This window comes from Nicotiana tabacum, chromosome 16 (assembly GCF_000715075.1).
Source record: "Nicotiana tabacum cultivar K326 chromosome 16, ASM71507v2, whole genome shotgun sequence".
NCBI lineage: Eukaryota > Viridiplantae > Streptophyta > Magnoliopsida > Solanales > Solanaceae > Nicotiana > Nicotiana tabacum.
This window is the reverse complement of record NC_134095.1, coordinates 23,987,608-24,059,696: the sequence shown is the minus strand read 5'-3', so window position 1 is coordinate 24,059,696 and position 72,089 is coordinate 23,987,608. Positions and strand designations below refer to the sequence as shown.

The following is a 72,089-nucleotide window of genomic DNA, read 5'->3' as shown; positions in this document are numbered from 1 at the left end:
ACCTATAGAAACTCATTATCTCATAAGCACCCAAAGGACTAATCATATCCATTACCATGCCGATCCAATATACTACCAAGTTGTCCCATTTATTCGAGCTCCTTCTAAATTACCTTTAAATTATTACTTTCCTTCACCATAATACCATAATCCTCAACCTAGACTCACCACACGAGATCGATATATGTGGTCCACAATGATAGTATTGCCCACATGGGTAGGTACATGAATATATGAAACTAGAGACTCGCGGGGCATATCCAAATAACGAGCAAAATATGACGACACGTATGAAGAAGTGGAACCAGGATCAACTAATACAGAGGCATCCCTGTGGTAAACTGAGACAATACCTGTGATCACAGCATCTGAAGCAATAGCATCTGGTCCAGCAGGGAGTGCATAGAAACGGGCCTGACCGCCACCTGATCGGCCTCCCCCTCTAGGGCGACCTCTAGCTGACTGGCCTCCACCCTAAGCTGGTTGGGCAGGTGGGGAAGTAACTGGTGCTAAAGCCGAAGGCTGACTCCTCTGCTGGGATGAACCTCTCGTAATACGGGGATAGAATCTCTTGATATGACCCACATCTCCACACTCAAAGCAACCTCTCTCGGTAAATGGCAGTGGGGACTGAAGAGAGCCCCAAGCACCAGGATATCCACTATAAGAATTAAGCATAGATGAGCCCTGAACTGATGGTGCATAAGTCGAACTCTGATCTGGAAGGGCACTAAGGGACTGATGATTTTGCTGAGAACTGTGAAACCCATGGTCAGATAATGCACCACGGTGAGCTGGACGAGCCGTCTAAGCATGTCTAAAATGACGACCCCTGCCGTGGTGAGACTGACATCTAGAAGGAATACCACCAAAACTACCGGATCCACGAGGCCTCTTGGCCTCTCTCTCAACCTGCTCCTGACGGTGAACCTACTCCATCTCTTGGGCAATGTCAACCACCTCCTCAAAAGAAGCACCAGACACTCTCTCTGTGGTTAGAAAAATCTGTAGATAACAAGTAAGGCCATCAATGAACCTCCTGATCCTCTCCCTATATGTGGGAACCACCCAGATATCATGACGGGCCAACTCGGAGAATCTCATCTCATACTGCATCACCGTCATATCCTCCTACTGAGTACAGAATATCAATGAAACCAGTGATATGACAGCGAGAAATGACCATTAGAGGTCTCAACAGTATTGGCGTAAAGCCTTAACATGATAATTAACATGATTTACAGTCCATTTACTTCATCACATGAAGAAAACACAGATATTAACAAGATAGAATCACTAATCGGTGCCATGGAATGAACCAGGTCATAATTCTCATGGTGTACGCCCGCACGCCCGTCACTTGGCATATACGTCACCTCAATATTAATCACATAACACATAGTTTGGGGTTTCGAACCCTCAGAACCAAGTTTAGAAGCGTTACTTACCTCAACCAAGCCGAAATCCTACTCCGCTATGCCTTTGCCTTCCAAATCGAACTCCAGATGCTCCGAATCTAGCCATAAACAATTTGATACCATCAACATGAGCAAAAGGAATCAATCCCATAAGAGAATGCTAAGCTTAAGGTAAGAAGTCAAAAAGTCAACTCAAAAGTCGGGCCTGGGGCCCATGTCTCAAAATCTGACCAAATTTACAAAATTCGACAACCCATTTGATTACGAGACTAACCATACTAATTTCACTCAATTCCGACTTCGAATCGTCTTTCAAAACCCAAAAATTCATTTTATGAAACTCCACAAATTTTTCCCAAATTCCATCCCAAATAACTAACCGAAAGATGAAATCAATGATATATTCATGAATATTAGCCAAAACTGAGATAGAATTACATACCACAATGATTTCCTTGAAAAACTCCCAAAAATTTGCCTCAAACCGAGCTCCCAAAGTCCAAGATGTGAAATAAAATAAACCTCGCTTATATAGTGCTCTTTGAACTCACAGTCCGCAGTCCGCATATTTCTCACCGCGGATGCACAATCACTACCGCGATCCGCCTGTTTCCATTGCGGCCGCGAGTCCTGAGCGAACCTCCACCGCAGTCCGCGAGATTCTCACCGCCACCGCGAATCCTGAATCAAGTCCTTCTTAGGTCCGCGAAGTTCCCATCGCGGCCGCGTTCTCCTACTGTGGTCCGCGTAATCCATGCCGAGGTTGCACTTCCAATGATCCGAGACCTGCAACTTTCCAACACCAGATATCAGGTATTTTTCCAACTCCCAAGGACAAATAGTGATCCGATAACCACCTGGAACTCACCCAAGGCCCTCGGTGTAACACCCCGTAATTTGAATCGGTTGTGGATGCATTAAACGAGTATTAGGGTGATGGTAATTGAGTGGTTATGTTAATAAGTGTATAAGTTATATTAGAGGTGAATTGGGGTCTAAGGAGAGGCCTAAGTCTAAGCCAAGTTGGAAAAGTTTCATATTAGACGAAATCTGTAAATGAGTGCGCACGAGACCTCACTTTGAACGATCATATCTCCGGTTATATAACGAGTTGTGTGATTCATAACCTATCAAATTAATTCTCTTTGAGTCTAGTGTCCAACTCAATAAACCATTCGTCATTTAGAGTTGTATACAGAAAGTTATGACCATTTTACTGGGAAGATGTCAGTAGCGCGAAGTCGCGCGTTTTTGCTGAGTATTCTGCCTCGCGCGCGAACTCGCGCGTCTGGAAGGTTTTAAATACTTTAAAGGCCGGAAATAATAGAAATTGAGTCACTTCTCAAGCTTAGGGTTTCCTCTACACCCCAACTCAACCAAGGCATCCAATTGCACACCTAAGGTGAGTTTTTAAGTGTGTTTTCATGGTGATTTCACTTCTCAATCACTAGTTACAACATGATTTTGATTGGGTTTCATAGGATTTCTTCAAAATCTCAAGAACACCCCAAAAGTTGTCTTTCAAGATTTGGTCTACAAGAGGTAATCCTACACCCTTAGACTTACATATATGGTGTTATTATGGAATTATGAGTATGAATCTAGTATTACAACTTATGGTATGGTGATTGGAAGTCATAAATTCTCAATTTAAATGCATAACCATTGTACGGATTTAAAGATAATTATTTGATAGGATTTGTTGGTTGGGTGTGAATGGATGGTCATACATATGTAGTTAGAAGTTATAGATTTGTTAGGAATGATGGTGGAATAAATTGTTGGTTAATGGTGATAGTTGGATGAACAAATACTATAGTTATGAGGTGTAAACATCTATGCCTACAAGGTGTTGGGTAATATGCCTAAATGGCTTAGGTTATGGAATTTATTACTAATATTGGGTTTCATTGGATGCTATTGTTGTAGATTGAAGGTTCTTAGTAGTGTGGATCATTGTAGTATCACTAAGGAGCAAATTGAGGTATGTAAGGCTAACTCTTTACGTTTGGGAATATCTATGATTCTTCCTACGTCCCATTCATCATGAACATTACTAGTTTCCTCATAAAGTAATTATTCCTTGGTTCCATGAATAGAAATAGAACTTATATTCTCTAGATGACATAGTTTCATAATCATTCCATATTCTATGTGTTTTAGTTATGGCAAATTAACTTATTATGAATACTCATCTCAGTCTAATCCTATTCACTATACCAGTATCATGTAAGTCGGTATGGCTCATTATTTCAGTATCACGTAATATAGTATGATTCTTAGTTCCTGATTTACATTCCTGAATGTTGAACACCTGCATTTGGTCCTGAGGCCGCAGTTTTAATATTCAGTTAAATAGGTTGTTCATCATTCAGAAGAGGGAGTATTCACATCCTTACTTCCTTGTTCAGTTATCAGTTTATCAGTTAGCAGTTCAGTTTCAGTTTCAGTATTGACAGTTCTTTTGTTCAGCTATTTTACATACCAGTACAATTCAAATGTACTGACGTCCCTTTTGCCCGGGGCCTGCATCTCACGATGCAGGTAACGATTTTCAGGTTGACGATTCTGCTTGCTAGGACATCTCGTATCAGCTATTGGTGAGCCCCAGTCTTCCAGGGCCTGGCCTTGTCTCTCTTTTGTTTTGTCATTGTAGTATTTTTAGTTAATAAGGTATACCGGGGACCTTGTTCCGGTAAACAGTTAGCATTTTTAGTATTCTTTAGAGGTTTCGTAGGCTATAACCCAGTCAGTCAGATATTAGCAGGCCTTCATGTGTTAGCCTTGTCGGCTACTTGTTTATGCTTGCAGACCTTTTAGTATTTTCCGCATCAATGATATTTCAGTCAGACTCTTTAGTAGATTATCATGTTTTACATTTAGCTCTAGCTCATAGTTATACCACATGTTGATCCAGCCATGCAGTTGGTTCGCTCGGTCACATGCAGTCAGGCACCGAGTGCCGTGTTACGCCCAAACCATGGTTCGGGGCATGACAAAGCTTGGTATCAGAGCCCCGGATTCAAGAGTCCAGGAAGTCTACGAAGCCGTGTCTAGTGGGGTCTCTTTTATGTGTGTGTGCGCGCCACACATGTAAGTAGTTGACCACCAAGACATCTAGGGTTGTTCCATTTCTTTCATACTCTAGATCGTGCAGTTAGAGATTTGCTTTCAGGAATCTTTCTAACCCGTGCGAATTGCATATTTCAGAAAAATGCCTGCAAAAAGAAAGTACACCAGGAGGGCCTCAGCTACTAGCCAGGGGGCCACAACTAATACTACTCAGGAGGAGGACACTCCAGCCCAGGGAGTTGCATCGGGCTCAGTGCCCAGTGCTTCAGACATGGATGTCAGGGGAGCTATCCAGTTACTCACCCAGATTGTTTCTAATCAGGCTCAAAGGCAGGGAACAAGTGAGGTTCATGAGACGGGTAGTTCCAGGTCTAGGGAATTCCTCAACATGAAACATCCCGTATTCACAGGGTCTAAAAAGGATGAGGATCCGCAAAACTTCATTGGTGAGGTTCAGAAGATATTTTGAGTGATGCATGCTACAGACACTGAGGCAGTAGAGCTTGCTGCGTACCAGCTGAAGGATGTTGCCAACACGTGGTATGAAACATGGGAAGAGTCCCGAGGGGAGGATGCAGATCCTGCGACTTGGAAGGATTTTGCAGATGTGTTCCTTGAGCACTTTCTACCCATTGAGGTCTTGGAAGCTAAGGCTTTGGAGTTTGAGAGACTCAGACAGAATGATATTAGTGTGAATGAGTACTACCTCAAGTTCGTCTCTCTGGCCAAGTATGCTCCGGAAATGGTACGTGAAATGAGGGCCAGAGTTAGGCGGTTCGTGTTGGGGCTTTCAGATGATTTGTTTGCTGATGCTAATATAGCTGCTCAGAATAATGACATGACCATCACTAAGATGGTTGCCTTTGTTCAAGGGAACGAAGACAGGTTGAAGGAAGAAGAGCGGCTACGGAGAGAGAAGGAGAGGGAATTCAGCAAGAGAGCTAAGTCTGCAGGAAATTTCAACTATGGGGGATCTCAAGCAGGAGGCAATCGCCAGTTTTTCAAGAAATCAAAATCAGGACCTGCTCCATCTTCAGCTAGTGCACCGGTTCCGAGGTCGAAGTTTAACAAGAAAAACCAAAATTTCAGAACAGTAGACTCGCAGTCATAGGCTAGTGTGGGCTACAGAGTCCCTGGTTACCCTATTTGCAACACGTGTGGTAAGAGGCACCCAGGGTTGTGTCGTTTGGGCACAAATGATTGCTTTGGGTGCGGTCAGCAGGGCCACTTCTTGAGGGATTGTCCATCAGCAAAACAGAACAATGGAGGCAATGCAGCTCAGTCCACTAATTCAGCAGCCCATCATAACTCTCAGGCCCTACAAGGGCGCGGTGCAGCAAAGTCTAATAATGCAGGCGGTGGTCGAAACCGCTTGTATGCACTGGCAGACCGTCAGGATATAGAGGCTCGTGGAGATGTTGTCACAGGTACGCTAACAATATTCACTTTTGATGTCTATGCTCTTATAGATCTGGGATCCACCCTATCTTATGTAACCCCATATATTGCAAAGAAATTTGGGATAGAACCAAAAAAGTTGTGTGAACCCTTTGAAGTGTCCACTCCAGTTGGAGAATCAGTTATAGTAAGGTGTATCTATAAGGGATGTCCAGTCAAAGTGCATCATCGTCTTATTGTAGCAGACTTAGTAGAATTGGAGATGTTAGACTTCGATGTGATCATGGACATGGATTGGTTAGAGTCATGTTATGCCAAAGTGGGTTGTAGAACCAAAATAGTAAGTTTTGAATTTCCCGGTGAACTAGTCTTAGAATGGAAGGGTGATGTAGTAGCACCTAGGGGTAGGTTTATTTCCTATATTAAAGCCAGAAAGATGATCTCTAAGGGATATATCTATCACCTGGTTCGAGTTAAGGATACAGATGCTCAGATCCCCACTCTCCAGTCGGTACCAATTGTAAATGAGTTTCCAGAAGTGTTTCCCGAAGATCTCCCTGGAATTCCTCCCGATAGAGAGATTGACTTTGGAATTGATCTACTTCCAGGCACTAAGCCAATATCTATTCTGCCTTATAGAATGGCTCCAGCAGAGTTGAAAGAGTTAAAAGTCCAGTTAAAGGACCTTCTAGATAAGGGATTTATAAGGCCAAGTGTCTCACCTTGGGGCGCACCGATCTTGTTTGTCCGAAAGAAGGATGGGTCATTGCGTATGTGCATTGACTTTCGTCAGTTGAATAAAGTCACCATCAAGAACAAGTACCCTCTTCCCAGAATAGATGATTTATTTGATCAACTTCAGGGTGCCTAGTATTATTCCAAGATTGACCTCAGATCGGGATACCATCAGTTGAAGGTTAAGGAAGTTGATATTCCAAAAACAGCTTTTCACTCGATATGGGCATTTTGAATTTTTGGTAATGTCATTCGGTTTAACGAATGCACCAGCAGCTTTCATGGGCTTTATGAATAGGGTCTTCAAGCCTTATCTTGATTTGTTTGTTATCATGTTTATTGATGACATCTTGATTTATTCCCGTAGCGAGATTGACCATGCCGAACATCTTAGAATTGTGTTGCAGACGCTGCAGGATCACAAACTATATGCCAAATTTTCTAAGTGTGAATTCTGGTTAAAATCAATAGCGTTTTTGGGCCATAACATCTCAGGGGAAGGCGTGAAAGTGGACTCTCAGAAAATAGAGGCAGTGAAGAATTGGCCTAGACCCACCTCGGTATCCGATATAAGAAGTTTCTTGGGCCTAGCAGGATATTATAAGCATTTCGTAGAGGGATTTTCTTCTATCTCGTCCCCTTTGACTAGATTAACTCAGAAGAAGGTCAAGTTTCAATGGTCGGACGCGTGCGAGAAAAGTTTTGAGGAGTTAAAGAAGAGATTGACTTCAGCTCCAGTCCTGACACTACCAGAAGGAACCGAAGGGTTCGTTGTTTATTGTAATGCTTCAGGGGTTGGTCTTGGGTGTGTATTAATGCAGCACGGTAAAGTCATAGCCTATGCGTCAAGACAGCTCAAGGCTCACGAGAAGAATTATCCGACTCATGACCTTGAATTAGCAGCTATGGTTTTCGCGCTTAAGATCTGGTGCCATTATTTGTATGGGGTACATGTTGACATTTTTATAGATCACAAGAGTCTCCAATAAATCTTCAAGCAAAGAGAATTAAATCTACGTCAGAGAAGGTGGCTCGAATTACTTAAGGATTACGATGTTGATATCCTCTATCATCCGGGGAAAGCAAATGTTGTAGCCGATGCTCTCAGTCAACATTCTATGGGCAGTTTAGCTCACATTGAGGCAGACTGGAGAACTATGATGAAGGAAGTCCACCGCTTAGCAAATCTAGGAGTTCGACTTTTGGACTCTGAAGATGGTGGCGTTGTTCTCCAGAACAGGGCTGAATCCTCCTTAGTAGCCGAAGTAAAAGAAAAACAGTTCAGTGATCCCTATTTATTGCAGCTGAAGGAAGGAATTCACAAACACAAGACTATGGTTTTTGAACAAGGGGGAGATGATGGCACCTTGAGATACAGAGGCAGACTATGCGTTCCAGACATAAATGGGCTCAGAGAAAGCGGATTATGTCAGAAGCCCACAATTCCAGGTATTCTATTCACCCAGGTTCCACAAAGATGTATCATGATCTTAAGGAGGTGTATTGGTGGAATGATATGAAAAAGAATATAGCATATTTCGTGGCTAAGTGTCCAAATTGCCAGCAGGTGAAAGTCGAACACTAGAGACCTGGCGGTTTAACTCAGAATATAGAAATTCCCATTTGGAAATGGGAGATGATAAACATGGACTTCATAACAGGTCTACCTCGCTCGTTCCGGAAGCATGATTCGATTTGGGTGATTGTAGACCGACTTACCAAGTCAGCTCACTTCTTGCCAGTGAAGACTACATATTCGGACGAGGATTATGCCAAGTTGTATATCAAAGAAATTGTCCAATTACATGGTACTCCTTTGTCCATTATCTCAGATCGTGGTGCTCAGTTCACAACAAACTTTTGGAAATCCTTTCAGAAGGGATTGGGCACAAGGGTGAACCTCAGCACCGCTTTTCATCCTCAGATAGATGGCCAGGCGGAACGCACCATTCAGACTCTTGAGGATATGTTGAGGGCATGTGTTATTGATTTTAAAGGTAATTGGGACGATCATTTACCTCTTATTGAGTTTGCTTATAATAACAGCTATCACTCTTGCATCTAGATGGCACCGTACGAAGCTCTATATGGGCGAATATATAGATCACCAATTGGTTGGTTCGAAGTCGGAGAAGCGGAGTTGTTAGGACCCGATTTGGTCTATCAGGCCATGGAGAAAGTCAATTTAATACAAAGGCATTTGAAGACGGCTCAAAGTTGCCAAAAGTCCTATTCGGACGTACGGCGTAGAGACTTAGAGTTCCAAGTTGATGATTGGGTGTTTCTAAAGGTATCGCCCATGAAAGGCGTTATGAGATTTGGAAAGAAGGGAAAACTTAGCCCCCGCTATATTGGTCCATATAGAATCCTGCGAAGGATCGGACAGGTGGCTTATGAGTTAGAATTGCCACAAAAACTAGCTGTTGTACACCCAGTGTTTCATGTGTCCATGTTGAAGAAAGTCATGGGAGACCCGTCACTTATGGTTCCTACGGAGATTATAGGGGTTAAGGATGACCTGTCTTATGAGGAAATTCCAGCAGCTATTCTTGATCGACAAATCCGCAAGCTCAGAACTAAGTAAATTGCTTTAGTAAAAGTGCTTTGGAGAAATCAAAAGGTTGAAGAGGCTACATGGGAAGCCGAGGAAGACATGAAGTCCAGATATCCCCATCTCTTTGAAGAGCAAAAGGAAAATGTGGAAGGTAATTAGCCTTTCCATTCAGGTCTTATATTATAATCTCTATGTCCTACAATATTTACTTAGCTTAGTATTTAGTGATCACATGCTCGTTCAGTTTGATATGCATGTATTCATAATATTTCAGTATTCTCATATCTCCATAACACCCATTTAATGACCATAGATAGCCGTAGTTGCAGCCAGGACCATCATTCGAGGACGAATAATCCCAAGGGGGAGATAATGTAACACCCCGTAATTTGAATCGATTGTGGATGCATTAAACGAGTATTAGCATGATGGTAATTGAGTGGTTATGTTAATAAGTGTATAAGTTATATTATAGGTGAATTGGGGTCTAAGGAGAGGCCTAAGTCTAAGCCAAGTTAGAAAAGTTTCATATTAGAAGAAATCTATAAATGAGTGCGCACAAGACCTAACTTTGAACGATCATATCTCCGGTTATATAACGAATTGTGTGATGAATAACCTATCATATTAAAGCTCTTCGAGTCTAGTTTCCAACGCAATAAACCGTTCATCATTTAGAGGTGTATACAGAATGTTATGACCATTTTACTAGGGAGGTGTCACTAGCGCGAAGTCGCGCGTTTTTGCTGAGTATTCTGCCTCGCGCGCGAACTCGCGCGTCTGGAAGGTTTTAAATAATTTAAAGGCCGGAAATAATAGAAATTGAGTCACTTCTCAAGCTTAGGATTTCCTCTACACCCCAACTCTACCAAGGCATCCAATTGCACACCTAAGGTGAGTTTTTAAGTGTGTTTTCATAGTGATTTCACTTCTCAATCACTAGTTACAACATGATTTTGATTGGGTTTCATAGGATTTCTTCAAAATCTCAAGAACACTCCAAAAGTTTTCTTTCAAGATTTGGTCTACAAGAGGTAATCCTACACCCTTAGACTTACATATATGGTATTATTATGGAATTATGAGTATGAATCTAGTATTACAACTTATGGTATGGTGATTGGAAGTCATAAATTCCCAATTTAAATGCATAACCATGGTAGGAATTTAAAGATAATTATTTTATAGGATTTGTTGGTTGGGTGTGAATGGATGGTCATACATATGTAGTTAGAAGTTATAGATTTGTTAGGAATGATGGTGGAATAAATTGTTGGTTAATGGTGATAGTTGGATGAACAAATACTATAGTTATGAGGTGTAAACATCTATGCCTACAAGGTGTTGGGTAATATGCCTAAATGGCTTAGGTTATGGAATTTATTACTAATATTGGGTTCCATTGGATGTTATTGTTGTAGATTGAAGGTTCTTAGTAGTGTGGATCATTGTAGTATCACTAAAGAGCAAATTGAGGTATGTAAGGCTAACTCTTTACGTTTGGGAATATCTATGATTCTCCCTACGTCCCATTCATCATGAACATTACTAGTTTCCTCAGAAAGTAATTATGCCTTGGTTCCATGAATAGAAATTGAACTTATATTCTCTAGATGACATAGTTTCATAATCATTCGATATTCTATGAGTTTCAGTTATGACAAATCAACTTATTATGAATACTCATCTCAGTCTAATCCTATTCACTATACCAATATCATGTAAGTCGGTATGGCTCATTATTTTAGTATTACGTAATACAGTATGATTCTCAGTTCCTGATTTATATTCCTGAATATTGAACACCTGCATTTGGGCATGAGGCCGCAGTTTATGCTTATTGCATTTTAGACCTGAAGTCGCAGTTATGTATACGTATACTTGGGCCCGAGGCCGCAGTTGTGTGTATATATATATATATATATATATATATATATATATATATATATATATATATATATATATATATATATATATATATATATATATATATATATTGGGCCCGAGGCCGCAGTTTAATATTCAGTTAAACAGGTTGTTCATCATTCAGAAGAGGGAGTATTCACATCCTTACTTCCTTGTTCAGTTATCAGTTTATCAGTTAGCAGTTCAGTTTCAGTTTCAGTATTGACACTTCTTTTGTTCAGCTCTTTTACATACCAGTACAATTTAAATATACTGACGTCCCTTTTGCCCGGGGCCTGCATCTTGCGATGCAGGTAACGAGTTTCAGGTTGACGATTCTGCTTGCTAGGACATCTCGTATCAGCTATTGGTGAGCCCCAGTCTTCCGGGGCCTAGCCTTGTCTCTCTTTTGTTTTAGTCATTATAGTATTTTTAGTTAATAAGGTATACCGGGGACCTTGTTCCGGTAAACAGTTAGAATTTTTAGTATTCTTTAGAGGCTTCGCAGGCTATAACCCAGTCAGTCAGATATTAGTAGGCCTTCATGTGTTAGCCTTGTCGGCTACTTGTTTATGCTTGCAGACCATTCAGTATTTTCCGCATCAATGATATTTCAGTCAGACTCTTTAGTAGATTATCATGTTTTACATTTAGCTCTAGCTCATAGTTATACCACATGTTGATCCAGTCATGCAGTTGGTTCGCTCGGTCACATGTAGTCAGGCACCGAGTGTCGTGTTACGCCCGGACCATGGTTCGGGGCGTGACACTCGAGACCCTGACCAAACATACCAACACATCCCATAATATTCGAACTAAGTCGAACCTTTGAATCACTCAAAAAAACATCGAAACACCAACCCACCCTCGGATTCAAGCCTAAGAACTCCTAAACTTTCAAATTCCACAAATGACGTCGAAACCTACCAAATCACCTCCGAATGACCTGAAATTTTGCACCCACACCACAAATGACACTACAAACCTACTCCAACTTCCGGAATTCCATTTCGACCCTGATATCGAATTTTTTCCGCTGCTGACCGAAATCACCAAATTTCTAATTTTCGCCAATTCATGCCTAATTCTACCTCAGACCTCCAAATCGCATTCCGGACGCGCTCCTAAGTCCAAAATCACCTAACGGAGCTAATGGAACTATCAAAATTCAAATCCAAGGCCGTTTACTCATAAGTCAACATTCGGTTGACTTACCCAACTTAAGCCTTCTCAAAAGAGACTAATTGTCACAATTCTCTCTAAAACCACTCTGAACCCAAACCAACTAATGCGATACAATCAAATACAGCTGAAGAACACGAAATGAAACAGAAAACGAGGAAATGGGGCTATAACTCTCGAAACGACTTGCGGGTCGTTACACGATTATATTTATATATATAGTGTCTTATGTTAAGACGCTATAGTATAACGTCTTAACAAAAGGCACTATATTTTTCCGCTTTTTTAATTCAAATATAGCGTCCTTTTGAAAGACGTTATACTTAACTGGCCAAACGGCCGTTAAAGTATAGCGTCTTTCAAAAAAACGCTATATATATTTTGGTCACTATATTTTTTTCCCACATATCTTTGTTCTTTGAGTCCAAAAGAATCACATTTTGGTTCTGGATTCCCTGATATGTATGGTTTGTATTTGTTTCCTCTCTTTTTTCTCTTACTCTTTTTTCTTTTATCTTTTTTTTTTTTGTATTTGGGTGCAGGGAGATATGAGGTGTTTTTAGCAAGGTAAAATACAAAATTGATCGGTCGGCCAAAATTAATATTTGTTAATTAAAAAATATATAAAATATGTATATCAAAAAATATTTTATTGGTCATTATTTATGGGAGCGGTTATAAATATGCTTTTATCTTTTTATTAAATTAATTATTTGTCCACAAGCTATTGAATTGTTAACAAATCTTTTGTTAATAGTTCTTTTGGTTCCAAATATTAGTAGTTGCTTTAGTAAATTGAATTGTTTCAAATTATTTGACGTTCTCTAAAACAAGAAATATATATTTGCTTTCTTTCATATTCGCCCGCTCCAACGAATGGATGTTAGTTTAGTGATACTTATTTAAAAGGTCAAATGCATAGATAACCCCGTAAACTTGTCCTTATTTTCTATCTAGACACTTTATCTAAGCACATGACCTATTGGGTACTTGAAGTTAATCGAAAGTGCACCAATTAGACACAAGATATAAGAACATAAAATGCGTGTATCTCACTCGCAATGACGTGGCACATAAGCCAATGAGAAGCAAAAATGTGGCTATTTTAATTACAAATAATCAATTGGAAAAAAATTGAAGATAAAAACCAAACTATTTTAAAATCTCAACCCCCATTTTTGTTTCTTCCCCAAATAGAGTTTGAAGCTTCCTATCAGACTCTTCTCCGCTTTTTTTTATTAACGTCACAATCTGAATATTCCTCCATAACTGAACCTCCAAATTTCGGAGACCCTACTCCATTTCTCTTCCATGAGCCAGTTTCTCCTCTATCTGAAAATCACCGTTTTCTACCCCCACATTTTCGATTTTCAGTATTTCAGTGCATCTCTTAAAAAATTAAACATGGATCAAGAAATCATAGACTTTCTAAAATCTTAAAAATGGACCTGATCCAAAATTTCAAGTTAAATAAATCTTAACAGGGGAGCACCTTGAGACGACGACCATAACAACGGTGGTGGTAGTTGGCCTAACAACCGTGGTGGTGATGGTAATCGTTACGGGTCTATTCGGAGGAATGGGGATGGGTATTTTCGAAGTGATGGTGGAAGTGAAAGCCACATGTGAGTTGTGAGCTTGAGGTTTGTCACTATTCGTTTCAGGTTTATGTGATGCTGAAGTAGTCATCAATTTTTCTCCATAAAATAAAGCTCATACCTGGAATTAATTAACCTGCAAGTTAGTAAAGGGAAATGTAAATTATGAACAAAATGTAAAAGGTGGACATAATTGCAGATTTGCAGTGGGTATGGTGAAGGACGCCAGAGGCAGTGGCTATGGTGAGCATGATGGGCTTGATGTTGTGGCAAAGAGGAGAAAGAGAGATAATAATTTTAATAAAATATTGCTTAAACCTTTTGATTTGTTTCTCATGCTGACGCGTGTCTCATGTCAGTAGTTTATGTAGTTATTCACGCCCTTAAAAAAGGTGTGAAACACGCACATTACTATGTCAGCAATTTGTGTTTAATTTCAATTAACTTCAGGGGCCCAATAGGTCATGTGCTTAGATAAAGTGTCTAGGTGAAAAATAAGGACAAGTTTAAAGGGTTGTCTATGCATTTGGCCTATTTAAAATATGAAGAGATTTAGAAAAATAAGCTAACGATTATGATATTAATCGTCCGAATTATATAAAAACTTTGAAACACAAATAATATGAATCGTCCGAATTAGTCTCTTTGCTGGTACCTGAAAAATTACGTAAAACTAAATGTAACCTTTAAGTATTGGTGAAATATCTGAGAAGTTCGCTTGACTGCATTATTAAAACCAGTTAGTGTTATGCAGCGCTATATTATTTTATCTTCGAGCCTCATCTGTACGAGGACTCAAGGATGGATAATAGACGCGCCACTTTCGTCGTCCACCATTATTCTTTTCACATCACTATATGCAATACATAAAGTAATGACAAGAGCATCATAGTGAGGGAAAGACAAACTGTCGGTATCTGACTTATCGAAGACGATACTATCTTCGACTTCATCATATCGTTCATGAGTGATTGGCCGTTTGAGTTTGTGTGTAGTGGTGAATTTCACATGTTTGATTATTGTCCCATCACCTCCACCGATGATCATTTGTATGGTACGAGCGGGAGAGGGCAGTTTTGGAGGTCCCTGGGGTTGTTCGCGTTCGTGGTCATAGTTGGCTCGCCCTTGGTCGCTCATCAGCTCTCTCAGGTGTCCCTGATTTAACATTCTCACTACCTTCTGTCGCAGACCTATGCAGTCCTCGGTTTTATGACCCCGTTCCTGGTGAAATTCACAAAGGGTGGTCGACTTTCGATATTTGGATCGAATTTCATCTTTTGCGGCCATTGTACCTTCGTGCCGAGCTTCTCTAGTGCGTACACTATTTCTGAAGGGGAAACACAAAAACTGTGAGCAAATAAGAGTGGATGCATACCTCTTTTGTTTCGATGTGCCGCGGTATGCCGAGGAGAGCCATCTGTATGTCGCAGGGGAGGTAGGATGGCTGTTCTGATGTAGGGCTGATGTCTCTCTCGATCGAGATAGGGGCCTAACTGATCCCTTCGACCGTCATTGCGACGATCCTTTCTTGTTTCTGCCTGAACTGATGTTAGCCATTGGATTAGGCCATTGAGATCGTCCTCCTCAGCCTTGTAACCTCGGCGCAATAGGCGTTGTGGATTTCTTCCCAAGTGGTAGGAGGATATTTCATGATCCTGTATAATAGCTTTCTGGTTGCTCTCGACCTGTTTCTGCTCAACCCGTTCTGGAAGGCCGCTACCGCCATCCCCTCTGATACATTCGGTAGGCTCATTCTCACCCTGTTGAACCGGGCTAGGAAGTCCCTGAGTCCCTCGCCAGGTGTTTGCCTAATGGCGTATATGTTGTTTAGCCTGGCTTCCGCATTTTTAGCCCCTACATGAGCAGTGACAAACTTGTCTGCCATTTCTTCGAACGTTTCTATTGATCGCGTCGGTAGTGTAAGCACGTGATTTTTGCCCTATGAGAGAAATACTCCCAAAAAAATTCAAAATAAAATAATTTTCCTTTGTGTGCAATTTTGAGAATTTTCCTCTCAAATTTTGATAATTATTTGTATTTTGTCCATGCATGTTTATTTGTTAAATTAATAAAAAATACAAAAATATATCGCATTTGCATTTAGGATTTAATTCTACAATTAGGAGCAATTAAGTTTGTTTTTACAAGAACAAAAAATCATAAAAATATTGTACGTTGCATTTTTAGCATTTAATGTCCAAATTGTGTGATTTTATCGTAATTGCTATTTAATTATGTGTTAATTGTTGTTGAGAGTTAATTTGCACTTTTATAAATTAATTTAGTTCTATATGATAATTTAGGATTTTTAGAATTTAGTTTAGTTTAAGAAAAAATAAAAGAAGAAAAAAGAAGCAATAAAAGAGAAGAAAATCGGATTGGGCCACCTTCTAATTTAAATCAACCATGGCCCAAATCAAATAACCCTTCCGGGTCGACCCAACCCGGTCCGCCCCATAACCCCAAGCAAACACCCCCACCCTTTCTTCCATTTGAACATTTGTTTTGAAAAAACCCTAAAAAACCCAAAGTCACCCCCCCCCCTCTTCTTCTTCTCCAAACCAACCCCCCCAGCTCCAACGACCCCTGCCATGGCTGCCCCTTCCCCCTGATGCGTCGTCTTCTTCGCAACACCCCATCCCCCTCATCCCAAACGATCATGGCTGCCATCTCCTGCATCAACTCCAAACGACTTCACCTCCATAGTTGCCCATCACCTCCCATGGCTGCCTTTCTGCGTTTTCTTCGTCCCTAGTTCATCACGTCCAAGCGACCACCAACGCTTCTGCTACGTCCAGCCATGAACACCACCCAAACCCGCCCTTGCTTCTGTTATATCCCAGTTCATCACGTCCAAGTCGACGAACCACCATGAACGACCAACAACCATGTTTGTTGTTTCTTCGTTTTCGTCTTCACCCATCCCATGGCTGTTGCTGCGTCACCGGTCGACGAACCACCATGACGACCAGCAGCTCCTTCAGTCGACCACCCAAGTCGACCCCAGCCACGCCGAAAAAATCAGTACGACCCTCCCTCACGTCCAGTTTCATCGTCAAACGACCACCCCTGGAAACTCAGCTGTTGTCTCGTCGTTCTTCAGGTTCAATCCGTCGAGGTCGTCGTTTGTCGTTCTAAGTTCGTCGAGGTTAAAAGAGAAGATGGCTTTTCATTGAAGTCGTGATCCGTTAGGTCGTTGGCAGTCTTGGTTCGAGTTTGCCATTTTCGTTCGAGTTCGTCTTTGTTCATTTCCGGTTAGTTGGTTTAAGTTTCATTTCTGTCCGTATTTTGTTTGATATTCTCGGATTTTAAATCAGTATATGTTTGATTCTTTTCTTGTTCGTTGTTTATCATTTTTGATTATTTCTTCAGTTTGTTTTATGTTCTTGTTTAGTTTAATATAGAAATTGTTGGTTGTAATGTTGTTAGATTTAATTTGAAGTTCAATTGATTATTGAGTTTAGTGATTTGAATCTACTTGTTTGTTATGTTCAATTTGTTACTGTTATTGAATCTGAAAGTATGTTTGTTGTTAAAAATATTGTTCAGTAAAAAATATTGAGTTTCTAGCCTAAATTTATTCATGAAATTTGATTAGGAATTGGTTATAGCTGCTGTATTTTGGTTAGAATTGATTAGGTGAAGTGGTTATAGCTAATGGGGGTAGAATGGTAAATGGCAGTATTTCCAGGGGTAAAATGGTAATTTCAGTAATTTCAGAGGGGTATTTTTGGAATTGAAAATTTGAACAATTATTTAATCTGAGTGTTCTGTCCACTAAGCGCTAGTATATTAAAATAATGCATAAAATAATATGTAGTGGGGGACAAGACATAATGGTGGGGAATGAATAATGCATTTGTTTAATCAATAATGGGGAACAAAACATAGTAGGATTACGGGGCTCAAGAAAAGTTGATTAAATAAAATAATAATTGCATTTTTTATATAGTAGTGGGTTTGGTAAGAGAAAGTGAATTGTTTTATTATTTGTTTAATTGATTAAGAGGTCTGTTATGAGGCATAAATAGAGCAGACTTGGACATAATTAGGGGGGAATTGGCTGAATATTGGGAGAAAAAAATTCGAAAAGATTAAAAGATTTTTGAGGATTCGAATTTGAAGAGAGTTTAAAAGAAAGAATTTTCTGAATATAAAAAAAAGGAGAAGAGATTCAGAATTCAAGTTAAAAATTGACTGACTTTTAAATCTTGGAGAGTCAGAATTTGAGAGAAAAGAACTAGATTTTAACGTTAAGAATTCAGTTTCTTTTTGAGAGTCAGTAGTTTGAGCGTGTTCTATTTTGAGTGCTAAAAGAACAAAAATCAGAACGGTTTCATTGCATATTTTGCTTCTGGTTCAATCTGCATTCTGCCTGTGATTGTTTGGTATTGCTGGGTTTGAAGTTGGTTTTTCCTGGGTTGCTATTTGGTTATTTTCCACTGTTTCATTGGGTGTTGCTGGATTTCTGCTCGTTTTTTTTTTAAAAAATCTGTTGCTGGGTGTTGTTATTGTCGTATGCTACTGCATTTCTGCTGATCTTCCTTTTCTTTTGCTTCCAATATCAGGTACACAACTGACACGCTGGTTACTGTAAACTGAAACATGAAGCATGAATATGAAATGAAGAGTTGAAGTTCTGAATTTATCTTAGTTATATTCTGAATTTAATTGTATATATACACATTATTTAGCTTCCTCTAATCAGAATCATGTAGTTGTGTAATATATATAATGGAACATCTGACAGTAGCTTAGTGGACGAACTGTCTATGTATTGCTAAAAAAAAATGGTGTAGTAACTCTGTCCAGTTAGTTCGTTATTGTTGGATGATTATCATATCTCAAAAAGCATGTTAGCTGATTTAGACTATTCTTAAACATTCAACAGTTAGCTCATTAAACGAATAGACCATTTCAGAACTTGTAGGAATATTGTTTAGCTAGATACTATTGGTTAATTTCAGCATGTAAATGGTCTAGGATTAAAATTAGACTGCCAAGTTTTTTTTTAATTTGACAAACTATGAGCATGCCTCGTATAATGCAACTAGGTACTAATATGTGAATGAGATGGCCCAAGTCCAGTTTTGTGCCATGCACGTTGGGCCTGGGTCCACGTTGGCCAACGGGCTGTCCATATTGTGTTTACATTCTGATTTAACAAATTGCGTTCGGAACCCGACTATAACAACTCGTAAGCATGTAAATAAATTAGGACCTTTTCTCTTTCATTTTTTATAGACAAATTTAATAGAAAAAATGTAGGCACTTTAGGATTATCCTTTTAAAATAAATGAGATGAGCCTCACCCAATAAAACGCACAAGTTGCGAGGCCCTCAATAAATGGTTAATAATTGTATAGACTTCGGGATCGGTCGTTTAGCAAATTTCACGGCCTCACCCAAAATAATGATACGCTAGTCGCTTTAGGCGCGCCTTTAACAATTTATTTTCTTAAACTCGAGTGCACATTTATGTGACCCAAATCCAAATCTCAACAGAGTTGAAATATGTCGATAACCACGGGTACATTGATGTGACGTGGTTCGAGATATATTTTCACGATGTTGCAATTCTCGATAAAAATAATAATAATGATAAAAACGGTTAAAAGTTAAAATTCGCACATATGTTCAACATGTATTATATCAGATAATCAAGCCGAATATGACAGTTGAGCGACCGTGCTAGAACCACGGAACTCGGGAATGCCTAACACCTTCTCCCGAGTTAACAGAATTCCTTATCCGGATTTCTGGTGCGCATACTGTTAAACAGAGTCAATATTTTCCTCGATTCGGGATTCAACCGGTGACTTGGGACACCATAAAACTCCCAAGTGGCGACTCTGAAATAAATAAATAAATCCCGTTTCGATTGTCCTTTAATTGGAAAAAACTCCCTACCGCGTCCCTTCGCGGCGGCGCGGGCGAAAAAGGAGGTGTGACAGGTAGTTGTGAGTACCAGGTTAGGGCTCCCCTGTTAGGGTTTTGCCTAACTTTTTCAGTAGTACTGATGGTACTTGTTCTTTCAAAAGATCATTGCCTTTTACTGATGTGATGTAGAGAATGATATGATCTTCTGGGTTTGTAGTACCGTCATATATCTTCAGGTACATTGGCATTTTGAAGGTTTTAGGAATGGCATGAGGGGCTGCTTCCTCGTTGTATGGTTGCTCGATGAATTGACCAACGTCCCGTCTTGGTAACAACTTCGGGGCGCCTGGTATCTTATCGATCCTTTCTTGGTGCTCTTTCATCTGGTCACAGAGCGCCTTATTTTCGTTTTCCATTTCTTCCATTTTATTTAGAATGGTTGTGAGTGCGTCATTACCTGCAACAATAGTGGTGTGAGTGTTACCAGTTTGGGGGGCATCTTGTTCGCCGGTGGCCGTCGTAATTTCTATGTGTGCAGCATCTCTATTCTCCCTTTGGGTGGGTTTATCAAGTATGTTGTTCAGAGTGCTTGTTAGCCATTCTTCTAGTAGCCTTTTTACCACCGATGGCGCTTTTTCCATCATTGACGTTGAGGCTTCCTTTTCGAAGAGGTAACGCTTTCGCGGGGGAGGGGGGATGTGAAGCATTTCGCCTAGGCGTAGCGCTTGGCGTCACGTTTTCATTGTCTTCCCTGTCATCTTCATTGATGGTGTTCAATATATTGGTAGTGACACCTGTTATCGTTTTCAACCTCGCATCTCCTTTCCCTGCCATTGTTAGTTGGTGCAAACAAAGATGAGGTATTCTTTTTATGATCTAGAAAGAACTATAGTTTCAACTGAAAACCTCCCCACAGACGGCGCCAAATTATTTGAGCAAATAATTGCTAAACTAATTAATAACAAATTAATAGGGTGAATCTCAGTTGAACTTAATAATCTATAGATCAAATGAAACGAGATTTTGATATAGTGAGAACAATATTGGGGGTGTTTAGTAGATATGATATGATTGGCAAAAAAATATATATAATATCATAAAAATACAATAAATGCCAGAGATGACAAGAGTTATAGTATAGGGATTGTCACCTAATGATTGAGCACCTCCTCTCTCTGACCTTATGAAAAGGTACGCAACCGATATGAATGTAGAATCTTGAGATTTATGAATAAAAGTTAAAGATGTGCTTGAGTAAAGAGAATAGGACAATTCTTTCGTATATAACTTCTCTTCTTTTTACAATATGTTCCTTTTCTTTGAAAAATGACAGCCCTTTCTTATTTACTAACTTTTCCTATTTATAAGGGCCATTTTCTCCAAAAAAAACTCTAAAAAGTACAATATAAAGACTATTCCAAAGACATATTCTTCCTATCCTTTTCTGAGTTTGGACTATCGAAACTATTTTATTTTGACTGTTCGCCTCTGGCCGTCATCCTTTGATACAACGACCGTTAGTCGTTGTATGGTAGAGATTCCGTCCCAAGTCTCACTTGTCTGTTTCCGCGATTGTCAAATTTGGACCTAGAAAGTTTTATTAGCCAAACATTTGTTTTTGTTTGGCCTTCTTTCCCGTAGCTAAAGACTCTTAAAATAAAAAAATCGAACATTGACTTTTTCTTGTGCTGCATTTCTGCGGTTATTTTCCCTCTTCATTGGTTAAACTCGCATACGATAAAAAAAACATATACAATCATCGTATAACCATCATATTCAAAACCTTGTAAAGAATTAAGTTTCCTCTTCTTTTCAACCAAAGCAAAAATCAAGATAAAAAATTTGGCGTTTTAGCAATTAGAGTCTCCAAATTTTGGACCTTTTCTTTTCTTTAACTAGTGGGGGGTAGACTATAGCAGAAAACCAAGTCCAACCAACTTTACCAACGTGAAAGAAATGCAGCTCTCTTGCATTGAATGCCGTCTCAAATATCGAGAGAAAATCGCTATTCAGGACCCACTCCTATCAACTATCTTCACTATAGTATACTTTAGTTTAGATTTGCACCACTAACCTACTTTGTAGATTAATTAGTGCTTGCTGTCCCTTAGTTCCAATCTGTTTGACTGAGTACGAAATTTAAGAAAAAATAATTTTTGAAATTTGTGGTCCTAAATAAGTCAAAAAAGGTTCCAGATTATTTGTGTGGTTATAAAAACTTCTCATTAAGGATAGAATTGAAAGTTTAAGCTAAATTATTACAAATTTAAAAAGAAATTATTATTTTTGAAACAGATAGAAAAGAAAATACGTTCGTGCAAATGTAATATTTAATTTTAGTGGAGTGTGCCAAATTTGTGAGGAACTGCACACTTTCAAACAGAAAACTTGCTATATGAGGCCATTATTGGATTCAATTCTTTCCAAAACGTGATTCTACCAAATTAATTTTGACGTCAATTCCTTGTTGGCTTTCACATCAAACCGTAAAAAGTGCCACTCGTGATATTGAAATAAAAAGTATGTACACTTTTGGAAATGTTAACCTAATTTATTAGTCTTCGTCATATTATTCTTTATCAGTTGTGCTGATTTTACTGATCTTGTTAAAGACAAAACCATGCACGTTAATTCGAGTACTCAATTACAAACATCTTCTATCGTTTCATTCGCTTGGGGTTTTCTTTTCTTTTTTATTTGCCAAATACTTGGTATGTTTGTAAAATACCTACGGTCGTTTTTTCCCCCTTCCAAATTAAATCTACTCTTATTTAGGGTTTATGGTATTCTATCTTTCTGTTTAAAATTTATATTTGTTTTTGTTGATTGAGTTTGGAAAATTATGCACAAGTATTTTCTTGGTTAGAAGATCTTTTAAAATTGTAGTAAAGAGATTTTTTGAATATATTTCATAACAATTTACAACCCCCCGCACCCTCCCCCGGCCACAAAGGTGTGAGTACTTTTTTTTCTTTAAAATACTCATTGTGATCTTTTTCCCGACTAGTCAAAACTAAGGTTATTATTTAATGTAGTAATTAATGTTGGTCTCATTGTTTAACCAAAAGTCTGAGTTTTTGGTCAAAGCTAAAAAGAAATTCGGGTTACTGATAATCAGGAGACGAAAATAAAATATTTTTGAGAATGATGGTAAAACAGTAAATAGTTTTGTATTTCAGTAAGATCTCAATAGTATTTCGTGTCTCTACAGAAGTTGAGTCCTTCTCCTTTTATAGTTGATTCTAGGAGAAGATGTAATGCCTTGTCTTAATGAGACAATTATGAGCAATAAATGACATTAAAAGAAACGTTACACAATCATTTCTATTTAATTCAAATATTCTAACGTATTTGATATTTAATGCTGTATTTAGACTCTTTTACGTCATCGGATTCGTATCTTCAACTTCTTCCGATCTTCGGTCTTTAAATGACTCGAATAGGTACGAGACTCATACTTATTTTAGTAATGGTCCACACCTATGTTGCTTTCTTTTTCCCTTATCTGTTGTCGCCCGTGCCTCTTGGCTATTTATTGTGTTTTGACTATTTGACCAGTCTACGTATCATGCCACGTCACCTACAATGTAAATTCAGTTTTTTTTTCCAATACAGATAGTCCCCCCCACTTTCCATTTATTTATCAATTAAATAATTGGGAAGTGGATCTTCATAAAAAGGGAATTTTTGCCGTAATTAATATTATGACAATACTGACGCTTCAATTGTCCCTTCTATTTAATGCTTTACATACGTGTCACTTTCTGATTGGTTCTGCAATTCTACACCCTTTTTTCGAGACTTCTTCATTCACACTATTCACGAAATGATAGTTGCCTTTATTATAGGCTTTCCGTCATTGCACTTCTAAGTTTGACGGTTGTCATTATAAGCATTTTTAACCCTCTTTCGTTTACCTTCTTCTTCATAGATCTTCAACAAGCAATTTCTTACTTACTTGTATTTTCTCTCCCCTTTAGTACATCCTTCTTCAACAATGTCATCTCCAAACCCTAACCCTAGAAAAGTTTCAATTCTCGATCACTTCCCCAATGCCCCCGTAAGACATAGGAGAGGCAGAGGAGGTAGTCTTCGGAGCTTGGGCCTAGGGTCCGCTCGTGGTGATTTATCTGGTCCTGCTTCTTCTTCTTCTTCTTCTAGTATCGGGAGTTCTATTCCGAAGACGCCTTCTTCTAAAGGTAAAGAAATCCTTGATTCTTCTCAAGAACCTTTAGTCGATGAAATTGTTCCCAGTGATTTGTCTTTTGGGAGTGATAGAACGTCTCTTCAAAAGCAAATTGTAAATTTAGAAAAAGCTGACACTTATCCTTCATTAGTGACCGAGCTTACAATTCCTACCATCAGAAGGGATTGTAACTGGAGCAATAGTCTTCGAATGTCAATTCCTTCCCCAAATCAAAGAATTTCTTCCTTCAGAAGTGGTTACTCTTTTGTTTATACTTACTCCTTTACTTTGGGTTTTAATCCTCCGGTTGACCCAGTCATTATTAACTTTTGCCGTTTCTTTAAAATCTGTTTGGCCCAAGTCGGTCCCCTAGTGTGGAGAGCAGTGGCTTGTCTGAGATACTTATCTGTCAAAGCCAATGTCAACTTCACCTTTTCTCACATTATTCATTTATACCATCCCAATTTAATGCGCCATGGGGTTTTTACCTTAACTGCAAGAAGCAAAAAGGTTTTGGTAAGCCCTGAAGATGACAGAGATCGTGGATGGTATACCCGTTACGTTGTTGTACGTACGGTGGACTTGTTTGGTGAAACAAATATTCCCTTCCCTAAGAAGTGGAATTTTGCACGTAAGTTTCCTTTTATTTACCGCACCTACTTTTGAGAATTCCGATTCTTTTCCTAACTTCGTCTCTTTTTAGTTTTTTGTAGCAACCATGGGAAATGTGGAACTTATTCCTGACTTCCGTGGTTGGGTAGATTCAATTTTGAAGATTGCTCCTAAGGATCAAAGAACTTGGAAATCAATTTCTTCTTTACATGGCTGGAAGGTGAAAACACATGGTATGTCCCTTTTTACACGTTTTTTTCTTTTTACATGTTAAGCACCTTTTTCTCAATGTTGATTATGTATCCTTCTTTTAATCAGGATTTGGTGTTAGAGGAATGGCAGCTGATGTAGCTATGGCCATTCGCATATCTGCTGATGCTGCACTTGATTTGAACAAGGCTCGAGCTTCGCTTCCCAAAAGGAAAGCTATAGGAGAAAGTTCTGAGAATGAGGAAGAGGAAGATACCTATTTAATTGTCAGGCCAAGAGTTAGGAGACGAGTCATTAATAGTGATGAAATTGAAGATACCCCTGCTCAAACCTCATCCACCGAGCCTATTTTGATTCATTCTGACGAGGACACCGTGCCAAGAGATACTAATGAATCAACTCAGCGTCTTTTTGATAGTGGTTTTGAGAGTGGCGAGCTCGGCCCTGTTTTTGATGAAGCTCATCTCTCCTCATTCGTTCCTATTTCCTCCATTCTTTTGCCAACCGACAGTATTTCTTTACCAGCTTTGAGGGCTTCCGTTCCTTTGCCAGTTTCAACTGCACCTGCTTCCGTTCCTGTGTTGGTTTCTACATCTTCTCCTTCCATCCCTACTTTGACTCCTATGACTCCTGCTGCTGTGTTTACCTTTTCTACTACTCCTCCTTCCATTGCTCCTCCTACCTTTTTTCAGCATACAGAGGCGGGTTCTAGCAGTGGAACCATGGCTATGAGAAGTGTTACTCTTGAAGTCCTGCCAACCATAGCCTTTTGAGAAAGACTGGTAGAGCTGATGTTTGGCTCGAGCCTCTAATCGGAGATATTGAGAAGAAGAAGATGGAGAGCCACAGCTGCCTGACTCTGATGAATGACATAGTTCATTCTACTTTGAAGGTATTTTTCCTTTACCAACAAGTTTTTTGTTTTTAATCTACAAATCCTCATTTCTATGAGTTGTCTCTGTAGGCTAACCTCATTGGTACAGAATTGATGGGAAGAATTTCCCTTCTGGAAAGAAAAACCTGTGAGTCTGAAAAATCTATCCATGAGGCCGAGGAAATAGCCAGGGGAGCCCAGCTTGAATCAGCTAATTGGAAAGAACAGTTTGAGAATGCTCAGGGGACCATAGAGGAGTTGCAAGAAAGTAGAAATCTCCTGGAGCAGCAAAAATGTGGTTTGACTTCTGAACTAGCAACTGCCAAGGCTTCTTCAAGCCAATTTAAAAGAGATAAAGAGCTTTTGGAGTGCTCATTGTCAGAACAATTATCAAGGGCTAGTGAAGAAGTCAGGGAGCTTAAGGCACTTTTAGCCAAGAAAGAAGAGTATGCAGGAGAATTAGTGCAAAGCTTGACTCAAGCTCAAGCTGACTTACAGACCTCCTCTGACGAGATTCGAGCTTTGAAGAGTTCTCATGCATCCCTTGAAGCTTCCCTTGATTCCCATTTAGCTGAACACCAAATATTGAAGAACGATCTTGCTATGTGGGAAAGGGAGTATGGACTTCTGGAGGAGAACTTCAACATAGAGTTAAGTTGGGCTTTCCTGAAATCTCGCCGTGATGCTTTGATGGAAGCTGCTCAGGAAAGCTTTGATTTGCAATCTGAATTAGCCAAAGTCTTAGACACTATCGAGAAAAGTCAACAACCTGTTGATACTCCTTCTTCTGCACTTGACGCTCCTGGAACGGAAGAGCTTTTAAATGAAGAAGTGGATACTGCGGTAATTGGAGTTGCAATTCCGGCTCCCGAGGGTGAAACTTCTATGACACAGTCCATGGAAGCTGAAGCTCCCGTGACTCTTGCTTCCCTCGGTGATTTTAACATTCCAAGCCCAATTGAAATTGCTCTTATTACTGCTCACTCAGAAGTTGTTACCGTGCCTGTGATTGCCCCTGAAAATGAAATTGCAACTTCTGATGTTCCAACCCCTTCAATGACTAGTTGAATATATTTCAAACTTTACTGCTGTTTTTGTTTTTGTTTTTATTAATTGGTGGTGTTATCCCTTGGCAACTTTAAGGGATCTTTTGACGAAGTCCCCAGTTATCATAATGGAGCATTTGTAAAAAACAAATATTTTGCTGACTAAGTTTGTACTTAGTCTTTTATATTAAGAAGTTTTGTCGGTACTTCTGTATATTTTATTCTTGCCTATTTATCTAGGACTTATGGAATAGCTTAGAATTTTTATCCTTTTAAAATGCTTTATAATTCTTCTCATGGATTATCAACATGAGGCTTATAAAAGAGGGCCCTTTCATTTTATCGACACTTAATGAAGAAGACGTCTCAACTTCATAATGGTGTTATAATACGATGAAAGAAATAGGAATACACATGTTTTGTATGAAACAACTTTGGCAAGTTTTTATTCATGAACTTTAACAAGTGTTTGACTATTACATGTATTACAATACATCTACAACTTTCTCGTAACTGTTTTTCTTGTAACAGATTTGTACATAACATAGAATAAACAAGGTTTTTCTTCATAACCTGTTTCAGTACATAGTCATGACCCTATCTTTATATATTAAGAAGGGTTTGAGAGGTGACTTTGTTTATGAGTTTGAGAGATGACTCTGTTGTTCTCATGAATGTTGAAGACTTCGTAACTTTTTCTCAACACTTGTCTCTTTGTGGACGACTTTTGTTCGATATTCGTATCTATTTTTCTACACATATCTGTGTATAATATGTAGTCCCCCAAGTGTTTGAGCGGTGAAGTATGAAGCCTCGAGCACTTGTTTATTTCTTTTACTTTGGCCTTTTTCCTGAAACAGAAAAATATACGGGACTCGGAGGTGCGATTATAGATGAAGACTGCCTAACTCGTGTGTATTTTCATCAGATTAATTGTAACCCTGGGCTGGGAAATTAAGAATACTCCATTTTGCCTTGCAGGTTGTGACTCATCATTTGGCACGAGTTAGGGTTTTTGCCTAGCATCTAAAATCGTTAGTAAAACATTAATAATTCAAGAGAGAAATTTTAACATGGTGATACCTGACCGTGGGTACTTTCTCAGAAGTAATATCTCTTTAAATGGACGGTATTCCAATGTGAGGGTAAAACTTTGTCGTCCATTGTCTCTAACTCATATGCTCCTTTTTCCTGCAATGTCACAAACTTTGTATGGTCCTTCCCACGTTGGACTTAGCTTTCCTGAATTAGCAGCCTTTGCAGATTGGAACACCTTTTTAAGCACGAAGTCCCCAATTTTGAAAAATTTGAGGCGTGCTTTCCTATTGTAATATCGTTCAATTACTTGCTTTTGTGCTGCTATTCTTATCAATGCAGCTTCTCTTCTTCCTTCAAGCAAATCAAGGTTGACCCGCATCTCTTCATCATTAGATTCCTCCGTTGCCCGATCGTACCGTGTGCTTGGTTACCTATTTCAACTAGAATTAAGGCTTCCGCACCATAAACCATTGAAAATGGTGTTTCTCCGGTGCTTGTTTTTGTCGTTGTACAATAAGCCCATAATACTCCAGGTAACACCTCAAGCCAATTACCTTTTGAATCCTGTAACCTCTTCTTCAAGTTGTTGATAATGACTTTGTTAGTGGATTCCGCTTGTCCATTATCCACTGGATGGTATGGCGTAGACGTTATCCTTTTAATCTGCCAACTTCGAAGAAATTCTGTGATTTGAGCTCCTATGAATTGTGGTCCATTGTCACACACGATCTCCTTTGGTGCTCCAAAGCGGCATATTATATTTCGCCATATGAAGTCTTTAACTTCCTTCTCTCGTACCTGTTTAAATGCTCCTGCTTCTACCCATTTAGTGAAATAATATGTGCGTACAAGTAGAAACTTTACCTGACCTTTTGCTTGTGGAAGTAGACCTACGATATCCATTCCCCATTTCATAAAGGGTCACGGGGCTATAACAGGGTGTAGTAACTCAGCTGGTCTGTGCATATTATTGCCGTATCTTTGACATTTATCACATTTGGACACGAAACTGTTTGCCTCTTCTTCTATCTTAGGCCAATAATATCCTGCGCGAATTAATGTTCTTACCAGTGACCTCCCCCCTGCGTGATTTCCACAATGTCCTTCGTGCACTTCTCTCATCACATATTCTGTTTGAGAGGGTCCGAGACACCTTGCTAGTGGTCCACCGAACATCTTTCGATAAAGATTTCCTTGATATAAACAATATCGAGCAGCTTTTTTGCGAAGCGCGTGAGCCTTTCCTTTGTCATTAGGCACGGTATCGTGCTGTAAAAAGGCAACAATTTCGTTTCTCCAATCCCATGTTAAATGATTAAAATTTACCTCGTTTTTATCAGGTTCGAGAACGGAATGAAATAAATGTATGACTGAAGCATTTTTATCGTTTGTTACGTATGCTGCAGATGCGAGATTAGCTAAAGCATCTGCCTCTACATTCTCATCTCTTGGGATCTGCACTACTTTCCAAGTTTGGAATTGCTTTATTAACTCTCGTACCTTTGCGAGGTATTCTTGCATTCGCGTCTCCCTGGCTGTATAAGTCCCCAGCATTTGATTGATCACGAGTTGAGAATTACTCTTGATTATAATCTGTGTTATGCCGAGTTCTCGTGCCAATTCTAGACCTGCAATTACAGCCTCATACTCTGCTTCATTGTTAGTTATAGAGTGACATTTTATAGCATGTCTAATAGTCTCACCCGTAGGTGGTACGAGGACTATCCCTAGGCCTGCCCCTTTTACATTAGATGAACCATCAGTGAATAAAACCCAAGTCCCCGGGTTTGCACCATTAAAAACTTGTAATTCTTTTTCTGCTTCTAAATGCATCCCCTGACTAAAATCAGCCACGAAATCAGCTAGTACTTGAGATTTTATAGCGGTCCTGGGTTGATAAATGATTTCGTATTCACTTAGTTCTATAGCCCATTTTGCTAATCTTCCTGAAAGTTCGTGTTTATGCAAAATATTTCAAAGCGGAAAAGCAGTAACTACAATAATGGGATGACATTGAAAATAAGGTCTTAATTTTCTAGATGCCATGATCAAAGCTAGTGCTAACTTTTCTAGTTGTGGGTATCGTGTCTCAGCATCTAATAAGGACTTACTTACATAATAAATAGGAGATTGTTTACCTTGGTCCTCTCGGACTAAAACAACACTTACCGCAACTTCAGATACAGCCAGATAGATGAGAAGCTTTTCCCCCACCTTTGGTTTTGCCAATAACGGTGGTTTTGACAAATAAGCTTTCAAATTTCTAAGGGCTTGTTGATAATAATGATCTTGCTTTTTGAGTGCAGAGAAAAACTTAAAACACTTTTCTGAGGATTTGGAAATAAATCTCCCCAAAGCTGCAATTCTTCCCGTTAATCTTTGGACTTCCTTTTTATTAGTAAGGATATCAGGGATTTCTTCTATTGCTTTGATCTAAGAAGGATTTACCTCAATACCACGGTTAGAAACAAGAAAACCCAAAAACTTACCTGATGCAACTCCAAATGCACATTTTTCTGGGTTGAGTTTCATATTAAATTTTCGCAAAATATCAAATGTAACAGATAGATGAGAAATATGATCATGAGACTACTGGGTTTTGACGAGCATATCGTCTATATATACCTCCATTGTCTTCCCTAAATGTTCTTGGAACATTTTTGTGACCAACCTTTGATAGGTTGCCCCAGCATTTTTGAGACCAAAGGGCATTACTTTATAACAGTAAGCCCCCCTATCTGTGATGAAAGAAGTTTTTTCTTCATCACTAGGATCCATTTTAATTTGATTATATCCCGAATATGCATCTAAAAAGCTTAAAAGTTCATGACCTGCGGTTGCATCAATTAGTTGGTCTATATGCGGTAAAGGAAAAGAATCTTTTGGACAGGCTTTGTTTAGATCGGTATAATCCACACAAATGCGCCACTTACCATTTTTCTTGGGTACGACCACCGTGTTAGCTAACCAATTAGGATACTTTACCTCGCGGATCGACCCGATTTTAAATAATTTTTGGACCTCATCCTGAATCACCTGGTTCTTGAAAGCACCTTGCTTTCTTTTCTTTTGCTTTATTGGTGTGAAAGAGGGGTCCTCATTGAGTTTGTGAGTCATCACATCCGGTGGTATCCCTGTCATATCAGCGTGGGACCAAGCAAAGCAGTCTACATTAGCTTTTAAAAAATCAATTATCATACCTCGCATGTCTGAGCTTAAATTGGCTCTGACATAAACCTTCCGTTCAGACCATTGCTCAAATAATATCACTGCCTCGAGCTCTTCAATTGTTGTTTTGATGCTTTCATTTTCTTCAGGTTCCTGAATTGTATCAGGCCTCGAGTCCAAATCTGTCTTTTCTTGTTCAGCTGAAGTTTGATCTTTTACTCCTTCAACTGCTTCCTGTAATTGCTATTTTTCTTTATTTACGGTGCTCGTTCCTGTTACAGCGTTGATACTTCTAGCTGTCTGCTGATCCCCACAAATTTGTCAAATTCCCCATGGTGATGGGAATTTAATAACTTGATGTAGAGTTGATGGGACAACATCCATATCATGTATCCATGGTCTCCCCATGATCATATTGTAGGCCATTTCCATATCAACTACCTGAAATTTAGTTTCTTTAACAACACCTGTAGCAAAAGTTGTTAGAATTACCTCTCCTTTTGTTACCACACTTGAATTGTCGAAGCCTGACAAGGTGTGCGCCTTGGGTATCACTTTGTCTTTAGCTTGCATTTCACGTAATACCCTTAGTAGTATAATATTTAGGGAACTCCCTGGATCAATCAAAACTCGTCTTACATTAGTATCATGTACAAGTAAAGATATTACCAGAGCGTCATTATGTGGAGTTATCGCTCCTTCGGTATCTGCATCATCGAACGAAATACTTTCATTTTCTAAAACCTGCCGCACCCGTTTCCCGTGTGTAATTGTTACCTTAGAAACCTTGTTGGAGGCTGTGTAGGTTATGCCGTGAATATCTTCTCCCCCACTTATCACATTCACTGTTCTCTTGGGTGAAGGAGGCTTTGGTGGCTCTTGCCTATTTTTCATATAGGCTTGTTTTCCTTTTTCACTAAATAACTCAATGAGGTACCCTTGCTTCAATAGATGATCCACTTCACTCTGCAAGAATCTACATTCTGAAGTTTTGTGCCCGTGATCATTGTGGAATTCGCACCAACGATCTGGATTGCGTCTATTTGGATTTGACCGCATCTCTTTTGGCCACCGTACCTTATCTCCCATGCTTCTCAAAACAGCCACGAGCTCGGAGGTAGAGACATTAAAATTATATCCGCCGAATCGTGCCTTTAAACTTTTGTCATCATCTCGTGACTTTTGTCTGTTTCGATCATTCCTGAATTTCGAAGAAGAACCAGAGTCCCTATTCCTAGATTTTTGATCATATTGCTGGCTATCTTGTTTTGACCGTGGTTCTTTTCCTGCAGGTCCCATATATGGATCGTATCTATTTTTACCTGATCTTTTTTCGGTTTCTGATCTTCTGGAACCACCCCTTTCTTCATGATGAAACTTAGGTACGGTATCTTCTTCAATTCGCAGCTTCGTACTATACCGGTTGTAAACATCATTCCACGTGGTTGCAGGAAATTCTCAAAGGCTTTCTTTGAGTCGTCTCATGGCTTCAGAACTTTTGTCGTTTAAATTACTCGCAAAGGCTATTGCAGCCTAGTTGTCAGGCACACGGGGTATAGTCATTCTTTCACGCTGGAATCTATCAACAAAATCTCTAAGCAACTCCGAATCCCCTTATTTGATTTTGAAAATATCTTCCATTCTTTTCTCAATCTTTTGTGCTCCCGAATGTACTTTAATAAAAGAATCTGCAAGCTCAGCAAAAGAATTTATAGAATTTTCAGATAAAAGAGAATACCAGGTTAATGCACCCTTGGTGAGTGTTTCTCCAAATTTCTTGACAAGTACTGATTCAATTTCTTGTTTGGTCAAGTCGCTGCCTTTCACGCCTGTTGTAAATGCAGTTACGTGGTCACGTGGGTCTGTAGTACCATCATATTTCGGGATGTCAGGCATTTTGTACTTTTTCGGAATTGGAAGGGGAGCAGCACTTGGCTTCCAAGATTGTTGTGAGTATTTGTCCATGTCTACTCCTTTTATTACAGGCGGAAGGGATTTGCTCAATACGCTCATTTTGTTCCATAATTTGTTTCTGCAAGGTTAGTACTAAATTTTGCAAATAGGAATTATTTGAATTACCTGCCCCCCCTTCCTGTGATTCACTGGTGGTTCCTCCATTTCCAAAATTAACAAGACCAGAACGGGGATTCTCCAATGTATTATTATTAGGAGTTGGTGTGGGTGGTGCATCAGGCAATCGACTAACTAGAGCCTGAAGAGCTTTGCCGACCTGTACATCAATTAGCTTTTGTAAAGCTTCATTTGTACCTCCTTCAAAGTGTTCAGATTGTTCTTGTTGATCAGCACGGGATTCAGTAACAGGAGTGCCTTCACAAGATTGACGTGGTGAATCTGGAGGGGAGGGAACCACATCACCTTGATTTTGATGGTTTTAATTTTCATGGTTTCCCAATGTGTTATTACTGTTATTGTCGGTGTTGTTGTTTGACATGGTGATAACAATGGACAAAATATAGCTTAAAAGAAAAGATTATCAGATTCCCGATAACGGAACCAATTTGTTTAACCAAAAATCTGAGTCTTTGGTCAAAGCTAAAAAGAAATTCGGGTTACTAATAATCAGGAGACGAAAATAAAATGTTTTTGAGAATGATGGTAAAGCAGTAAATAGTTTTGTATTTCAGTAAGATCTCAATAGTATTTCGTATCTCTACAGATGTTGAGTCCTTCTCCTTTTATAGTTGATTCTAGGAGAAGATGTAATGCCTTTGTCTTAATGAGGCAATTATGAGCAATAAATAACATTAAAAGAAACGTTACACAATCATTTCTATTTAATTCAAATATTCTAACGTATTTGATATTTAATGTTGTATTTAGACTCTTTTACGTCATCAGATTCGTATCTTCAACTTCTTCCGATCTTCAGTCTTTAAATGACTCGAATAGGTACGAGACTCGTACCTATTTTAGTAACGGTCCACACCTATGTTGCTTTCTTTTTCCCTTATATGTTGTCGCCCGTGCCTCTTGGCTATTTATTGTGTTTTGACCATTTGACCAGTCCACGTGTCATGCCACGTCACCTACAATGTAAATTCAGTTTTTTTTCAATACACTCATGCGATCATACTAGAGTCTGGAGGCCGGTCATCAAATAAAGCCTTAGCTCACCATTTCAAAAGTCAGAACAAACAAAATTGTCATATAGAGGTTTGATCTTATATAACTGAAAATGAATGTTTGAGAGCTTGTCATTTAAGCCTAATATCACACTATAGTTGTCAATTTACACACATGCAACCAGTGCCAGAGCCACGTGCACCCAATCGACACCCCTTCGTTGGGAAATTACACTATTTAACTCGGTAATTATATGTTAAAATATGTATATATACTATATAATGACACCTCTTGACTTTTTGGTGAGTTTATTTCTTTATATTTTGACCCCCCTTAATGAAAATCCTGAAGGTGCCACTGCATACAACGTGTAACAAGTGCAAGCTACAACTGAAATCTTAGCACGACATCATTAATTGCCCTAAACTCCCTCAATTTGAAGGCAGTGGCGGATCTAGAATTTATAGGTCGTGGGTGCTTCATTAATTTTAATTTAAATTCTAGATGGCCAAGCATGGTCATAGTGAGCGCTCATGATCAATTAGTGAAGTTTTTAGGTATTATTTATGAATATATTATATAATTTGGCCAAAGCCCATGGATGCTTCAGCACCCATATGTCCAAAGGTGTATCCGCCACTGGATCTACTTTGTAGGTAGTTAAAAGGAAGTGCTATGGTTTTTTACTTAGGCATTTTGGGGAATAATCAATCATAAACTCTATCAGCAACTGATTTTGTCTTGTGCTAGATCAGCTTCGCGAAATCTTCTCGTGAACAAAATGTACTTTACTATTCAAAGCCACACGTTTATTGCTCCGTTAAGATTTTTATTAGTTGAAGACAAATGTTTGAGAGCCCTGCTGATAATATGAGGCCAAAAATAATCGTAAATTGATAGGATCTATACATATCCACACTTTACAAGTTATCATACAACGAATTCTATATATATCTTTGATATTGTTGCATTCCAGAAAGTTCTGAAAATCTTTTTCGTATCTTCTAAGGACTACAACAGTATTTATTCATCTTCTGAACCTCTACTATTTTCAGGAATTTACTGACAATAACTCTGTTATAGCCGTTTGGGTACTGTAACATATATTAAAATATTTGGTCCAAATTTTGTTTTTCTCACGGGACGTTTGGTATAATTGTGGGATATTCTAGGATATTCCATGGGATTAGTTATTCTCCCTTCTATATGAGATAACTAATCCCATCATTTTTATGTAAAAGTTATTCCTGGATAACGTTAGTCTCAACTTTATTCCGTAATTATTATCCTTATCTCATATACCAAACGACCTCTTAACTTTTGAATAATTTTCTATTTGACCAAAAAAGAGTTGCTATGTTTTTTCTTATTGATTATAGAGGTGGTGCTTTGCCTAATTGGGTTAGGCTTGAAATAAAAACGATGCTCTAAGCAATTAAGGTGTGATTTGGATTTGGTTATAACTATTTTAGTACTTCATTTCTTTTTGGTAATACTTATTTTCTTTTAGGTTAAACCCAACTACAATAAAACCGTCTTCAGCCAACTTAATCATCCAATTCAAAAAGTTTATTAGGGGGCTAATGTTTCATTTCCTTTTTGACCAAACCAAAATTTTAGATCAGAAATTTGGCATTTTAGCAATTGAAGTCCCCTACTATTATTTTTTTCTTACTAGCTCGTGGGAGTACTGATCTTTCCTATCTTTATTGAGAAATGGTCAATAAATAGGTGAAAACCAAGTCTACCTAACTAATTGTGCGAGCAACGCAGATGCTGCATTAGATGCCATATCAAATGTCAGATTTTTTTCTTTGGAAATACACCTGTATAGGTCGAACTTTGGACGACCACGACCGTTACCGAGTATAGTAAAGAATGAGGTCCTTACGATGCACTGTCCTTCGATCGTTATGAAGGGTAATAACTAATAGTGGCTAGAGAATGCATGACGTCTGTAATAGTGTTAGCATGATAGGGAACAATGAGAATATGCCTTTCGAATATTCCTTGTGTTGTATCTTTTTTTTTGGGTTAAAAAGGAGATTGTCCCCTATAAAAAAAAAAGGAGAACACTCTTGTAAAGGGGGGGCTTTATTTATTACAAATCAAAAAATCCTTACATCATTTTTGGTCTGGACTAATTGAATTCATTGCTATATTCTCTTACATCCGAAATTCTCGCATTTATGGATAATCATTTGGTTACAGCACACAAAGAAGCATCGTTCACCTTGTCTTTCTCTTACACTATTCAATCTAGATTTTATTACACTTACACTACAAGAAAGAAGGCATATCGCAACAACAAATTTTGTTGCCATATATTCAATGTTGTTGCCAAAAATATCTTTGGCAACGACAAAGAAGTCGTTGCACTCCGTTGCAGTAAACAACGATGGGAAAAGTATATGCAACAACAAAAAATATTGTTGTCAAAAGGTAACTTAGCGCAACAATATATATCGTTGTCATAAGTTATTTGTCGTTGGTAAAAGGTCAATGAAGTCGTGGATTATAAAGACATGTACCAACAAAAATTATTGTTGCGACAAAATTAGTTTTTTGCCAAGAATATCCGTTGTTGCTAAAGAAATTGGCGGTAAAGTTAATAATCTGTTATCAAGACTTTTAGCAACAACTATTATTGTGGTAATAATTACTTTTTTTTTCAACATATTCTCTAGTACTACTTTGGCAACAATTTATGTGGTGTTACTAAATACACAATTCATATATTCTTTAAATTTTCACAAATACATGTAGAGATAATAAATTGTAGTTTAATTTATATATATATATATATATATATATATATATATATATATATATATATATATATATATATATATATATATATATATATATATTTATAAATAAAGCGTCTATACATAAAATTGATGCAGTGGATATACTAACTTTCAACAGCTAAATAATCCTAAAAAGTATATCTTTACTTACAAAACAAACAAAAGTATCATATATCCAAGGTCCTTAAGTTCTATTCTAATAGTAACCCAAAAAATAAATCTTCTTCCACCAGCTTGTGCACTACATGAACCGGATGTCAGGAATGCTACTCATCCTAAAAAGAAAATAAATATAATTAGATTTTGATAAAAAGAAGCAATAAAGTACAAATGTAAAAAACGAAATAGTGGAAGCTTATTTTACTGCAACAACTTACAACAACAATAACAATATACCCAGTATAATCTCAATTTACCCAGATCTTACCCCTATCTTGTGAAGATAAAGAGGCTGTTTGGGAAGCCATGTAAAAGCAACACAAAAAATATCAAGATACTAAGATGACCAAAATGACTCCGTAACAGGAAGAATCAACCTGAAAAGAGCTTAGTGGAAACACAACATTAACTTAAAAATCACTCTCAGAAACATGGTTGGGAATATTAGATTAATAATGCACGACCAAGAGAAAGAAACAATCACCCACAATCTAGATTATGTGCAAAGGTAAAGTGCATCATGACTGAAAGCACTCTTGATTTAATGCTTATTTCAAACTATTTGGTATTTGGTATGGTTATCTTTTTTCCTTTTTTTCATTTTCCACAGCTAGGCAGGAAGTTATATAATTCTGTTCACAAACAACTTTTGTATATTTCAAGTCATCCTCCCATAGGTATTCAGACCAAAAGTCTTCTTGAAACCAAATACTTAAGAAAAATTAATAATATATTTTAATGAGGAATAGCTGCAACAACTTAAGAAAAATAGGCATGTAAGCAGTGTAAGCTTGATTAAAATACTCCCCAAAATAAAATTGCATCAGAACATACTAAATATTCCCAAAGATACAATACTATAGTCGGAAAAAAATTTAGACAAAGATTGATTTATTCAAATAGATTCATTTGCATATACAGCTACAGGGCCTACTGCTACTGTTCTATCCGGTGGAATAATCACCTTCAACTTTCCATTGTCACTATCTTTCCGTTTCTTTTGAACTGAAAGCCCTGTTGTCTTCCCCCTTCCCTTTCTCTTTTTTCCTTCGGCAACATAGGAAGATATTTAGGTATATAGCAAATTAAATCTATACAATCAAGAGATTTTAAAGGGCTAGAATTTTAACAAATGAAATAACTTACCTGGCTTTAAATTTGAAACTACATCGGTAGCAGATTAAGTATTACTAGAAACATGCACATTTATTGTCATGATAGGCTGTAACATGTTAAAAATTATATTATTGGACATTAGCCAAATGAAAAAGTGAAGGCAGCAAAATAATAAGAAAAAAATAAGATATGTTCAGAAAAATGAGAAACAAATAAATTTACAAAGAAAAAATCACAAAAAATAAAATATAAAAGGAGTAGTAGAAAGTTGAAATTAACCATTTCGGCAGGGTGATGGATAGAAGTCGTGTGAAGAAAGCGATTGAAATAAGCAAAGTAGTCTTGAGGACTAGATGAAGATCACAACCAATCATCATCCTCGTTTTCATTATCTTCTTCCTCGGAAAGATATTCTTCATCAGTTGCAGAATTATTAAATTCATCCTCATTTTCATGATCAGATTCATCCCCAACTTCTAAATCTACTTCTTCCTCATTATTTAGAGAAGGTGCTTCAACACTCACTCCATCAATATCTTCTCTTTGTATTATTATGACATCATTGTTCGATTCTGCTTGAAGGCTTGCTTCTTCCCTTTCAACCAAGTCAATTAATTGATATGGCTCCGCTTCTTCTTCTTGTTCGGGAATATCATACAAATTTCGTGGTCTTACCCTTACCACAACATTTCTCACTTTGACCATGTTTAACATAATACACAGATTGAGCCTGCGAGCCTAAAATGAATGGATCATTTATGTAATGGAGTCGTGTCACATCTACACGTATGAATCCATATTCATCCCTTTCGTAACCTCTGCTTTGACTTCGACCTTGTGGAGGAACTTCAAACCAGTCACACTTGATAATATGACTGAATTACCCATATAGTGGATATCTAAAATCTCTCTTATCTTTCCATAATAATCAATATTTTTTGTATGTTCATCACTCTTTACAACTACACCACTATTTTGGGTTTTCAAATATAGCTCAGATTCTATTGTTTGAAACCTAAAACCATTTAAGATATATCCTTTATGGCAATAAACACAATTATCCGGAAGTCTTGCCAAAGCTAACAATTCATCGGTAACTCGACCATCACCATTCTCTTTTAACTGGACCACCTATAATATTTGTGTGCAAAGTCAAAAACTTTAATACTCCTTATGAAAGTAAAATTCAAAAATTATCCTAAATAAAAATAAACTAGCATTAAATGATATAGTTTACCTTTTCTTCAAACCACAAAGGAAATTCCTCCTTGTGCCTCTTGGCTATATTTCTATTTTTCTTCTTTGCCAATATATCTAGATGTTCTCTATGGATTGGAAAGATTTAGAGAAAAATAAAGAATATTACATCATACTCGATAAAGGTATTCATAAGAAGAAAAGGATGTAACTAAATGAAAAGTTATCTTACTCAATCCAAGGTCTGACCTCCTCACAATTTTGGAGGATATAAAAATGAGCTTGGTTGATTTCAAGATTACTTAAGCTTTTCCATTCACCCCCTGCTAATGACTTACCATGACAGTTAAATATGGACAAGCCATTGGGATTTATGTTGGGAGAATCAAAATTTCTATCCGGACGACTTTGCTTTGTCTCCATATCAATCAAATATTTAGAACAAAATACCATACACTCCTCCGCAAGATAGCCCTCGACAATTGATCCTTCAGGGCGAGCTTGGTTGCGTACATAACCTTTTAACGTGCGCAAATATCTATTAAGTAAAGATAAATTAGTTTTGTAACGAATTTCTTCTAAAAGAACAATTGAAATAAGTAAAAATCTAACCTTTCAATGTAATACATCCATCGATATTGAACATGACCACCCATTTTTGCCTCATTTTCCAAATGAATTACCAAATGAATCATAACATCAAAGAACGTTGGCAGGAACACACGTTCTAATTTACAAATTGTCGTCCGTATGCTTTTATCTAGTTTCTCTAACCTTTCCACATGCAACTCTTTAGTGCACAATCGCTGAAAAATAATGACAATTCAATTAAGGGATCATATGCATCCTTTGGCAAAATTCCTTTGATGATAAGTGGAACAATACGCTGAAAAAGGATATGATGGTCATGACTTTTAAGTCCAAATATTCTACCTTCATTAATATTGACACAACGACCAATGTTAGAAGCATAAGCATCAGGAAACTTGACTTCTTTGATGAGTTGACAAAATTGAATCTTCTCAGCTTTAGACATTGTATAGCTTGCCGGAGGAAGTATGTACTTATCCCCACTTTTTATTGGATGAAGGGGCTTTTTAATTTTCATCTCTTGTATATCCAATCGAGATTTCAATGTGTCCTTTGTTTTCCCTTCTATATCCAATAGAGTTCCTATTACACTTTCACTAATGTTCTTTTCAATATGCATCACATCCAAATTATGTCTCAACAATAAAGTCCTCCAATATGGGAGTTCAAAGAATATACTTTTCTTCTTCCAATTGTCACATCTTTTGGTATCTCTTTTTCTTTTTCTTGTGCTACCACCAACTAACCCTTATGAAGATGTATTAAGTTGTGCAAGAACATCATCTCCACTCAAAGCTTGTGGTGCAAGTCTTTCTTCCTTTGTATTATCAAAAGAACTTTTATTCCGGCGATAAGGATGATTTATCTCCAAGAACCTACGATGACCCATATAGCAATGTTTTCGACCATGTTTCAAGTAAATGGAACAAGTATGTACATGACAAACTGGACAAGCTAATTTACCTTTAGTGCTCCAACCGGATAACATACCATAAGCTGGAAAGTCATTAATCGTCCACAACAAAGTAGCACGCAAGTGAAAATTTTGTTTCTTAAAAGCATCATAAGTCTCAACTCCACTCTCCCATAAGGTTTTTAAATCATCAATCAAGGGTTGGAGGTATACGTCAATATCCATACCAGGACTTTTTGGTCCAGGAATAAGTAAGGATAATAAAATATTAGATTGTTTCATGCATATCCATGGGGGGAGATTGTATGGAATTAAAACTACTAGCCACATGCTATAGGCATTACTCATCGAACCAAAAGGATTAAAACCATCTGAAGCAAGCCCAAGTCTTACATTACGTGGACCTGAAGCAAAACTTGAATGTTTTTCATCAAAAGTTTTCCACGCCAATGAGTTAGCTGGATGCCTTAATACTCCATCATCAACTCTCTTATTTTTATGTCACCTCATATCTTCCGTGGTTTATTTTGTCATAAATAATCGTTTTAATCTTGGTATCAAAGGAAAGTATCTAAGAATCTTTCTAGGAATTCTTTTATTTCTCTTATTCAAATTTCTTAAAGCAACTTCATCATCAATATCTTCTCCTTTTTTTACTATCCATCTTTTTTCACTACATTTAGGGCATTGCTCAAGATCAGCATATTCCTTTCTATATAAAACGCAATTATTAACACATGCATCTATCTTCACATAATCTAGACCCAAATCTTTTATGATCTTTTGAACTTCATAAATAGAATTAGGGAGCATATTTCCTTTGGGAAGAGCATCACTCAGTAATTTCAACAAAGAGTCAAAAGAAGTATTACTCCAGCCATGTAGATACTTCATCTGAAAAAGACGCATTACAAATGAGAGTTTGGAGAACTTTTCACAATCTGGATATAACTTTTGCTCTGCATCCTTTAATAACCTATAGAAAGTTTTAGCTTCTGTATTTGGCTCTTCGTACCTAGACTCAATGGTCTCATCAAACTCATGATTATTAGAGGGAACACCACGATACATGTCATGCAACATTTCAAAAGTGCGAGCATCGTCATTCCCTAAATTTGAATTTGTATCAGAATTTGTTTCTTCTTCTGAAGATGAATCCGGCTCACCATGATAAATCCACCTATCATAGGTCGGATCTATTCCCCACCTAACTAAATCTGTCTTAACCTCATCGCGTGATTTTCTAAGCACATTATTACATTTAATGCATGGACACTGGATTCTTACACCAACCTCAGGATTAGAAAATGCAAAGTTTAAAAAATATTCCACACCATTCAAATATTCCGGTAATGTCCTATTCTTAATAAGTAGCCAATTCTTATCCATCATATACTTACCTACAATGAAATATAAAATAAAAAATGTAAAACTATATAATTTAAATTGTAAAACTATATAATTAACTTTCTTTCATAAGTTCACTACTACATAATACAGGAAGTTCACATCCTAATGATTTACTTTGGATGTAGTTAAATATTCAAGATAATTGGAACTTAAAAGGAGTGATGAAGTATGATGATAGACAGATAATACCAAGAATTCAAATATGTGATATGCAACATAGAGTTTCCAGTACTAATTAGTTTTAAGGACCAATAAGTAGGTTCATTCTGTTAACTCCAAAACCAATAGAAAACATGTGAAGTCCAAGTATCACATAGTCACACTTCCATAAGCTCTAGTATTACACGTTTTGACTTATTATCTAAAATAGAAATTAGAGAAAGTCTCTATATTAGAAAATAGTTAAAATAAAAGCATATAATTTAAACTAATAGCCACTGAAGCAAAGGAAGATGAGTAGCATCTTGAAAAAGTAATAACAAAAAAAAAGATAGCAAGTGAAAAAAAAAGAATCTGAAGTTACTAAAAATTAAACAATAGATCTGCTACTACTAAAAGAAAAGAAACTCTAGATTTTAGCTTTGATAACTAAAACTAAGGAGAATAAATAGTTTCTATTTTAAGCAAAGCATGTTTGATTAACTAAAAATTTAAATTGATTCCATTAGGCATGGTAAGTTGAGCTGTTTGATGACATGTTTATGTGGGACTTCTTAAACAGACTTGATATCTCTTTGTTTGTTTTTCTGCATCCTTACAAGGGCACTTTAGTTCAAGATTATGGGAAAAAGCTGATATTTCCCCAAAGTTAAAAGTTGAAGAGACATATCAGCTGTGAGTTTTCCATATCTAGTGCAAACTTTTTCTTTGAAACTCTCCAGCTTCCATGACAAGCCTTTATAACTCTTGTCTACATCACAAACATATACAATTCTTTCTTTGAACAGGACAACCATATCAAATTCTTATTCACTTGTTATTTTTCAAGAGTAGACATATACGTTTTTTGTAAAAAAATGTGTATTGTTTTATATCCTTGGCAAACCAATTACACTGTTCTATGGCCAATTTTTGCATTCACTTTGGGGCGCCTCTGAAGCTTTTGGATGTTTGACTCTTTTTGTGGTATTAATGGCTGCACTTGGTTTCACAATAAATTGGGGACTCCCATTTTTCCGGATGAAACAAAGAACAGATAAAGGCACCAATCTTTATCAAATTCGGAGAAAAAGTAGAAAATAGCCCATATTGTAAATCATCAATCCCAAATCTCACTCTCACACCATTAATTCCCCCAAAAAAGAACGTCAAATAGCATGACCATGAAAAAAATTAAGAAAATTATATAGAAAACACTCACTATAACAACCAAGAAAAGATCAATGACATCTCATATTACAAAACAATTCAAGGAAATCCTAGTAAACAATCATTGACTAGTGATTAAGGTATCACAAATTAAGAAGAATGATACGATTAAACTAAATCAAAAGCAGAAAGCAATAGATATTGAGAAGAAACGAAATCAAAAGCGAGAACTCACCAGATTTTGGGTTGAACACAGCGGAAGAGATCAAAAAATCGAACACTCAGATGCAAGAACTTAGTTTAGATAATGAAAAGAGAAAACCTAGATGCAGTGGAAACTAAAATTGAGCGCTAAAAAGTTGGAAAAAAGTAATAAAATAGGGAAATCTGTTTTGGCGCGTTTGTTTTGGCGGAAAACTAAAAGTGATTTACTAAATTTTTGGCCACAACTCAATGGAGTTGTTGAGAAAATTTTATGTAATAGCAACAACTAATATTTGTTATTGCCAATTATTTTTATATTTTATATTTATTATATTACTCCTAAAACAAAGTAACGAGAATCTAAAATATTTGGTAACAAGAAAAACCTTGTGGTTAAAAATTTTGTGATACAACAACAATCTAATTATATTGTTGCCATTTATTAAACTTAGCCAACAACCATATTATTGTTGTTAAAAAGTCGTTGCTAACTTATATATATTTAAAATTTATTATATTGTTTGTTAAATATGGCAATGATATTAAAACTTTTGCTAACAAAAAAATTTTTGTGGGTAAAAATTCTATGATATAGCAACAACTAAATAAAGTTGTTGTCATTTATTATATTTTGCAACAATATTATTGTTGTTGCAAAAAAATTGTTGCTAATTCTATACTTTCTTGTACTGTTAGCTGAGATTTACCTTTTCACCTTCATTAATTGATTTAATCAAAAAGGTTTCAATATCTTTTGGGTCAAACAATTTGGCACCGTCTTTGGGGATTTCTTTAGCTAAGATTTTAGTTTCATCTAGTTTTGCATAAACTAACCCTTGAAAGAGATAATCGCCTCTTCCTAGCTTTGCACAAGTTAACAATGGCAGGGAAAGGAGATACAAGGCTGAAAGCAATAGTAGGTGCCTCAACCAACCTCCTAAACACCATCGACGAAGACAACAGGGAGGAGAATGAAAACGGAACACCAAATGCCACACCTAGAGGAGAAGCTTCACCTCCCCCACATGAAAGCGTAATCGCTTCGCGCAAGAAGGAAGCCTCCACATCCGCAACAGGAGAAGCACCACTAGATGTGAAAAGGCTATTGGAAGAGTGGCTGACAAACACTCTGAGCAACATACTTAATAAACCCGTTCAAAGGGATATCGGAGGCACAATGCACATAGACGTTGTAACAATCGCCGGTGAACTAGAAACTCCACGCACAAGTAACACTCATATTATTGTTGATGCAGGTAACGACGCACTCGCATCCATCCTAAAGAAAATGGAGGAGATGGAAAGTGAGAACAAGGCGCCCCGTGATTAGATGAAGGAGCATCAAGAAAGGGTTGATAAAATGCCGGGCATTTCGAAGTTACTACCAAAACAGGACGTCGGTTGATTCGTCGAGCAACCATACAATGAAGGGGCACACCTCACGCCATTCCAAAAACCTTCAAAATGACACCATACTTGAAAATATATGATGGTACTCGGACCCTGAAGATCACATAATTCATTACGTCACAGCCGTAAAAGGCAACGATCTGTCAAAAGAACAAGTGTCGTCGCCCTGACAGGGGGAGCGTTGACTTGGTACTCACAATTACTAGCACGATCAATATCAATGTTCGAAGAAATGGCCGACAAATTCGTCACCGCTCATGCAGGAGCGATAAAGGCAGAAGCCAGGGTAAACGACATCTTCGTTGTTAGACAGACGATGGGCGAAGGACTCAGGGACTTCCTAGCCAGATTCAACTGGGTGAGAATGAGCTTACCAAACGTATCAGAGGGGATGGCGGTAGCAGCCTTCCAAACGGGTTAAGCAGGAATAGGTCGAAAGCGACCAAAAAGCTGTTAAATAGGCTCATAAAATACCCTCCGACCACTTGGGAAGAAAACCACAACACCTATTGTGCTGAAGTAAGGGCAGACGAGGACGACCTCAATGGTATGATCCAACGGCTGACATCAGTCCAAACTGAAACGAGGAAAGATCGCCGCAAAGATGGTCGAAGGGATGAACTACCCTGTCTCAGTCGAGAGAGGCATCAACCTTACATCCGGACATCCATCCCACTCCCTCCACGACATGCAGACATCACTCTTCGACATGTCGCGCCACACCGAAATGAAAGAGGTAGGCCTCCACTATTATCTGCTCATAACTTTTGTGTTTCTCCTTCAGAAATAGTGTAAGCACTAGAGAAGCTCGGCACAAAGGTGCAATGGCCGCAAAAGATGAAATCCGACCCGAGCACCCGAAAATCAAATGTTCTATGCGAATTCCATCAGGAAAGGGGGCATAAGACCGAAGACTGCATAGGCCTGCGGTAGGAAGTAGTAAGAATGCTAAGCCAGGGATACCTGAAAGAACTGCTGAGTGATCGAGGACGGGCTAACTTCGCTCGAGGGCGCGATCAACCTCAGGGACCCCCAAAACCACCTTCACCTGCTCGTACTATATAGATGATCATCAGTGGCAGCGATGATACGACAATCAACCACATAAATTTCACCACTACACACAAACTCAAATGGTCAATCGCTCACAAACGGTACGATAACCTCGAAGATAGTATCATATTCGATAAGTCAGATGCCGATGGTTTGTCTTTCCCTCACTATGATGCTCTTGCTTTAACTTTACATGCAGTGGATACCAATGTAAAAAGAATAATGGTGGATGACAAAAACGGCGCGTGTATTATCCATCCTCGAGTACAAATGAGACTTGAGGATAAAATAATACCGCATTGCATAATGCTAACGTGTTTTAATAATGCAGTTGAACGAAACTTTGGAGAGATAGTGCTGCCCGTTTTGGCAGGAGGATTCACTCTGGAAACAACGTTTCACGTCTGAACCAAGAAACAACATACAACGCCATCATAGGGCGCCCATGGATACACGTCATGCGGGCCGTCCCATCAAGTTTCTATCAAGTAATCAAATTTCCTACTCCATGGGGAATATTTAGCATCCGTGGCGAGCACCGCACCGCCCAAGAATGCTACCGAATCACCCAGGATTGTGCACGTACCCATCAACTAAAAGGAGCAAGTGCGGAAGCATAACAATCAGCCATATCGGGAACCAAACCCGACGTACAAATGGAGGCTATCAAAGACCTGGACGTTGTAGAAGCCTACGAGACAACCGTAGAGGACCTCGATCCTTTCCAACTGGACAACAACGACAGTAAGAAAAAAGCTTATATCGGGCATAACCTCTCAGAACCAGTTAAGTTCCGTAAATTCTTAAATGATAATGCCGATTTATTTGCCTTCTCCCATTCAGATATGCCAAGCATCCAAGAGACATCACCACACACAAGCTGAATGTTGACCCCCTCTACCCGCCTGTGCGGAAAATTAGGAAAAAGTTCAACACCGCAATCAACAACGCAATTAGCGAAAAAGTCGATAAGCTACTCGCTAATGGCTCCGTCCGAGAATCAAAGTATCCTTAGTGGGTCGCCAATGTGGTTATGGTGAAAACAAAAAATGGAAAGTGGCAGATTTGTGTCGACTTTACCGACCTAAACAAAGCATGCCCGGAAGATTTCTTTCCATTACCACATATCGACCAGCTCATCGATGCAATGGCAGGGCACGAGTTGCTAAGCTTCTTAGATGCCTATTTTGGTTACAACCAAATTCTAATGGCAGAAGAAGAAAAAACTACTTTTATCACTCACCGAGGAACGTACTGCTGTAGAGTCATACTGTTTGGACTCAAGAACGGGGGAGCAACATACTGTCACACCTCCTTTTTCCGCCCCCGCGGGGTGCAAGGAGTTTTTTCCAATTAAAGGACAGTCGAAACGGGATTTGTTTATTTATTTCAGAGTCGCCACTTGGGAGATTTAGGGTGTCCCAAGTCACCAATTTTAATCCCGAATCGAGGAAAAGAATGACTCCATATTACAGTCTGCATACCAGAAATCCGGATAAGGAATTCTGTTAACCCGGGAGAAGGTGTTAGGCATTCCCGAGTTCCGTGGTTCTAGCACGGTCGCTCAACTGTTATATTCGGCTTGATTATCTGATATAATACGTATTATAAACTTATGTGCAAATTTTATCCTTTAGCCGCTTTTATTATTTTTTATTTATTGTTATTATTTTACGAAGAATTGCAACATTGTGAAAACGTATTTCAAACCACGTCGCAATCAATGCACCCGTGGTTATCGACACATTTCGACTCCGTTGAGATTTGGATTTGGGTTACATAAATGCACACCCGTATTTAAGAAAATAACATTGTTAAATACGCGCCTAAAGCGACTAGCGTATCATTATTTTTGGGTAGGGCCGTGAAATTTGCTAAAACGGCTCCTCCCGAATTCTAAGCAATTAAATGTACATTTATTGAGGGCCCCGCAATCTATACATTTTATTAAGTGAGGCTCATCTCATTTATTTTAAATGGACAAATCTTAAAGCGACTACATTTTTCTATAAAAATTAGTCTCTAAAATAAAGAAAAAAATCCTAATTAATTACTAGCTTTTATTTTATTTATTTAAGAAAGCATGACATACTAATTGCTAGATTAATACAAATATTGATGAAAAGGAATTTTATTTAAAAAAATTAGAAATTATAAATAAAATAAAAATTTGACAACTAATATTTAAAAGAATCAAATACAGCTAGATTAAAACTCAGCATTATTATAAAAAAAACTATTGAGATTAATTATTCACGACCATTTGAAACTAGATTTTAACCATAATTACTAAAGCTTTTTAGAAAGTCTTTTAGACTTAAACGAAGTTTCTAATCTTGCCTGAACTCAAATGCCTTAATGCCTAATTTACGAAATTTAATTTAAATTCATGTCTTAGCTAAATTTAGCTAGTTATTCATGATTAACCTACTGTTGATAATCTTGAAACCTTCATAATTAGTGAATTAACCTGTTTTGCCGAACTGATTCATTAAAGACTAACTTATGTTATTTTTTCTTATTCCAATTATTATTTAGTAATACATGAAATAGCTTAAATACAATCAACAAAAGGAATAAAGAAAAACGAAATTAAAACTTCAAAATTTCATTCTTCATATGTATTCATGCTTCATATTTCGGATTACAATAACCAGCGTGTCAGTTGTGTACCTGATATTGGAAGCAAAAGAAAATGAAGATGAGAATCAGCAGCAGTAATAACAGTACAACACAGCAACAACTGCCCAGCAACAGTAACAACCCAGTAACAGACCGGTGGAGTAGTAATCCCAAAACAAATGCTTCCAACTTTTATGAAACAACAACAATTAATGTTGATTTCAAACAATGAAAGAAAGCAGAAGATTTTTTAGTTTTTTTTTTATTTGAAAGTTTGAATATTTTTCGGAATTTTTCTCTCTTAAATATTCAACTTTTTTTTCCTCTTATTCTCTGTCCGTTTTTTTTTCTGTCTGTGTATATATATCTGATTTCAAGTCTTCTACTTATATCTCATCCCATAAATCTTTTAATCAATTAAAATCAACCCATTTTCTCTACCAAACCCATTATCTTCCCACTCATCCCCATTACATTAAATAAACATATCACACCACCCCATTATATTTTGTCCCCCATGCCTAACATAAACAAATGCAAGATTCCCCCCACTAAATTTTGTCTTGTCCCCCCTTTATATTAAATAACCATATCACAACCCACCCCATTTCATTTTGTTCCCCATGCTTCAAATAAACAATTACAAAATGTACAATTCCTAAACTACCCCTCCGACCCTATTGCAAATTACTATTTTACCCCCGAAAGTACTATAAATTACCAAACTACCCATCAGCTATAACACATCAATTAATCAAACTTAACCAAAATATAGACAATATGATTAATTTCTAACAATGTTCAAACAACAAATTTCATGAACATGAATTCTTCAACAACAAATCACATGAACATGATTTCTTCAACATTTCAACAACAAATCACATGAACACAAATTGAACAATAAAGAACAACTAAAATTTGATTAAACAATATTTTAGCAACAAACAATCCTATTTTCGGATTCAACAACAACAACAAACAAGTATATTTAGATTTCTAAATTCAATCATATTGAACTTAAAATTCACTCTAACAACATTACAACAAACAATTCTTATATTAAACTTTAAACAAGATTATGAGACCAACTCAAGAAATAATCACAAATGGTAAACAAGAAATCAAACTATACACATTTCGGATTCAAAATCAAACAAACATAATATGAACATGAATTAAATCTAAAAATAAAAACGACGGATTCAAATGACTAAAACCAACATACTTTCCTTATTACAACTAAATTCTTTTAGGCAAATGACAAAACAAAAACTAAGAAGAAACAATTATGAATTTAAACTTGAACTTAACAATATTAACAATTTCCGGAAAATACATCAAATACATGAAACAAATTGAAGAAACAATTAATTAAATTTCAATTTGAATCTAACAAATATTAAACTAACAAATATTCACTTAAACAATAATACAAACATGAAATAAACATGAAAACAACTAATAAACTTCTATTTTGAAATCTGAAAATTAATTTTAACAAAGCACATGAACATGAACAAACTAGAAAAATAATTTCAACGATGAACAACGAACAAAACAAGAATCAAATATTTAACGATTTTAACTTTGAGAAATATAAAAACGAAAATGGACAAAATAAAATTCAAAACTACTAACTGGATTGAAACGACGAACGACTAACCAACGACGAACTCGAACTTAAGGATTCGGCTGAAACAACGTCGAAGCAGTAGCAATGGAGGTTAAGGAGAAACAGCGGCGATATCCGTTCGGAGCAGCCATGGCTGCTCGTCGCAGCTGGACACAGGCAGCAGTTGACGTGCTCGGAACAGGAGCAGCTGGTCGACCATGGCAGCAGCTCGACGTGCTCGGAAATAGCGGCGATAGCCGCGGTCGACGAAGAGAGGACGCAGTCGCGACAGCAGCCATGGCAACGAGCGTTGACGAACACGAAGAAGAAGTAGCTGGACTGTTGTTCATTGGACGAAGAAGATGAAGTGACGACACAGGCACAACTGCGTGAACAGTAGCATCAATGGCTGGACGCGAGGAGGAAGCATGATGAAATCGACGAGGCATCGATGGCGACGAGGGAGCTCCGAAGGCGATGAAGTGAAGCTTGTTGGGTCTGTTTGGAGAAGGTTGACGCTGCAACAGTGTGTGTGTAGCCATGGCTTGCTTGAGGTTGAAGGCAAAGGGAAGCCATGGGAGGTGGGGTTTGGAGGTTGGAGAAGATGAAGCAAATGAGGGGGGGTGGCGGATTGTTTAGAAATTTTTTAGGGTTTTTGTCTTCTTTTTGTTTTGTTTTGTTTTGTAAAATGTAAGACAAAGGGGTTTGGGTCTTTTGGGTTATGGACTGGGTCGACCCAGTTCGAAATGGACTGGGTCGTAGGGAAGATTGGGCCATTTTTTGGGCCTGTGGCTTGAAATTGAAGAAGAGGCCCAATTCCGACTTTCTTTATATTTTCGCTTTCTTTTCTTCTTTTATTTTTCTAAAACTAAATTATAAAAATACTTAAACTATTATTAAGAACTAAATTAAGTTATAAAAGCGCAAATTAACTCCCAATAACAATTAACGCACAATTAAGTATTAATTAAGCATAAAATTGTATATTTGGACATTAAATGCTAAAAATGCAAACGATGCCTATTTTTGTAATTTTTAATTTTTGTAAAACAAATTTAATTACTATCAATTGTAGAATTAAATCCTACATGCAAAATGCGACATATTTTTGTATTTTTTTAATTAATTTAGCAAATAAACACGCACAGACAAATACAAATAATTATTCAAAATATCACAAAATATCACAAAATTGCACACCAAAGAAAAATCATTTTATTTTTGAATTTTTTGGGAGTAATTCTCATATAGGGCAAAAATCACGTGCTTACAGCTGCCCCTCTTTGCCCGGAGACACGAAGGGTTTTCGTGCAAAGATAAAGCGAGCGATTTTTGCCCATCCGAGTACTCTGTTGAAGCATTTTTTGAAAAAGATTTGACCGAACCTTTGCTTCAAAGGTTTCCTACATATCCTGGGCTAAACAGGAATCAGGTCAATGTAGTTCGGGAAATTTTGGTAGCTGGGACTACCATGGGACTGCATTGTTACTGTTGTTGCATGCTATTACCACTGCTTACCGATCTCCTTGTTACACTGTGGTTAAAAGAAAACAATAAGCTAGGCTAGACTGCAATTTTTCTTATTGCCTTGCTTTCTTGTCTGCTTGCATTTCTTCCGGTGCTTTTCTTGTTTTGACACATGTACTTGAGTTTGTACTGTGACCTCTTGTTGCAACCTTCTGTTTCCCGGTGCCGGGGAATTTTGTTGTTTCCTGCTGGGGATTCCTATTGTAACCCTCTGTTTTATTGTCCTCTGACTTGATCTTGAAATGTATGCCTCTGTTCTATGGGCGGGCTCCCAACTTCAATACTTGAAATTAAAGACTGAAATGTATGCCTCTGTTATCTGGGCGGGCTCCCAACTTCAACGCTTGAAATGTAAAGACTGAAATGTATGCCTCTGTTATCTGGGCGGGCTCCCAACTTCAACACTTGAAATGAAAAGACTGAAATGTATGCCTCTGTTATCTGGGCGGGCTCCCAACTTCAATACTTGAAATGAAAAGACTGAAATGTATTCCTCTGTTATCTGGGCGGGCTCCCAACTTCAACTCTTGAAATGTAAAGACTGAATGTATGCCTCTGTTCTATGGGCGGGCTCCCAACTTCAATGCTTGAAATGAAAAGACTGAAATGTATGTCTCTGTTCTATGGGCGGGCTCCCAACTTCAACACTTGAAATGAAAAGGCTGAATGTATGCCTTTGTTATCTGGGCGGGCTCCCAATTTCAACGCTTGAAATGTAAAGACTGAAATGTATGCCTCTGTTATCTGGGCGGGCTCCCAATTTCAACGCTTGAAATGTAAAGACTGAAATGTATGCCTCTGTTATCTGGGCGGGCTCCCAACTTCAACGCTTGAAATGTAAAGACTGAAATGTATGCCTTTGTTCTATGGGCGGGCTCCCAACTTCAATTCTGGAAATGTAAAGACTGAAATGTATGCCTCTGTTATCTGGGCGGGCTCCCAACTTCAATGCTGAAAATGAAAAGACTGAAATGTATGCCTCTGTTCTATGGGCGGGCTCCCAACTTCAACAACTGAAATGAAAAGACTGAAATGTATTCCTCTGTTATATGGGCGGGCTCCCAACTTCAATACTTGAAATGAAAAGACTGAATGTATGCCTCTGTTATCTGGGCGGGCTCCCAACTTCAACACTTGAAATGAAGAGCCATTATCATCCCCAGCAGCTTCCAGAAGAATGAAGCATCGATTTGAAAGGATAAAATTCCCCAGCAGAGTCGCCAGAGCTGTCACACCTCCTTTTTCCTAAATTATTTACTTACATGTGTTGTCTTCCCTCGAAACTGCTGGGGATTATTTTGATGGGGATGACTTTTCCCCCTTTTTTCCTTACCCACTCTGGGTTGCCCGAAACCCTGTCGAGGATGCTTCTACATCTCGATGATCTGCTGGGGATAACACTGCTGAGGATAACTCTGCTGAGTAAATATGTTATCTTACTCCTTCCAAAACTACTTCCTTTTAAGTAGGATGTTTCATTCCTCTGCAAACTACTTCCCCCTTTTTCTTTTTCTTTTTTCTCTTTTTTTTTCTTTCTTTTTTTTTTCTTTTTTTTTTTACATAGCTTCTTCCTTCGAAGACTACCTCCCTTACGACTCGTTTTGCCTTTCCCCGAAAGGAACCGCTGAGGATACCGATTTTCACTAAACCTGTATTGGACTCCTTGAGACTGTTGGGGATAACACTGTTGGGGAATTATTTACTTACCTGTTGGGGATAAAATGTTATCAGTTGGGGATAATGCTGTCGAAGATAACACCGCTGGGGGATTTTGATTCCTTCAGAACTAGTGCTTCACTCTTCGAAAGGCTGTTGGGAATGATACTGGCCTTTTGCTTTTCTGAGCACAAGCTTCATCCCTTTGTTCTGTCTGCTAGGGAACAACTTCCTCCATTGAAACTTATTATGTTGGGGGCAACACTGGTTCAGAGACCACTTCCCTTGAGACTGGTGTTATCTTTATTCTTCCTCGAATGGGTACTTGACTACCAGAAAATTTTCTAAATGAAAGGAAAATTTTCTGCCCCAGTTTGACAATATCCCTTGTGGCATGCATTTCTGGCATCAATGCCATTTCCTTTACCTGTTTCAAATCAAACAAAATTTGTTAGTTTAAAACGTAGTGGTTGGTTGTGATACTCCTACTGGGATGGTTTTCCCTTTCTCCTTCCTTGCTGTGTGTTCCACAACTTGTTGGGGATGATATTATTTGCTGGGGATAATCCCTTTCTGCTGGGGATATCCTTCTTCTTTTGTGGCATAGCTCGGAAACTGGCATTTCCACGACCTTTTAGTTTCGCATGAATTTCCCAAATCATGCTTATTGCTCTCCTTGATTTGTCCACGGGCCTTGGCCTTGAGGTTTATAACCTTTGATTTCGGCAAGGGTATCCCTCTTGACACTCGTCAATCCTTTTGTCAATTCCCTTTTGCTGGGGATATCTTCTTCTTTTTTTCTTTTTTTGACACTGGCCTCGCGCTTGTTCCTTGCTGACTATACCATTTGGATGTACTAGTCAGATCTCATCTTGCATATTTGGAAAGCTGATGGCATATTTTGAAGTCAATTCACACTTGTTCTGACCAAACAGACTCTATTGGGGATTTTTCTATGAAAGGAAAAAGATAAAAGGGAACACAATAAAAAGACAAAGAAAAAAATGACTCTTTAACAAAAGAATAAAAATCTATCAAATGCAGATACTGACTCTAATGGTCATGACATGCGCATGTGGCCTATCCTCTACCGCCAATCATCTTTCAAGATCTTCAATTGGCAATTCCCCATATGATTCTCAATCTTATTCGACTTGTAGTGCCCGAAGGGTTTTCACTTTCAAGCCTCTCTCATTTTGGGTTTTTCTCTCAGCTTTCATCGCCTTATGGTGTCCGTGAAGATTTTCACCGATAAGACTCTCTCATTTGTATCACTTTCCAGCTGGGGATTTGGAGTGTTGCCGGTATGACTCTCTCTGCTGGAGATTAGAGTCCTTTCTGCTGTGAAACAGAATGTTATGTTCGCCGGTAAGACTCTCATTTGTCTGACTTGACATCTTTTGCAGACTGGTCAGAAGGTCTTTCTTTGGACCGTAATGTGGGTTTTTGGACAGGCTAGAAAGAAGGGTATTAAAGGCTCAAAAACAAAATAAATTTGGGGGTTCAAAATTACAACCTTCGGAACCATATTTGCTCACCACAAGCGCAACCTTTGCCCCAGTTTCTTGCTTGGGGATTTTTATTTATTTTTATTTTTATTACACCATGCACATTATGCACATTATGACCATTATGCACCCTATGACCGAGTTGTGAAGCGCCTACGTATCCTCTTTGAGGAATCAGGTCAAACGTAGTTCCCAATTCCTCTTTTTTATTTGACTTTCCTTTGTTTTTTTTTGTTATCATTTTCCTTTTCTTTTCTCTTTTTTTTTTCTTTCCTTTTTTTTTGTTTTTTTTATTCTTTTTTTTTGTTTACCTGTCATGCTTGTGTTTTCTAGTCGTTGCTAATGATTCCGAACGAGGGGTATGAAAGAAAATAAATAAGGCTCAAAGGGCTAACGAAGGATAAACTGTTTGGATAGTAGAACAAAATGCCTTCGTCATTCCAATCTCCAAAACACGCCAAGTACAAACAACACAATTAAACAAACCGCCGAAAACATTGGCAACATCTTTTGATTGGACCAGAGAACCATATACACACATAACATCGTTGGACAACACTCTCATTTACTTGCCCCAATTTCTCATGGTTTGGGTTTCAAATGATCTCAAACCCTTTTTTATTTCCTTTAAACGTTTTGATCACCTTTCCGGGGTTTTATGATTAACTTTTAAGATTAGGCCCAAACTGTGTGCGCATGTCATGTCACGAGAATCGGCGCTGAACAAAAATGATAAAAGGACTAAACAAAAAAATGACTGGAAATAATAAAAGACCGGATTTATTTTAGACTACCGGTGAAATGGTTTGAATAACAAAATAAACAAAAACAAACCAGAATAAAATCCTAAAACAACCTGGACAAACTTAAACAAACCGCTATGACAAAACGGAAAGATAAGACAGTTTGACACAAGACAATATCCGAATTACAACCCTAATAATCCGAACAACAGAAATGACAACAAAATAAGCCACCAAAAGCTTCTTTCTTGCTAACCAATGAATGGAGCGTCCTCCCGTTTTATCAAAACTGGCATCTCAGCCACTGAGCTTCGCATCAGTATTGCCCAGACCATTGCCAACTTCAATATCATCAACCTTAGTCAACAAGTCCAATAGGATGTGAGTGCTTCTGTCATCATGCCTGATCCCCGCAAAGTATGCTTCTGGGTCTTGTATGTCCGGCTTACCACAAACCAACCACCTTAACCTTCTTTGTGATTCAAAGCAAAACAGGTTAGAATGGACTCAGTCCGTCCTCATTATTAACAACATCTTTTCCTTTTTTTTTCTTTTTTTCGATTTTTTCATTTTTTTTCATTTTTTTTCTTTTCTCTTTTTCTCATTTTTCTCATTTTTTTGTTGTGGTCGAATCTTATGGAGATTGCCTACGTATCATGACCCCGCATGAATCAGACCTTGCGTAGTTCGGACCAATAAAGATAAACAATAAACATTTTTTTTATCAATTTTCATATTAAAACAAACTGGGTTTCAATGGTTTGAAGATGACCTACAAACTCGAAAATCAAACAACCCACATATTTTAATCAAGAGATTTACAAAATCCAAAAACAAACGGCCAGCTTCCTTTCTCCGTTTGACAAATGCAACCGAACGGTTATTTTTGCAAACGTGGCCCTTTCCAAATTTTGAGGCCGGAGAGGATTATTTTATGACACTTTACACACTTGTCCGTTCTTTTACGAAAATAGCCTTTCGACAACTGAAAGATACTCTAAGGCTATTTTGGCAAGAACGGTTTAAGACGCGGCCGAAGCTGGCTCGACTTATTTTGACTAAAAAAAACAAACGGTATTCACCTGACCGTTGACTCTTTCTTTCTTTTTTTCAAATTGCAATAAAAACCGGGTGTTGCAAACACGACCCTTTAGCGTCTCGGGGGCAAAGATTTTTTAAGGCTGTGTGGGTCAACTGGATCAAAATCCTAAACATGACCCAAAAGGTGGCTGCAAAGTCAGCCTTCCGGCGTCCTTTTCGGGAACGTTCGGATATGTCTTGACAAAACTGCATCACCCGACTTCTTTATGACAAAATTAAAATTTGACATATTTTTTTTTGGCTATTTTTTAGCAAAAGGGGAGGCTGGACACCATCCGATTTATTTATGACAAAATTAAAATTTTGACACGTTTTTTATTTATTTATTGGTTTTTGGCTATTTTAGAAAAAATGGGGGTTGGACCCGATGAGGGTTGCCTACGTATCTCACATCCGGTGAGAATCAAACCCGCATAGTTCGGGCAAATTAACCGAACTATTTTAAAACATGACTCTTTTCCATTTTCATTTTTTCCTGGCAAGACAATCTATTTTCCTTTTCTATTTTTGAAAAAGACAAAAGAACGATTTTTTTCCCATTTTCAACAAACAATAAAACAATCTATTTTTCCAAAAATAAAAGACTCTTTTTTTTTTCTATATTTTTTAGTAAAACAAAATAAAATATTTTCCTCTTTTTTTTTCAAAATTTCGGCAGAGTTTCGCTAGTAATTGGTCATTGATTTTTTCTAAAATAATCAATTAACTCCCTAACTGATATATTCTTTTTCCTTTTTTTTCTTTTTTTTTTCCTTCAATTTTCCAACATTCTCGAGATTCAGAAACCGGTCAACATGCAAGTTCGAAACAAATATATGTACAGAGCAAGTAGGATGCATCAGAATGGTCTTTTCATTTCAGGTTGCTAGTCCTAGACGGACCCAACCCCTGTGTTGAGTCCCCTAAGTCAAATGCAACGTGATGCAAATAAGCGTTCCTACTAGGGATCCGGCATGAAGTCACGTTATTCTATATTCAAAACCTGGGTCAGTGTACTAGACTGTGTACCCGAGCGGACAACTCGAGTCGAGGAGGGGGCAACTTACCGGGAACCAAAAGGCCATCCGGCTTCGTAACTTGTCCGACCTCTTTCTTATTTCAGGGTATGACACTAACAGAATAGGGAGTCTCAACCAGTAAGCACATCCCCGGAGGTGAAGAGAGAAGGGTGTCGGCACAGTTTATATACAGTTCAGATAATATAAAAGCGGTAACATTTAGCACATTTAGCATAAAACATGTAGAAAAATCAGATACAATTAAGTACAACAATTTATCTAAGCTCGAATTCTGAACCCTGAACCAGAGATTCTGGAAGGTAATTCCCCAGCAGAGTCGCCAGAGCTGTCACACCTCCTTTTTTCGCCCCCGCGGGGTGCAAGGAGTTTTTTCCAATTAAAGGACAGTCGAAACAGGATTTGTTTATTTATTTCAGAGTCGCCACTTAGGAGATTTAAGGTGTCCCAAGTCACCAATTTTAATCCCGAATCGAGGAAAAGAATGACTCCATATTACAGTCTGCATACCAGAAATCCGGATAGGAATTCTGTTAACCCGGGAGAAGGTGTTAGGCATTCCCGAGTTCCGTGTTTCTAGCACGGTCTCTCAACTGTTATATTCGGCTTGATTATCTGATATAATACGTATTATAAACTTATGTGCAAATTTTATCCTTTAGCCGCTTTTATTATTTTTTATTTATTGTTATTATTTTACGAAGAATTGCAACATTGTGAAAACGTATTTCAAACCACGTCGCAATCAATGCACCCGTGGTTATCGACACATTTCGACTCCGTTGAGATTTGGATTTGGGTTACATAAATGCACACCCGTATTTAAGAAAATAACATTGTTAAATACGCGCCTAAAGCGACTAGCGTATCATTATTTTTGGGTAGGGCCGTGAAATTTGCTAAAACGGCTCCTCCCGAATTCTAAGCAATTAAATGTACATTTATTGAGGGCCCCGCAATCTATACATTTTATTAAGCGAGGCTCATCTCATTTATTTTAAATGGACAAATCTTAAAGCGACTACATTTTTCTATAAAAATTAGTCTCTAAAATAAAGAAAAAAAATCCTAATTAATTACTAGCTTTTATTTTATTTATTTAAGAAAGCATGACATACTAATTGCTAGATTAATACAAATATTGATGAAAAGGAATTTTATTTAAAAAAATTCGAAATTATAAATAAAATAAAAATTTGACAACTAATATTTAAAAGAATCAAATACAGCTAGATTAAAACTCAGCATTATTATAAAAAAAACTATTGAGATTAATTATTCACGACCATTTGAAACTAGATTTTAACCATAATTACTAAAGCTTTTTAGAAAGTCTTTTAGACTTAAACGAAGTTTCTAATCTTGCCTGAACTCAAATGCCTTAATGCCTAATTTACGAAATTTAATTTAAATTCATGTCTTAGCTAAATTTAGCTAGTTATTCATGATTAACCTACTGTTGATAATCTTGAAAACTTCATAATTAGTGAATTAACCTGTTTTGCCGAACTGATTCATTAAAGACTAACTTATGTTATTTTTTCTTATTCCAATTATTATTTAGTAATACATGAAATAGCTTAAATACAATCAACAAAAGGAATAAAGAAAAACGAAATTAAAACTTCAAAATTTCATTCTTCATATGTATTCATGCTTCATATTTCGGATTACAATAACCAGCGTGTCAGTTGTGTACCTGATATTGGAAGCAAAAGAAAATGAAGATGAGAATCAGCAGCAGTAATAACAGTACAACACAGCAACAACTGCCCAGCAACAGTAACAACCCAGTAACAGACCGGTGAAGTAGTAATCCCAAAACAAATGCTTCCAACTTTTATGAAACAACAACAATTAATGTTGATTTCAAACAATGAAAGAAAGCAGAAGATTTTTTAGTTTTTTTTTATTTGAAAGTTTGAATATTTTTCGGAATTTTTCTCTCTTAAATATTCAACTTTTTTTTCCTCTTATTCTCTGTTCGTTTTTTTTTGTCTGTGTATATATATCTGATTTCAAGTCTTCTACTTATATCTCATCCCATAAATCTTTTAATCAATTAAAATCAACCCATTTTCTCTACCAAACCCATTATCTTCCCACTCATCCCCATTACATTAAATAAACATATCACACCACCCCATTATATTTTGTCCCCCATGCCTAACATAAAATAATGCAAGATTCCCCCCACTAAATTTTGTCTTGTCCCCCCTTTATATTAAATAACCATATCACAAACTACCCCATTTCATTTTGTCCTCCATGCTTCAAATAAACAATTACAAAATGTACAATTCCTAAACTACCCCTCCGACCCTATTACAAATTACAAATTTACCCCCGAAAGTACTACAAATTACCAAACTACCCATCAGCTATAACACATCAATTAATCAAACTTAACCAAAATATAGACAATATGATTAATTTCTAACAATGTTCAAACAACAAATTTCATGAACATGAATTCTTCAACAACAAATCACATGAACATGATTTCTTCAACATTTCAACAACAAATCACATGAACACAAATTGAACAATAAAGAACAACTAAAATTTGATTAAACAATATTTTAGCAACAAACAATCCTATTTTCGGATTCAACAACAACAACAAACAAGTATATTTAGATTTTTAAATTCAATCATATTGAACTTAAAATTCACTCTAACAATATTACAACAAACAATTCTTATATTAAACTTTAAACAAGATTATGAGACCAATTCAAGAAATAATCACAAATGGTAAACAAGAAATCAAACTATACACATTTCGGATTCAAAATCAAACAAACATAATATGAACATGAATTAAATCTAAAAATAAAAACGACGGATTCAAATGACTAAAACCAACATACTTCCCTTATTACAACTAAATTCTTTTAGGCAAATGACAAAACAAAAACTAAGAAGAAACAATTATGAATTTAAACTTGAACTTAACATATTAACAATTTCCGGAAAATACATCAAATACATGAAACAAATTGAAGAAACAGTTAATTAAATTTCAATTTGAATCTAACAAATATTAAACTAACAAATATTCACTTAAACAATAATACAAACATGAAATAAACATGAAAACAACTAATAAACTTCTATTTTGAAATCTGAAAATTAATTTTAACAAAGCACATGAACATGAACAAACTAGAAAAACGATTTCAACGATGAACAACGAACAAAACAAGAATCAAATATTTAACGATTTTAACTTTGAGAAATATAAAAACGAAAATGGACAAAATAAAATTCAAAACTACTAACCGGATTGAAACGACGAACGACTAACCAACGACGAACTCGAACTTAAGGATTCGGCTGAAACAACGTCGAAGCAGTAGCAATGGAGGTTAAGGAGAAACAGCGGCGACATCCGTTCGGAGCAGCCATGGCTGCTCGTCGCAGCTGGACACGGGCAGTAGTTGACGTGCTCGGAACAGGAGCAGCTGGTCGACCATGGCAGCAGCTCGACGTGCTCGGAAGTAGCGGCGATAGCCGCGGTCGACGAAGAGAGGACGCAGTCGCGACAACAGCCATGGCAACGAGCGTTGACGAACACGAAGAAGAAGTAGCTGGACTGTTGTTCATTGGACGAAGAAGATGAAGTGACGACACAGGCACAGCTGTGTGAACAGTAGCATCAATGGCTGGACGCGAGGAGGAAGCATGATGAAATCGACGAGGCATCGATGGCGACGAGGGAGCTCCGAAGGCGATGAAGTGAAGCTTGTTGGGTCTGTTTGGAGAAGGTTGACGCTGCAACAGTGTGTGTGTAGCCATGGCTGCTTGAGGTTGAAGGCAAAGGGAAGCCATGGGAGGTGGGGTTTGGAGGTTGGAGAAGATGAAGCAAATAGGAGGGGTGGCGGATGGGTTAACTCTTTTGGGGTTTTTGTCTTTTTTTTTTGTTTTGTTTTGTTTTGTAAAATGCAAGACAAAGAGGTTTGGGTCTTTTGGGTTATGGACTGGGTCGACCCAGTTCGAAATGGACTGGGTCGTAGGGAAGATTGGGTCAGTTTTTGGGCCTGTGGCTTGAAATTGAAGAAGAGGCCCAATTCCGACTTTCTTTATATTTTCGCTTTCTTTTCTTCTTTTATTTTTCTAAAACTAAATTATAAAAATACTTAAACTATTATTAAGAACTAAATTAAGTTATAAAAGCGTAAATTAACTCCCAATAACAATTAACGCACAATTAAGTATTAATTAAGCATAAAATTGTATATTTGGACATTAAATGCTAAAAATGCAAACGATGCCTATTTTTGTAATTTTTAATTTTTGTAAAACAAATTTAATTACTATCAATTGTAGAATTAAATCCTACATGCAAAATGCGACATATTTTTGTATTTTTTTAATTAATTTAGCAAATAAACACGCACAGACAAATACAAATAATTATTCAAAATATCACAAAATATCACAAAATTGCACACCAAAGAAAAATCATTTTATTTTTGAATTTTTTGGGAGTAATTCTCATATAGGGCAAAAATCACGTGCTTACACATACCAAAGGTTCGTCACCAAAATGTTCAAATATCAACTCGGTAAGACCATGGAGGGTCTAAATCAACGACATGCTAGTGAAGTCGAAAAGGAAAGAAGATCATATCGATCATCTGAAGGAAGCCTTCGACATACTAAGGCAATACGACATGAAATTAAATCCCATTAATGCGCCTTCAGCGTAACCTCGGGTAAGTTCCTTGGCTTTTTGGTGTCACAAAGAGGCATCGAGGTCAACCCAAATCAGATCAAGGCCATTGAAGGAATACCAGAAACATTAACCAGAAAAAAGTAGGTACAAAAATTGACAGGACGAATAGTTGCCCTGTTGAGGTTCATCTCACGGTCATTAGATAGATGCCATAAATTTTTTAATGAATTAAGGAAGAATCACAGATTTCAGTAGAATTCAGAATACGTCGACGCCCTAAGAAAACTGAAAGCGTACCTGTCCTCACCGCCATTACTCGCCAAAGTAGATCCATGGTATACCTAGTGGTCTCCGAAGTCGCGGTTGTTGACATCCAATTTGTCCCTCCTTTCTTCCAATTAGCTTCTTTGAGCTTCTAAGTTATTAATACATCAAATACCTTATTTCTCAATACTATTTTTCATTTACTATTATTATTATTATTATTATTATTATTATTATTATTATTATTATTTCATTACACTCAATTATATTTTGCTTGTACATATAGAATTTTCTATATATGTTATTATTATTACTATTACTGTTATCACCACCACTACTATCGCCATCACTTTTTATTGTATCATCCTTAATATTGCTACTACTATTGTATTTTTTTTATAATTATATAATTATTAATATCTACTTATTATATTAAAATATGACTAAAGAATTTCGTTAGAAGCTCAGAGGAATTAATTATAGGGGGAAGTGCACGGTTAGCCACCAATAACACATGTATTTACTTTTAAGCCACTGTTTAAAATGTCTTTAATCATTAGCCACTGCTTTAATAAATTTTACCTTCCGGACGAAAACACCCTTCTGCTCATAAAGTTCAGGACCAAGTGTCCTTAACTTTTGAACTTGCAACTCTAAGTTCAGGATTTCAGGACTACATGTCCTTAACTTTTGAACTTGAAACTCGAAGTTCAGGACCACATGTCCTTAATTTCTGTGCTTGTAACTCTAAGTTAAGGACTACTTGTCCTTAACTTTTGAACTTGTAAGTCTAAGTTGAGGACCAAGTGCCCTTAACTTTTGAATTTGTAACTGTAAGTTCACGACCAAGTGTCCTTAACTTTTGAGCTTGTTAGTCTAAGTTCAGGACCTATTGTCCTTAACTTTTGAGCTTCTTAGCCTAAGTTCAGGACCTATTGTCCTTAACCTTTGAGTTTGTTAGTCTAAGTTCAGGACTTCAGGACCTATTATCCTTAACTTTTGAACTTGTAACTGTAAGTTCAGGACCTATTGTCCTTAACTTTTGAGTTTGTTAGTCTAAGTTCAGGACCAAGTGTCCTTAACTTTTGAACTTGTAATTCTAAGTTTAGGACCAAACGTCCTTAATTTTTGAACTTGGAACTCCAAGTTCAGGACCAAGTTATAAAAAGAATAGAGACAAGGATTTGCAAGTTAGATTCTAGAAAAATTAAAATTAATTTTGTAAGCCAAGTACAATTGAAAATTTTCAGAGAGGAGAACAATAAATCTGAAGAAACAAAGTCAAAAGATTCAATCGCAGCTTGAAATTGCAAATGGGCTAAACTAGATGGCCGACCGGCCATTGGGCTCTATTTTCCCAAATTAGCTCTGGGAAAAGCATAAACGGTTCTGGAGGCACTTATGTCTTCCACGACAGTCGCCATCTCACAGGCGGCACAGTTCTTCTCTCTAATATGAAAGAGATAGAAGAAAGGTAACACAGTCTTTTTATATTAATTTTAATAGACTAGTGACTATTATTGCTAAGCATTGAAAATGCCGAATAAAAAGTAAATACCACTTTAAAAAGTGGTTACCCCACACAATTTTTACTTAATTATAAGAAGGAAAGATCCAATGGCCTTAGTCCTAATTATAAGCCCAAAAGTTTCTTATTCCATGAGACATTTTGAAGGCCATCTTGTTCAGGTCATTCAAGCCTAGCTTGCCAAGAACAAAATCGGCCCAAACAACTTTTCAATACCAAGTCCATATCAATTAACATTAGCCTTCTAGCCCAAATCATGAACCAAAAGAAACTAGTATTAGTTTTCACTCTCACACGTGCCCCTTTTGTCCTCTTCTTCTTCCTTCCCATTCTAATGAAACTTTCCCCTTTTCATCAATACCTAACAGAACTTGTCCCACCAATTTTAGGTTAAATATTTTACCTCTCTCATAATCCAATATCTCAGCATTATCTCTCTCATCTGCAACTGGATTTGGTTAATAGAGGAGTCCAAAGAACTTTTGGATTTTTGATTCTCTATGACAGAGATTTTCAGTGTTCAAACGGATCTTTTGAGTCAAGACACCAGCTCCTGAAGTCCTCCTAACGTTCAAATTTCAAATGGTGGACTGGATTTTGAAGTCCCGCTCAAACTTTCATCCAAAAATTCTAGACTTTTCCCCTATAAATACTAGTGTTTTCTACAAGTAAAGGGGGATTCTTCAGCTGCCTCATATCCATTTTTATACTTTAGCCGCCTCTACTTCCCCCTAAAACATATAACTCTTAGTCGTTCTTTCACTTTAAAGGGACGACTATTGCATCTGAGTTGTTCGAGTCCAACTCATTCCGATCGAGGTTCGAATTTATTTGTAACTAGAGAGTAAATACGAGTCTCAACAACGCCCCGTTCACTTCCCCACAACAGGTAATATCCGACGCCATTTTCTCTTTCTATTGAACACACTGTATTTGCCTAAAAGTTCATGTCTTAGGTTCACTTACTTTACTAGTTGTTCTAAAGTTTGAGTTATGTTGCAAATATTACTGGTACATTACAAATCGTGAGTTTTTCCATAAACTTTTCTTCATTTTATCATTACGAAATTTCTGTTCACAAGTTAGTCACGAGCACATTTTGTCATGAACATATTTTCATTAACACCACTTAGAGAATCATGATTAAGACTTGTTTGTACGTGGATATGATGCCCTTAGGTATTTTAGTATTTTGGCCATATTCAACTAACGGCATGTACGAAAGTGTAATTTGCGTTAATCACTGTCTTACCTACTTGAATGTTGTATAGTAGAAGGAAACTTTCTGTTGAAGGTCTTTGTGTTAATCGCTTACTTTTCCGTGCTTGAGTCTATATGCTGGCTTTAATTGTTTAAACTTAGCTAATGAAGGATTGTTAATAGACTTCTCCATAAGTATAGTTTGTTAAACATAGAGTTACATGTTTTCTGTCTCTTCATATGAATTACTAGATGACATTTTAGAGCCTTTTCTGTGTATTACCGCTTACTGTATGTGTCCCAGTTGGAATATTGAGTTTGTTAAAATATATATGATGTCCTAGTCTTAATCTATTGATGTGAATAGTGTGGCTTAAATACAATTGAAATCAGATAACAATATGACTTCTTTCACTTTAGCTATTTCTTATGAACGTTCACAATGTAGATGTCTCTCTTCTAATTGTTTTATTTTCTTTCTTTCTTTGTTTTGCATGAACACCGGAGATGAAGAGTCTCACTTTGAGACTCAACGACGCCGTAACACACATGGAGACTGCACATCCCCGAGTCCTTTTTCCAGCTTTTTCACTGCTAGACAACAAAATACAGAAGAAAATCTTCTGGAGAGCTGACATGGCTCTTGACAATTCATGTGATTGCTTGTTAATAGCTATGTGATTGCTTGTTAGTAGCTATACTTTATCTAATCATTTATATCTTTGCACTAATTAACAGTAGGATACTTATTTATCACATAGGGTGATGTAGCAATCTTAAGAGCTTTAGGAGAAACTAGTAACAAACTCTCCTATATTTGACTAAGTTAAGATGAAGTAGAAACTGGCCCATTTTGAGTCAAGCAATTTCGAACATCAAGTTCTGAGTTCCCAAGCAAATCAGATTTTTACTTCAAACATTTGGGTCACGTTTTGGTTCCATTAATATGTTTTGGCTTGGGATCAAAATCAACTTTTACAAAAAAACATTTTAAGTGCAAAATCCCTCTCTCTTTTATTTAATCATTTTCAACTACAGACCTATTCGGCTATTAAACACTTTCTCTAATCTTAAGCCACTTTCACTTTGGCTACTTTGACATAGCATTAGCCTTAATTAACTTTAGTTCGGTCGGTTAACCATTTAAAATGGATCTTAAAGGGTGCCTTAAAAACCTTCCCTTTAGATTAGTTGCACCCTTACCTAGATTCTTTAGGTTAAGTAGACCATTAATAGAGTTGTACTTTAATCACTTTAAGTGTCCTAATTCACTGCGAAAATAATTAGGTGGCGACTCTTTAACTATAATCAAATGACAAAATTATATGTTATACCTTATTATAACCAGTTTAAATGGGGTATAACAACGGTAAGTGCAGTTTTTGTCCGCGAAAATAAAGGTACGCAATCTCTAATTTACTATATCAGCAAAACCTTAGTTGATGCCGAAACGAGATACCCCTACCTTGAAAAATTGGCTCTGGTGTTAGTCGTAGCTTCACGAAAGCTTAGACCATATTTTCAATGCCACCCCATAAAGGTGGTAACAACCTTCCCCCTAAGGAGCATCCTGCACAAACCCAAGTTATCGGGTAGGTTGGCCAAATGGCCCATAGAATTTAGTGAGCACGACATAATATATCATGCACGAACTGCAATAAAGTCGCAAGTGCTCGCCGATTTTGTTGCTGATTTCAACACAGAAATACTGCCCGAGGTTGAGTAAGAAGCACTTTGCACTTCTGCACGATTTGACCTCTGGGTTCTCTACACCAACGGCACATCTAATGCGTCGGGATCGGGACTGGGACTCGTCCTCAAAGTCCCTACAGGTAAAGTGATTTTGCCAATCCATACGGTGTCCCGAAATGACTAACAACGAAGCCGAGTATGAGGCCGTAATTGTAGGATTGAAATTAGCCTTCAAGAATGGCGCTAGACGACTCGTCCTTCACTGTGACTCCCAACTCGTGGTAAATCAAGTCACTTGGACTTTCCAAATCAAGGAACAGAGACTGCAGAAGTACCAAGACAGAAATTCACAAACTACTACCAGAATTCGACGAATGCTGCCTCGACCAGATACCCCGAGCTCAGAACATCGAAGCAAAGAAAATGTGATCACCCTCCTCCATTCCTCAATAGACCAGGTCGAGGTACATTCTATAAATTTAACTTGGGACTGGCGCAACTGTAGCATAACATATTTGCAGGAGGTGATGCTCCCACAAGATAAGAAAGAAGCCAAAAAGCTTCAAATACAGGCGGCCATGTACAACCTCGTAAACCATGACCTTTACAAAAGGACGTTCGGTGGTCCGCTGGCCAAATGCCTTAGGCCAAATCAAACAAGGCGGGTGCTAGAAGAAGTGCACGAAGGTCACTGTGGTGCCCATATAAGAATTTGACCCCTCATTAGATGCCTTATCCGCGCAAGATACTACTGGCCTACCATGAAAAAAGAAGCCAGGGATTACATCAAGAAATGTGAGCAATGCCAAAAATACGCCCATATGATATACCAAACAGGAGAATTCCTTCATTCCGTCACTTCGCCATGGCCATTCATAAAGCGGGGAATGGATATCGTCGGACTCCTCCCAGCAGGCCGAAGTAAGGTACGTTTTCTTTTGGTTTTAATTGATTTATTTTCCAAATGGGTGGAAGCAGGTGCGTACACCCAAATATGCGAGCAAGAAGTCATTGCATTCATATGGAAAAATATAATATGCTGCTTCAGCATTCCTAAAGAAATCAGCTGCGATAACGGACCTCAGTTCGTCGGGAAGAAAACGACCGAGTTTTTTGAAAAATGGCGCATTAGATGGATACTCTCCATGCCATACCATCCCGCTGGTAACGGTCAAGCTTAATCCTCCAACAAAACAATATTAAATATATTGAAGAAGAAGCTCAAGGCGCCAAGGGGCTATGGCCAGAACTGCTACCAGAGGTACTATAGGCATACCGTACCACGCCAAAACCCAGCTCAGGCGAGACAGTGTATTCTCTATGGGACTAATGCAGTTATACCCGTCGAGGTCGGAGAACCTAGCCTGAGATACTCCAATGAGATTGGACAAGCAACAACGAAAGAAGATTACAGGATCCGGATGAAGTTGAAGAGCGAAGGGATATGACTCACATAATAATGATAGCCCAAAAACAACAAGCAGAAATGTACTATAACAAGAAGGCCAAAGTACGACCACTCAGAGTTGGGGACTATGTTCTCAAAGCCAAAACAAAAGTAGCGAAAGACCCGAATGAAGGGAAACTGGGAACAAACTGGGACGGGCCATATATAATCACAACAACAACAAACAAAGGAGCATTACAATTAGAGACAATGGAAGAAAAACTACTACAAAATAACTGGAATGTCGCCCACCTCAAATACTTCCACTTCAGAAAAGAGACGCCGCCTAAGTCGTACTTTTTTTCCCTCACCCGGGTTTTGTCCCAATCGGGTTTTCTCGGGGAGGTTTTTAATGAGGCGACAAGGGAGACGTCTCGAGATCCGAAGTCTTGTTCATTGCCCTGCCTGCTGACGTCATCTCCAGGCCAAGCAATGAGGGGACTAGGTATAAAGAATCTCCATCCGAAGTCGACATCTCCATTGTACATACGAAGTTGATACTTATTGCCATTGTAGATATAAAGAGTATCCATTGTATACACGAAGTCAACATATATTTCCTACAGGAATATATATAGTCACTCCATTATGTATACGAAATCAACACGCGTCTCTAATGCATGAATAAAATCAGCATATGCGACACTCCAGCAAATACAATAGAATGCCATCTCACGACAGGATACTACTTCGGCACCAGCTCGAAAGTAGCATCCCAACGGCTAAGTCCATTATTAAAGATTTGAGTTCGACGTAGTTCCAACCATGACGGGATACTACTTCGGCACCAGCTCGAAAGTAACATCCCAATGGCTAAGGCCATTATCAAAGATATGAGTTCGACGTAGTTCGAACACGGCGGGATACTACTTCGGCACCAGCTCGAAAGTAACATCCCAATGGCTAAGGCCATCATCAAAGATATGAGTTCGACATCATTCGAACCCTGACGGGATACTACTTCGGCACCAGCTCGAAAGTAACATCCCAATGGCTAAGGCCATCATCAAAAAATGAGTTTGACATCATTCGAACCACAACGAGATAGTACTTCGGCACTAGCTCGAAAGTAACATCCCAATGGCTAAGGCCATCAGCAAAAAATGAGTTCGACATCATTCGAACCACGACGGGATACTACTTCGGCACAGCTCAGAAGTAACATCCCGATGGCTAAGGCCATCGTCAAAGAAATTAGTTCGAATTCACTCGAAACACAACAGGTTTAAATATTTCGACAAAGGTTCAAAATAATGTGAATGCAGAAAAGGTTACCACCGAATCGACAAAATGATTTTTCATTACAGCAAATATACTACAAGTGCCTGTCTTTATGTAGGGCTAAAAGACGCCCTTACAAAAATTACGAAGCAAAAGTAAATACAAACCAAATACTACATATCATTTCCGGTGGCATACACATCTTCATACCAAGAGTCGGAGGCAACTCTGTTCGCATCATCAGAATTAATATCATCCTCGTCAGGCGTGAGGGGATTGTACTTGCATGCCTCACGAGCTGCACGAACCTTGGCACGCACATCCGGAAGCTCTACTTCAGACGCCCTCCCATCAACATGAAGAGCCTTATACACATCGAGCTGAGCTTCAGCTTAAACCCACAATTCATACAAATGTCGAGGCACGACGGGATCAGCCAAAACATGGGATGTAGAAGGTTGCGACCGTCATTGTATGTCCTCCGTTTTCAAAGAAGCCACTTGCTCATTTAACGCGGATAATTCCGCCTCCAACCCTTGAATATGCCCCTCAAGTCCTGCTATCTTAAGCGCAGATGCCTCCATCTCCTTGGCCCGCTCCAACCTACAATCATGGAGGGCATCTTCTAAAACCGCTGCCTTAGAGATGGCAGTCGGCCTCTCCCTCTCGGTGTGGGCCAATCTATCAGCATTCACGCTCAATTTACCCTTAAGCTCATCGACCTCCGGCGTCTTCATATCCAGTTCCAGCCACTACTCATCTACTTAGCTCAAGCTCATCTTCTCTAACCTTAAGGGCTGCCTCGAGCTCACTATTACGGGCAACTGCCTTCATGAGGTCCTCGTCCCATTCCTTCAACTCCTCGACCTTACGCACCAACTGATCCTCCCTCTGCTTGAGCCCTTCGCGAAACAGTTGGAAGTCGCGATCCTGATTGTAGATGTTAGCCATCGCACGATGCTTGGTGCGATATTATTGATACTTAGAAGACATTTTTCCATATACGGTCATCCTCCTCCTTTCCCAACGCTCACACTCGATCTCCATGATGAGGGTCTAATACGAAAAGAAAAGTTAAAACAAAAGGATGGGCCAAAAATAGTAAAATAGATCTAACGACGAAAAGAAAAGAAAGACATTTACCCGCAGAGCCATGCCAGAAATGCTCCGTGACAACTCTGTATCACTCATCGCTCTAAGTGCCTCGCTCTCAGGGGCAACACATAAAAGGGCGAAAACGGACGCCACCTGATCACAGTTCGACACCAGGTCGTAGTCCTCGGGGACGACTATGTGTCGATCAGAACCCTCCGTTCTAATCTCTACACGAGTATGGCACTCCAAAAACTCCCGAACATCCCCTGGGTCGACATCCAAACCTAAGCCGTCATCCTAGACACATAAGCCTCCTCCAACAGTAGATGACGTGCCACACTCAGCGGAATGCACAAATCCCCCTCCTTGGTAAACTCCTTCCGTCCGGGAAGACCTCCTCTCCAAGATAGCGTCTGCTATAAAAACGGGTAGAGGTGTCATCCCCGATGCACCCGTCCTACTCTTATCAGTCTTAATGGACACTTCTTTCGCGAGCTCTACCCTCCTTTTTTTCTCAGCAAATGTTCGTCCCCGTTAGCGGACTCGTCCAAGAGGTGATAGACTGGTAAAGAAGAAATCTCCTCCCTCACGACCATATCCCGAGAGGAATATCTCACCTGTATCGGTGGAGCACGACCCTCTCGGACGGACTCATTCAAAGAAAATTGCATCCCCGTAACGACTTGGCAAAATGCAGGAATTAGGGCCCTTCGCCTAGAAGCTCCACAACCTGTCATCACAAAAAGTCATATCAATAAATAGTGGCAAACAATCGAAAAACGGTGTAGAGGAAAACACTTACCAGACGAGACCTTCGGCCGAAAACATTTCACAAAAGCGGGCCAGTCCCGAGTCTCCACTGCATGAGCCAGTAAACAGGATACCCAGTCCCTTATACCAGCAATAGGATGGGGTGTACGCCCCACAACTACAAAAGAAAGCTGCGGATAAGTACTAAGTCGAACAGAAGCCAAAAAAAAGAGTAAAAAAGTTACGACACCTATGATTATTATTCCACCGCTCTGGGAATCCAGCGGGGTTT

The 72,089-nt window shown here is 38.0% G+C and overlaps 2 protein-coding genes across 6 annotated transcripts; both read right to left on the bottom strand.

Moving 5' to 3' along the window:
• Nucleotides 1-36,848: 36,848 nt before the first annotated feature.
• LOC107769589 (uncharacterized) lies at nt 36,849-43,956 on the bottom strand. 5 transcript variants are annotated; one of them, XM_075232646.1, is made up of 8 exons: nt 43,700-43,956; nt 40,176-40,708; nt 39,855-40,048; nt 39,475-39,780; nt 39,283-39,370; nt 38,076-39,176; nt 37,198-37,976; nt 36,849-37,045 (listed from the first exon to the last, which is right to left on the bottom strand). In XM_075232646.1, exons 2-6 carry the CDS (start codon nt 40,218-40,220, stop codon nt 38,826-38,828), a joined length of 984 nt encoding a protein of 327 aa, XP_075088747.1. In that variant the 5' UTR covers nt 40,221-40,708; nt 43,700-43,956; the 3' UTR covers nt 36,849-37,045; nt 37,198-37,976; nt 38,076-38,825. The 5 variants fall into 5 exon arrangements, with proteins under 5 accessions (XP_075088747.1, XP_075088751.1, XP_075088752.1 ...); XM_075232650.1 differs by lacking the exon at nt 43,700-43,956 and having other exon boundaries at nt 38,076-38,151; nt 38,325-39,176; nt 40,176-43,693; XM_075232651.1 differs by lacking the exon at nt 40,176-40,708.
• LOC142170178 (uncharacterized) lies at nt 40,582-42,135 on the bottom strand. Its single transcript, XM_075232015.1, has 2 exons — nt 41,424-42,135; nt 40,582-41,150 (listed from the first exon to the last, which is right to left on the bottom strand). Exons 1-2 carry the CDS (start codon nt 42,133-42,135, stop codon nt 40,582-40,584), a joined length of 1,281 nt encoding a protein of 426 aa, XP_075088116.1.
• Nucleotides 43,957-72,089: the final 28,133 nt, after the last annotated feature.

Coding starts and splice junctions, on each gene's coding strand:
- LOC107769589 (XM_075232646.1), bottom strand. CDS start 40,220: ATGCTTATGCTTCTAACATTGGTCGTTGTGTCAATATTAATGAAG. Junction 39,781..39,854: donor TGGATGTATTACATTGAAAG/GTTAGATTTTTA, acceptor TTTACTTAATAG/ATATTTGCGCACGTTAAAAG. Junction 39,177..39,282: donor CTTTGTGGTTTGAAGAAAAG/GTAAACTATATC, acceptor CAAATATTATAG/GTGGTCCAGTTAAAAGAGAA.
- LOC142170178 (XM_075232015.1), bottom strand. CDS start 42,135: ATGGATAAGAATTGGCTACTTATTAAGAATAGGACATTACCGGAATAT. Junction 41,151..41,423: donor TCTTGAGCAATGCCCTAAAT/GTAGTGAAAAAA, acceptor GTTTTGCTTCAG/GTCCACGTAATGTAAGACTT.